At 44.5% G+C, this 70,560-nt stretch overlaps 5 protein-coding genes, 2 long non-coding RNA genes and 1 other non-coding gene across 15 annotated transcripts; 4 read left to right on the forward strand and 4 right to left on the reverse strand.

The window, feature by feature from the left end:
• Positions 1-8,305: 8,305 nt before the first annotated feature.
• Positions 8,306-9,645, forward strand: LOC120698619. 2 transcript variants are annotated; one of them, XM_039982312.1, is made up of 3 exons: positions 8,306-8,558; positions 9,051-9,335; positions 9,366-9,645. In XM_039982312.1, the coding sequence occupies exons 1-3, from the start codon at positions 8,331-8,333 to the stop codon at positions 9,426-9,428; spliced, it is 576 nt and encodes a 191-aa protein (XP_039838246.1). In that variant the 5' UTR covers positions 8,306-8,330; the 3' UTR covers positions 9,429-9,645. The 2 variants fall into 2 exon arrangements, with proteins under 2 accessions (XP_039838246.1, XP_039838245.1); XM_039982311.1 differs by having other exon boundaries at positions 9,051-9,645.
• A 52-nt stretch (positions 9,646-9,697) lies between these two features.
• On the forward strand, positions 9,698-10,996 carry LOC120698618 (glutathione S-transferase T3-like). Its single transcript, XM_039982310.1, has 2 exons — positions 9,698-10,294; positions 10,376-10,996. Exons 1-2 carry the CDS (start codon positions 9,698-9,700, stop codon positions 10,994-10,996), a joined length of 1,218 nt encoding a protein of 405 aa, XP_039838244.1.
• A 363-nt stretch (positions 10,997-11,359) lies between these two features.
• Positions 11,360-12,304, reverse strand: LOC120700761 (protein ANTAGONIST OF LIKE HETEROCHROMATIN PROTEIN 1-like). Its single transcript, XM_039984992.1, has one exon. The coding sequence runs from the start codon at positions 12,302-12,304 to the stop codon at positions 11,360-11,362; it is 945 nt and encodes a 314-aa protein (XP_039840926.1).
• A 1,740-nt stretch (positions 12,305-14,044) lies between these two features.
• On the forward strand, positions 14,045-20,391 carry LOC120698620. The gene is made up of 4 exons (XR_005684953.1): positions 14,045-14,514; positions 14,781-14,869; positions 18,225-18,293; positions 19,927-20,391. It is a non-coding gene; the product is annotated as an uncharacterized LOC120698620 (long non-coding RNA).
• Positions 20,392-22,151: 1,760 nt separating this feature from the next.
• LOC120698621 lies at positions 22,152-26,002 on the reverse strand. 6 transcript variants are annotated; one of them, XR_005684959.1, is made up of 8 exons: positions 24,987-25,958; positions 24,842-24,896; positions 24,641-24,735; positions 24,142-24,546; positions 23,966-24,049; positions 23,078-23,268; positions 22,837-22,971; positions 22,152-22,490 (listed from the first exon to the last, which is right to left on the reverse strand). It is a non-coding gene; the product is annotated as an uncharacterized LOC120698621 (long non-coding RNA). The 6 variants fall into 6 exon arrangements; XR_005684958.1 differs by having other exon boundaries at positions 24,826-24,896; XR_005684954.1 differs by having other exon boundaries at positions 24,142-24,735; positions 24,826-24,896; positions 24,987-26,002.
• Positions 26,003-40,655: 14,653 nt separating this feature from the next.
• On the reverse strand, positions 40,656-42,833 carry LOC120698622. Of its 2 annotated transcripts, XM_039982314.1 has the most exons (4): positions 42,439-42,833; positions 42,103-42,272; positions 41,386-41,832; positions 40,656-41,080 (listed from the first exon to the last, which is right to left on the reverse strand). In XM_039982314.1, the coding sequence occupies exons 3-4, from the start codon at positions 41,788-41,790 to the stop codon at positions 40,910-40,912; spliced, it is 576 nt and encodes a 191-aa protein (XP_039838248.1). In that variant the 5' UTR covers positions 41,791-41,832; positions 42,103-42,272; positions 42,439-42,833; the 3' UTR covers positions 40,656-40,909. The 2 variants fall into 2 exon arrangements, with proteins under 2 accessions (XP_039838248.1, XP_039838247.1); XM_039982313.1 differs by lacking the exon at positions 42,103-42,272.
• A 15,559-nt stretch (positions 42,834-58,392) lies between these two features.
• TRNAS-CGA lies at positions 58,393-58,474 on the forward strand. The gene has a single exon. It is a non-coding gene; the product is annotated as a tRNA-Ser (tRNA).
• A 1,483-nt stretch (positions 58,475-59,957) lies between these two features.
• Positions 59,958-61,875, reverse strand: LOC120698623 (40S ribosomal protein S12-like). The gene is made up of 5 exons (XM_039982315.1): positions 61,858-61,875; positions 61,707-61,753; positions 60,662-60,953; positions 60,316-60,381; positions 59,958-60,221 (listed from the first exon to the last, which is right to left on the reverse strand). The coding sequence occupies exons 2-5, from the start codon at positions 61,709-61,711 to the stop codon at positions 60,162-60,164; spliced, it is 423 nt and encodes a 140-aa protein (XP_039838249.1). The 5' UTR covers positions 61,712-61,753; positions 61,858-61,875; the 3' UTR covers positions 59,958-60,161.
• Between the last annotated feature and the right edge of the window lie 8,685 nt (positions 61,876-70,560).

The raw sequence follows: 70,560 nt of genomic DNA on the forward strand, positions 1-70,560 counted from the left end.
CAACAACAGAAGCACCGCAAATCTGGTGATCTGCCTTCAGCCTCTCGATCTCCTCAAGGAGGAAGTTAACCTGATCCCCCCCCGCTTCCCTTGGAATTCCAACTCGACTTTTTCACAAGGGGGCCATGAGTGCGAGTAGGAAGAGAAGAAGAGAGGTTCCTAATATAAAACCACATCGACTTCCAGTCGATGACCTTATCACTCAAATCATAAGGAATATACTTGGGTTGCTTCCCCTGACGGATTTGCAACCCAGCTCCCCCAACTACATCTACCTTAGAATCGTTGGGATGGGGTTTCAGATGGAAGAAATACCAAAACAAATCAAAGTGGGTCTCGATCCCCAAAAAAGCCTCGCAAAGATGGACGAAAATCGAGATGTGGAGAATGGAGTTAGGGGTCAAGTGATGCACCTAAACCCCCCAATGGAAAAGGAGGCCCCCGAAGAAATCGGAAACAGGAAAACCGGGGCCCCGAAGAACATAAGGAAGGAAAACAACAGATTCGCTTCCTTCCTCATGGGGAAAAGATTCCCCCGCAGATCCACGCCAATGGATCACGCTGCAGGGTTGAAGAAGATGCTTTCCCACCAGATCCAGAAGATGGGAGTCGGTATACTTACTTGACTTCCATCCGTGGACCTCCGCCTCACCAACGGCAGCATCGTCCACCTTCCCCTTCGCAGCAGACCTCTTCGGCGCCATGAGAATGATTCTCTCTTGCTTCACGCTCGGGAACTAGCAGTGGCTAGTTTCTCGCGGCACTCGGAGGTGAGAGTAGATGAGTTTTTTGACGGCAGCAGAGAAGGTTAAGAAGGCGTGCTAAATCTAGACCTACTCGAGCAGTTAAATAAGCAGAGCCAGTGGCAGTACAGTAAAATAACAAGAAACCCGAAGGTCGCGCACCGGTTTCAGATTTATTCCAGCCAACAAATCCTAGTGTTCTACATGGAAAAGGAGGAACCAACGCAAAAACAAAAATATCCATTCAGAGATTACATTCCAATAAAGGAAAATACAAAGATCTCAACGGTTTCACCACTCGAAACCTCTCGACCTCAACTACAAAAGGGACAGCCCAAGGGCTGATACAAAGATACAAAGCTTGTTACTCCCAAAGGGGAGTAACCCAGATACATTCAGGGAGGAAAAGGCTTGTTGTAAGAAGATATGGATGGTCTAGAACATCGCAAATCCTCTTCTTGCATCTGCTCCTCTCCCTGATATGTTTTGCAACAAAAACAATGCCATCTCTCCAGAGGCCATCGGGGGGGGAGACAACCGCAGTTCCCACCCGAAAAAGCTTCTGATACGGCTTCCACCAGCTCTCTATCAAGACAACCAGGATGGCTGCAATGTGAAGAGCAAAGGTGGTGGCCTGAGAGATAACAATTGTTTGTGCTGCTCGCAAACACTCTTCTAGCACCTACAAGGACGAATCGAGTACTATCATCAGAAGGTCGAGTACTCTCCAACGAAGAACTCCACTTGGAACCCATGGCTACATTTGCAAGAATGAAGATCCAAACTCAGCAAACCCCGCTTAAATAGAGGAAGCAGCAGAGCCACGGCTTAGCCCATGCCACCCAAGAAGCAGGGAGGCTCATAGGCGAAACAGAAAAGATTCTACAGCGGTTCTCACCATGTGAACCCATGGGCAAACAATACACCGCACTGTCACCTTTTCAGAAGATTCACTGCAGCACTGATGATATCAGAAAGATCACAGAGGACATGATACGATCTCCTAGACCCTTAACCCCAAATCACAGATTTGAATTCAAGGCTCGGGGGCTGCGGGACACGTATCATAAAAAGGCAACTTTTTCAAAGATATTTCAAGCACTAGAAGAACCCAAAAGATTGAACTAATCTACAGCCCGATTCATCGAATCAAACTAAGGCTCGGGGGCTACTCTATATGGAGCGTGAGTACATCGCGCACCATATACCAGGACAGATTCGGGACTTGAGCACCTCATAGCCTCGATACAGCCGAAGAAGCACTCGGAAGACTACTCGAAGGACTCCAAGGATGGACGACTTGCCCTAGAAGCACTCGAAGCGCTCGAATACGCAAAAATCCAGAAGTTCCTCGAAGCACTCGATGAACATCTTCGGAGATGCTTGGTGCCTGCAGGACTTGACTACGAAGAGCTCGGGGGCTTGTCAGACCCGGGACGACGGGACTGCCCACAGGTACAGAATGTTCTAGAGTAGGAAGTAGTACATGGTTATGCCCTACATCTTTTGTATCTGCCCGAATAGGAGTAGAACTAGTCGACGGTCTCGGGAACTAGCCGAACCTCTCGGACTAGAATCCTAACAGAACTCGACTAGGATTTCCATGTAACCCTGTTCCCCCAGACCATATATGGGTGAGCAGGGACCCCTCTAAAACATCGAACAATACCAGAGAGAATATAAACCACCACACAGGACGTAGGGTATTACACTCAGACGGCCCGAACCTGTCTAAATCCTTGTGTTCCTTGCACCATCGTGTTCTGATCTCGGCGAGTCCCTACTCATAACCACTCTCCTCGGGATACCCCTTGGAGAACCCGACGGTAAAACACCAACACCTGCTGATGCTGCTGCTTCTTGTTTGCTGTTATCTTGGTTGCTCAAGTGGAGAGACAAAAAGAAGAGGTTTACTCTCTCATTCCCAGCTTAATTCGTAGAATCGATAGAGTGTGTGAATCCTATTCACCTCCAACCATTCATTTCTTCGTTGTTGCCCCTAATCCAATAATAGTTCCTCCACACTCCACACTCCACTCCTCCGCTTCGTCCACTCCGTATCCACGCTGGCTTATGGTCTTTCCTTTTTCTTATTTTCCTTTTCCTTTTTTTTCTTATTTTTTCTCATCCCCTTACCGTTTCCAATGCAATATGGATATAGTGCACTTATTTTGTTTCTCTCTTAGCCTTGGGTACTCATTTAGTCAATTCAAATTTGCTGCAACTGATTTGACGAAGACAGTGAGATAAACAATGGTTGACATAAGGTTGTTTCTGGTTTTTTCAGCGCCATTTATTAGTCTCAACATGATTTTTGACTGAAATGTTAGTAAATAGAACACATATTAACTTTTTTGACCGAAGAACACATATTAACTTTGTATGTACATGTTTCAATTGTATGCTAAAAATAATATTAGAATTATTCAACTAAAATGATAGTATTTCTCAGTAAATGTGAGGCTGCAACTTTTCTATTTTTTTCAGCGTGGTGATGTGGTGTGCAAATATTCTTCTGAAGCTTGTCCGGAATTTTTTATCAATGTTTATGTCTGTAGAAAAAATGAATAAAAAATTATGATAGTAATTTTTAAGAATCTTGTAGCTTACACAACTCTAGTTGTTTGGAGTCTCATTACTATGTTACATATTGAATTAGTTTCTTTATAATGGCATGGTGGGCTATATTTAATCAAACACAGTGGTATTTTGGGTCGATTTTTATCATAATGACAGTGGTGGATAATTTCAATTTCTTTTTATTTTCTCCAATTAATGTGAGAATTTTTAGGCCTTGAGATTGAACGTGTAGGATCCGTTTATTGGCCAAATAATAAGATATCTCAGTACACTGTGAGGCTACAACTTTTTTACTTTTTCTAGCGTGGTTCTATGGTGTGCAAATATTTTTCTAAAGCTTGTCTAGAATTTTTTTATCAATGTTTATGCCCGTAGAAAAAATAAATTAAAAATCATGATTGTAATTTTTAAGAATCTCCTAACTTACCCAACGCTAGTTGTTTGGAGTCTCATTACTATGTTAAATATTAGATTAATTTCTTTATAATGGTATGGTGGGCTATATTTAGTCAGACACGGGGTATTTTGGGTTGATTTTTTTATCATAATGGCAGTAATGGGTAATTTAAATTTCTCTTATTTTCTCCAATTAATGTGGAAATTTCTAGCAAGGTGTCTCTTATTTTGAGAGCGAACGTGGAGGCTCCATTTATTGGCCAAATAATAAGATAACTAGTAAGGTGTCCCGCGCAAATAGCGCGGGTAGCTAGTTTTTTTTTTGGTTCTATGTGTTATTGTTTTTATTACTTGAAAATAGATGCAGATAATTTTTTCAGATGATCTAAACCAATATATCAATTCTGTCTTTTTCTCATTGCATATCTTGTCGACTATTTTTTAACACTATGAAGTATTTTGGAACATAAATTCTAAGAATAGGTAATATCTTATATGCAAACATATATTTTGTATTTATGTAGCGCCTTATGTTTATATTATATAGAATATTTTGAGAAAGAAGTCATGTTTAAATTTCTGACGTTGGATTTTTCAACGTTGTACATATTTAAAGAAGATCTCCATGAGTAAATGTATACAATAGGAATAAATAATCTTCTTTCTTTTCTTTCCTCTCCAATCTCCAGTACCTAAACCCCTATGCATGCATGTCCCCTATTGTTTTACGACTGATGCATTTTTTCCAATATGTATTGTGAACTGGATTTGCATATTCACTATCTCAGCCAGAGGTATAGTCTTCTCCTTTGTCCTTGTGCCATCTCTCTTGCTTCTGTTCTCTACCACCAGACTGTGCATGACTCTTTTTCCTTTTCAATCACTTCATGTAGCTTTCTATGGATGGGCATGGATTTCAAACATCAACTTCCAAACTTATTTGTTCTATATTACATCGGCGTTGCACATGACTGCATCACCTATCATTCCTTCTCTCCTTAATTTTTTGAATCACAATTGTCCACTAATCACAATGCTACACACCAAGAAATCACGATCTTGCTACTTCTAGTTGTCACACCTTTCATTTTTATATTTCCCTTGAAATTTGTATATATTATTTTAATTTTAAATTAACCAATGTAATAGTGGTATTCAACAAACTTTTTAGATTAATTTGAACCATTAAATTATCTAAAAAATCAATGTTATCCGTCACCTTTTTATTAGTGTGGAAGTTTCAAGCCATATTTCTAAACACCGCTTAAATAATTTGCATATGTAATTTGTTTCACAAACTTAATAGAATTTAGCTATTTACTAATGATATTTAGTTAATATATACACTATTGTTAAGTGCTATTTTTATTATTTTTCAATTTCAAATTTAGTTATTTACTAATCGTACTTGAAGTGTACTCTTTGGTTATGTTTTAATTTTGTGTATTTTTTAAATTTCTAATTTATCTTTTTACTAATCGTATTTGGCATGAAATTTTTGATCATGTTATAATTATTCTTAATTTTAATTTTTAATTTAACTATTTATTAATCAAATTTTGATATGAACTCTTAAGTAGTTTAGACCGTTAGATCTTCATAAAATCTAATTGTGTAGATCCTTCTCTTTTTAGATTAATATGAAAATTTCTAGACTCTCTTGGCAAATATAGTGGCTAACTTACATTACATAGTCACAGTTTAGAACATCTGCTGTAACTTTGTTCTCTTTGCATTTGCTTTGTTTCGTTCAAACTCTGCTAGTGTTGTTTGTAGTTTGTGAACTGGTAGCGTCAAGATCTGCTATATACATAAATATCTGCGGGTTGTTTCGTGACCCTGCATGCCTGATGATTCCAATGCATATTGCACGCTAATCATATGGCACCACCATGCAGTTAGTGTTTATGAGTTTATCTGATAGAGAATAGTATCTTCTAAGAACCTGATTTGTAAGTTGCAGAACGCCCTAGAAACTACTCAATTAACAACTTGTTGGTGATTACTTTCTCTGTCCTGAAATGTAGGATATTCTAGAGTCCAAATTTGTATTCAAATGTAAGGCATCCTGGGTTGAGAGTGAACCTAACCATTTTAATTGTGCTTCGATTTTGGGTTTTACCAATAGAAAGACATGCATGCAACTATCTAGGGGGTGCATGTGGGGAAGGTGCATAAGAAAGAGCAAGCTACTTTATTTAGCACATAATCAAATAGAGTCCAAATGCTTAATAATTAGGGGTAGGAGAGTTTTTTTACAATCATAATCTGTCCTAACTCCTAAAAACTCCAAAACGCCTTATATTTGAGTATGGAGAGTGTATTGCTTAATGGCATAAGAATGAATGCTGCAATACCTATTAATGCACACTTAAGATCATAGTTAAACGGTCCATTTGTTTAGGCCTGAACGTGTATCTGTTAATTTGAGCTCCCTCAAAAACCCTCTAGATAAGCAAGTATACGATACGTAGCCCACTTGGCGCCGAAGCTGGCTTCCATGCGCGCCGCCTTTGCTCCGTGAGTCCGCGACCGTGAATCATCGGGTGCCCCGCCAGAGTGCCGCCGCTACTGCCCGCCTGCCCGGCCACCCGCTCCACGCTCCCCTATCACGACTAATTGAGTGCCGTGATCAGGGCTAGGCATCCGAAAACAGGCCACGCAAGCTGATGCCATGGTTGCCGTGCACGCCGGCTGGCTCATCCATGCCATCGACGTCGCGGCCGCGAAGGATTGCTCGAGGCGTCCAAGGCTCCAAGCGCGCGGAGGGAGGCGCGTCCTGGCGGCGTGCATGGCTGCGCTACGGCGACGTCATCAGCGGCCTGCACCATGGCTCGATAGAGTTCCGACATGGGGAACGGCCGGCCATATAGTTTGGAATGCCGAGAGATAATGGACTGCTGGTCGGTCCCCACGTTGTCCAAGCATCTCCGGCTTCAATCTCAACAATTTTGAAATACGAAGACAACAAATTAATGGTATACATGTTTTTACTTTTCCACAAACTAATGTGCTGATTTTTAAATCAGAAAAGTAATTGTATTAGATATGGACTCTCTGGTCTAGTCTAGACCATTAGATCTTCATAAAATCCAACGGTGTATATTTTTTCTTTTTTGGTCTAGCTAGACCGTTTGATCTTCATAAAATCCAACGGTGCATATTTTCTTTTTTTTAGATTAATGTGGGAATTTCTAGACCCTCTCGGCAAACATGGTGACTTCTTTTAACACTACCGCTAGACCTATTATGCCGCTAAAACAATAGAGTCCGAATGTAATAAGGAATACAAATTTTTAATCCAATGTGGACTTTTATGTTATATGGATCTTTTATATGATATAAAATCTTCAGAATAACATAGACCGTTAGATCTTCATAAAATCTAACGGTCCAAATTTTCTCTTTTTTTAGATTAACGTGGGAATTTTTGGACCCTCTGGACGAACCTGGTGGCTTCTTTTAATACTATTGTATTAAGATAACTAGCAAGGTGGCCCACGCAAATAGCGCGGTTGGCTAGTTTTTTTTATTTTGGTATTTGTAATTTTTAAAACAAGTTAATGGATGCATAGATTTTGGTTTGGTCATTCCATTTTTTTTTCACCATATTCTATAACGTATCTTTATTGAACATGAATTTAGGAAAAAGTACCTTATCAAAATAAATTTAAAGGTTTATATATTTTTATTAGTAATATATTTGTTTATTTTTGGACCAGCTACATACATTTTTGTTTTGAGAGTTTTGGCTATGGTGATAAATTATTTTTAGAATGTATCTACGTGAGTGGTTCGTTGTGCACTACTTCTCCATCCTGGAATATAAGTCATTAAATGATTCAAACTTTATACTTCAATGCAAAGCATTCTAGAACTTTTGGATAAGTATTAAAGAAAATTATTTAATTTTTCTTACCTCTTAGTTGTATACTTACCTTTTCTATTCCTTCCTCCCCTACTTAATCTTAGAAAAACTTTAGTTATGGTTGGCAAACGAAAAGCTCTCGAAGGGTACATGTGCCTTTTGTTATCTCCCTTAATCTATCTTAGAATTGCTAGAATGTCTTATATTACAGGATGGAGAGAGTATCAAACTAACACATAGAATTAAATTTTGAGTTCCCATTGAAACATTAATGAGCAGTGGAGGAATCATCTTCAGTTCTTATTATACCAAAATCACTTTCCTTTCCTTGTTCATCGATATCTGCTTACTACATCCCCATGTATGCATGTTTTCATATTATATGTCAATTGCATGTTCTTCCCAGAATGAATTGTGTCTCCGAGTCAACAAATTCATTGTTCTACCCTGAAGTCATTATTTGCTACCCTGAAGTCATCAAAGACACATCCTCAATTGTGTGTGCCATTCCGCCTCATTGAACATTATCGTGCAACTTATATGGGTGGCATGCATAATAAATTTTAATGTCTGAGTTGCTTCATTCTAGATCACATCACCATTCTAGTGAGATAACACCATCATTCTTCTGTCTTAATTTTTAGCTCTCAGGCTATCTCCAACAGCGGACGCATACGGGAACGCAAAGGCAAAAATGCCTCTCGAAACATACTGTAGCAGTATGCATCAGACTCCAACAGAGGATGCATATGAGGGATCCATTTTGCGTTGGAGGAGAGAGACGACGCAAAAATGAGTACCCTCTCTCCTCGACGCATCGGCCTCCAGAGCAACGACCGCGCTGCAGAGATTTCCCCTCCGAGGCGGAAGAGGGTCTTGCTCCGAGGGCAGAGTCGGAGCTACGGTGCGGTGCGGAGGTGCGTGGTCCGAGCAACGGCGGCAGGCTCGTCGGCGACAAGAAGAGGAACGAGGTACGGTTGTTGTCCGTCTTCTCCATTCTTTTCCCCCACTTGTAGATTTGTTTGTCGATAGGACTCTGGGATGTTTGCGATTTGTTGTTCCTGCCCTCGATTCCATTGATTATTGACTCGGATCGACAATCCTCTACTAATTTCACGATGCATTTCGGTACATGTGGGATGGATCTGACGGATGTGTGGCTAGAGATCGAACTATATCCCTTGTTCCTCCCTTGGCCCTTCTTCGTCACTTCGTAGATCGAGGAAGCAGGCACCGAAATTGTAGTGCTGCTTGAATCTGGCTGCTGTTGAACGCATGGTGGTTCGATTAGCCCAACGCAGCAGTAGATGGGTCATTATCGCTGTAGTAGCGTAGTGTTTTGCTTGATTTAACACTACATGTTGCATTAAGTCTCTAGCACTGCACACAGTTACGGTTCTTTTAGTTGGATTTTAGCACCAGTTTACGCATTGATATAGGACTTACCTCCCTGCTTCGTGTAGATGGACAATCACCAGGATATTCTGGACTTGACCATTCGCATGATGCAAAGGGCCTCCATTCATCTGATGCGTTTGAGTGAAGAACTGCTTGTGCCTGGGAAGGTGCTCTCCGAGGTCGAGCTTGTGGACCTCAAGTTCCGCATTGAGGTCATTGCAGATGGACTGGACAAGGACTCCCTTTCTTGCCAGGCCGCACTTGACGACGTGAACAAGGGTACTGACGATGGCAATCTGTCTGAGCTTATACCCAGCGATGTGTCATCACCTATCTCTCCTCCACCAGTCGAGTACTTGTCGGTGAAGGATCACATTGAGGAGTTCTGTGGCGTCGACTACGACAGTGACGCCATGCCCAATTTCAGTGACAAAGGCTGCTAGTGTACTTTGTTGGGTTGTAGGATTGAGAAAGTAGTATGTCCTCATGAAATAGGCACAAGTACATGTGTGGCTATGTAATCCCACTATAATAAAACTTGTGCCATAGTGTTTAGTTGTTTCTGTGCTGAACCATATGGTTAGTAGTTGTGGACCTTGATCTGTTTAAACCTACGTTTGAAGTGTTGAGCTTAATGTCATGGCTTGCTTATTTGAATCAGCAAATATGTTTGTGCTATGTGGTCATTTAAATGCATTGACATTGTTTATGAATGTTTTGGCAAGGATGGAGAACCAACACTACGATAATGACCAGTGGGCTTATGATCTTGTTGCAAATATTGACCATCAACTTCCAAACTGTCAGGAGAGTCCGCATGTATGTTGCCAAGTATTTTTTTTGTTTGTATTTCCTTCTGTATGACCAATTAATTTTCATATATGTTGGAAATTTGTCCCAGTTGGGTGGTCATAATGGGGTTGGCAATGAGGGAGGGACTGACACCTCCAATGCACCGGTTGTTGATTTGGAAGAACAAACACCAAGGCAGTCTCGTAGGAAACCACCAACGGTCCTGAAGAATGTCTCCAGAAGGGGAGGTGGTTTCACCAAAGAAGAAGATGCAATTATCTGCTCTGCTTTCCTGAATGTCAGTAAAGATGCCATTGTAGGAGTTAACCAGAGTAGTGGTGGATACTACAAACGAATGCATGAATTTTTCAAGGCCCACAAGCCACTTGGGTCCAACCGTAGCCAACTTGCAATTAAAGGGCGATGGGGGGTAATCCAAAACGCTCTTAACAGGTTCTCTGGATTTAAGTCAATAATTGATCGAAGGAATGAGAGCGGTAAGAATGAGCAGGACAGGGTAAGTCCATGCTCATTTAACATCAATTTATTTTTCCGCTGTTTACCATCAAAATAATATTGGATTTTGTCCTTACTTCAGATTGATGAAGCTGTGAAGATGTTCGAGGTGAAAGAGCCATTCAGCTTCATGCATTGTTGGCGGATTCTACGTGAGGAACCCAAGTGGAATGATCGGTTACTGGAATTGAACAACACACCACCGGTACATGTCGCCGATAATGGAAGCCCTATGCAAGGCGATACTTGCAATGAAACAGAAGCTCCAGTCAGGCCAGGAGGGAGAGATAAGGCAAAGAAGAAGAGATCCAATGCTCTGTTCGACACCTCAGATTCAAGCACTGCGGTGGAGATGTTGCAAGAGATGACCACCAGCCGACATGCTCGCTTGCAGAAACAAGATGTGCAGATGGCTGAAATTCTTAGCAGGAAGGATGAGAAAATCAAGATTCAGAAGGAGATGCTTGAAAATCAGAAGAGGGGAATAGAACTGCGACAGAAGCAACATGAAGAAAATCTCTTGGCCACGCAGAAGAATCAAGAAATTAGGCTCATGGAATCAGAGGCTCAGCTAATAAATGTAGAGGCAGGGATTATGTCCACGGACCTAGATAAGCTGGCACCTCATATTCGTGCCTACTACACTGGCATGCAAAAGCGTATAATGGAACGTCGTGGATTTGGGGGTTCATCAAAAAATTGAGAAGACGAATGATGTCTCATTTGTGTTTGTAACTTGTGAACTATGTTCATGGATCATTTGTGTGTAGACCGTTGTTTGTGAACAATTTGTTTCTAATATTTGTTTGTGAACAATGTGACAGTTATGTGGCAGATTAATTATTTTTCTAGGAACATGGCTACTAAATTCAAGTTGCTTGACAAAATACAGTTGGGTGACAAAATACAACTTCCCATGCTGTAACGTTATAGTCCAGCTACTACTAGTTGTCCTGACACTACCATCACCACCTAATCCACACCTATGCTACTACAACATTATAGTTTAGCTGCAACTAAAAGCCTGAACTCAAGCTGGACTTGTGCATCAATATTTCCCTTCCTCTCAATGCCCGTGCATCCTTGCAAAGGATCCACTTGAAGTACCATACAACTCCCAAATGTGCTCCACAAGATCATTGCGTAGACTTGTGCTTGTTTCCTTGCTCTTGATGACACTGTATGCATCAATTAGCTGGGCTATAGCAGGGACGTTCCTGTTTTGGTTGATTGGAGGGTTGGCTGCTCCTGGCCACTCGGAGTTATGAAGTTGTGCCACATCCTTCCCTCTCTCATCTACAATGATCATGTTGTGGAGTATAACACAAGCCCGAACTATTGAATTGAGATCCCTCGGATTCCACAATCGAGCTGGGCTATGTAAAATCTTCCATTTCGCCCGCAGCACACCAAAGGTTCTCTCCACATCTTTCCTGCAAGACTCTTGTCTCCTTGCATAAACGCTGTGCTTCTTACTAACAGGAGCACTAATACTCTTGACCAATGTAGCCCAGTCAGGGTATATCCCATCTGCTAGGTAGTAGCCCATCGAATAGATGTTACCATTCACTGTGAATTCAACTTCAGGGGCATTGGCATTGGCAAGATCATCAAATACAGGTGATCGATGTAGGACATTTATATCATTGTGAGACCCTGGGAGCCCAAAGAAGGCGTGCCATATCCTCAAGTCTTCTGAAGCAACAGCCTCTAGAATCATTGTAGGCTTGCCCTTATGTCCCTTGTAGACGCCATGCCAACCACTTGGGCAATTAGCCCACTCCCAATGCATGCAGTCGATGCTTCCAATCATGCCAGGGAACCCTCGCGCTGCATTTGATGTCATCATCTCTTCAATTTCATGTTGTCTTGGTGGTCGTAAGTACTCTTCCTGATACACAGAGATCACCGTTTTCACAAATACCTTCACACATTTAAGTACCGTGCTTTCCCCCATCATGAGTACATCATCAACTGCATCTGCTGCTTGTCCATACGCAAGGACTCTCATTGCTGCTATGCACTTGTGAATGGGAGAAAAACCCTTTGCTCCAGCTGCATTCCGTCGCTGCTTGAAGAAAGAGTTTGCCGTTGTGAGTTCATCAACAATGCGTAGGAAAAGAGGCTTCCTCATTCGGTACCTGCCACAGAATCATTCGACACTCCCTAATAAGTTGGAATTCAACTTCAGGGGCATAAAACCATATCAATTATATGATATCAATACAGAAACCAAAAGCAACCCAATACCTTCGGCGAAATTGATCATCATCGAATATGGATTCTTCATCAAAATACTTCAGCATCAAAAGGCGCTCTGCAGCCGCCCGGTCACGCTTGTATATCTTGTGACCAAAGACAGACCCTCCCCAACGACGTTTCCTACCCATGGATGCTATGATTGCTGCAGCTTGGAGGTCTTCCTCCTCACTTTCCCCTCCCGATGAACCAAACATGGACTTGCTCAAATACCTCCAAGCCATAGCTATTAATCATATAGAAACCAAATCATTAACTCTAGTATACATCGTGCAATCGAGCGATTCCACATCTAGTTCTTCGCATAAATCAAATGCATACCGTTCTGGCCGACGAGGCGACTGCGGCTCTCCGGCCGACGAGGCGACTGCGGCTCTCCGGCCGACGAGGCGACGGTGTCGACGATGCACGGAAGGACCCAGCCCCGCCAGGTTCCCGCGCGGCAGCAACGCCGGCGCCAACACCAGGCGCCGCGGTAAATGCGTCCGAGCGCGGGAAAATAGACTTGCCCCTGGTAAAAGCCCGCCAACCAACCGTCTCCCTCGTTTGCCTCTCCGTTTGCGTCTTCCGTTGGAGTGCATAATATTTGCATGCCGCAATCCACGAACACAGAGAAGGCATTCGTACATATGGATACTCAAATATGCATTCCATTGTTGGAGATAGCCTCAGTCGTCCATCCCATTTGCATTACTTTGTTTCCAAATTTAATTCTTTATAGTTATATTTGACACCAAGATTTATTTAACTATTTTTCTTCCTAATTTGCTCATTAATTGCTATACAATCAATTTCTATTTTTTATTTTAGTTTTTAAATTTATCTATTTATTAGCCATATTTGATATAGACACATTAGTCAACTGCTAATTTCCTTACATTTTCAGTTTTCAATTTAGTTATTCACTAATAATAATTTATTTTGGTTGAGTGTTAATTTTTTTATTTTAAAATCTTGAATTTAGCTATTTACTAACCGCATTATACATGAACTCTTTGGTTAGGTCATAATTTTCTTATTTCACTAATTGTAAATTTATCTATTTACTAATCATATTCGACATGGACTCTTTGGTTATATCCTAACTTTTCTTAATTTTTTAGTTTTGAAATTATCTATTGATTAATTGCATTTGATATGGACTCTCGATTATTTTCTAATTCCAAGTTATTATATTTACTAATTGTATTTTGTATGGACTTTTTAGTGATATCCTAATTTTTCTTATTTTTTAATTTCAAATTTAGCTAAGCATTTTATATGGACTTTTGAATTAGTTTAGACCATTAGATCTCCATAAAATCCAACGGTGTTAATCTTTCTCTTTTCTTAGATTAATATAGAAATGTCTAGAACTTCTCGGCGAACGTGGTGGTTTCTTTTAGAGATTTACTCCTTGTCAACCGATTGAGATCTGGTTTACCTGTCAATCAACGTGCTCCATCGTTGGATCGGCGGCGGACGAATGTGATCGCCCTGTGTGTAAATGATCTGTTCGGGTCTGTCGTTGTGTGCTTTGTATGCCCGGTTACATGATATTGGGCCCGTCGTGCGTCCGGTTACTTGTTAACGGGTCTTGTGTGAGTGAGTGCGAGATTCGCTCCTGACTGTGTGTGTGTGAGTCGATCAATTGCTTCACTAGTCAGAGTGGTTCTCGTTCCATTTCTCCCTTGAAACCTTCGTTTCTGTTCGATTCGCCTCCTCCGCCGGGTGCTGAAAAGCGAAGCAAAGCCGCCGGCGTCGATCTGTTCGATTCGCCTCCTCCGTCAGGTTCTCCGCCACCACAAAGGAGGGGAATCGACGGGATTGACGTCCAATAGGGCCGTGTGGTCTAGTAGTTTAGTAGCTGTTAGGGTTGTCAATCTGCTAGTTAGGAGATCGAGCAGCCGTTCCTAGGGTATGGTGTCCTCGCGGTGATGATGAGGCGGCGGCACGACATATCCTCCACCCGGCCACTGGCAGGTATGTGGTTTGGATCTGACGGAGCTGGATTTCGCAGTTTTCATTAGGTGCTGTAACCGAGTTATTCAGTTCATGCTTCGACTTCCTGTATGAGTTCGATTTTGGAGTAATACCTGAATAGCAGCGGGACTGGTAGGCTCGTGCTCGATTGTTTGGGTTTTCTATCTAGTTTATTTGATTTTGAGGCACATCATATGAGTTAGGAGATGACAGAAAATGCTTTAAATCTATGTGGTGATTATATTTCAATTTCTTTTGTGTTCTAGCTGTAGGTATAAGGGTCTAAGTCAGGCCTTCAGGCTCTGCATTTTCAATGGCGACGGAGAAAGGAGTGATATAATGATGCTACAATCTGGTACGAGTGATGTTTTATTCTTGATAAATTTTGATATGAAAGGACATCATATTTAATTAGTTGATGCTCCACTGTATAGATTCTTAGTACTTCCCCCTAGTTAGATTGCGTATGTTGTGCTTCCTTTTCTAGTATATAATGATTCTACCATGTGACGCCTTTTCACAATGCTGACCAATAGTCTCGATTTCGTTGGACCTTTTTTCGCTAGGTATACTGCATGTTTTATCTACAGTAATAATATTATCCCTCCGATCTTCCTGTTGTGCGAGTTGTGCTGTGCGCCTGTGCCCATCTAATACTGGAGCAATTTATGTGTCAAGGAGATGGAGGAAGGCTGACCACATTTTTCAGTTTGGTCTCTTTAATTTTGTAGGATTGCTTTATGATTATCTGACTTTTCTTGGGAATGAAGAAGCTAGGAAGATTGTAAAGCCCCACATGCAAGTTTTCTTGTGTGGAATTATAAAGTTTTTATAACTGCAAAATTCATAAATTAATTTCTAGTTTCATCTTTTTTTGTTGGATGCTTCCTTCTTCGGTTTCAAGATTCAGATCTGGTCTGTTAAAATAATAGCTCTAGTTTTTCGGATATTGTCTGTTAAAATAATAGCTCTATTTTTTTTTGTGTCGAGGCTGTTACTTGTGGAGTCTAACGCTCCATCTGATAGCATAATCCAATATAAATATCATACTACTTTTGTGCCTATCTTTTTTCGACAACAGATACAATGTTGAGATATCCATATAATTTGTAGCTGGTCTTGTCTGCTCCTCTATTGGACTGTCTACTACATCTCTGTGTGGTCCTATTCAACTAATTTACTCCCAAAGTTTTTAATGTTCTACCTGGAAGGAATGCATGCCACAAAGGTAGAAGCTTTGTTACATTAATACACAACTAATTTTACTATATTAGCATTTGTGCAATTTTAGAATAAGATTCCTGTAATTTTTAGGTAAACAGGAATAGTCATTGCCTTGAATTTTGTATGCTACTACTTCTATAGATATTTTATTCACTAAAATATAGGTACTCCCGTGATATAAATTCACTACTTTTTAGAAGATGCTAGTTATAGGTTACATCTGATTTCTGCTAAAATTGTTAATCTCATTGATGTCATCGCCTTCGCTTGCATCATGAGTTATATTTATTTGTTACCACTTTTGTATTTTCTTGATGGAAATTTTGTAAGCTTAACATTCTTTTTACCTTTTTAGTGAATGTTTCCTCTTGCTCTATGCATGTTTAAAGTACACCATATTAGATTTCATAGATAAGGTACTTGTGGAAAACAGTATCTTGACTACGGGGATTAGATGTTCTGTAGGCTGAGCTTAGCATCTTGCAAAGATGAAACTACTTATTTTCCGTTGGTGCTGTTGCTGTTAGAATTCGTACACTTAGGCATTCTTCATGCAGGGAGTTTGAAAAGATTAGTGAGAGGATGTCTGATTCTGTGGTTGGGGCAATGCGGGCGATTGTAGAAATTAATAGAGTCAGGTGCTAACTTAGCTTACATAAACTATCTATTTTCTATATCTTGTGAAAATGGTGATGTTCCCTTTTGTTTTAGGATCATCGATTTTAAAAAGTACGGGAGACATTCCTTTCTTTGTATCTTTCTAATTTGTCTAGTTGAAACTTTTGCTCTTGATCATACTACATTCTAGGCATCGTCGCATCCTTTAACCCATTGTGATTTATCAAAACAAACTAGAAAATATTTTTGAAATCATGATGTAAATATTTGATTTCAGATTTATTTAATTGAAAAGCACATTTGTACAACAACTTGGAGATGTAGCTTTTTGTTAAATATTTGTCCATATTAGTCCAAGCTGCATTTTGGCCTCATTTTTGTATTTTTTGTGTCAATCATCATATTTAATTTTCCCCTGCTGTTGATCTATACTTTTCTTGAACTTGCAACTGAGGAATCGCGTAGGGAAAGGGTGTGACTAAACTGATGATCAACTTCAACTTTGTGTTCTTTCATTTTCCTCTTTACTGGGGATGTAGCCTTAGAGTTGTTTTTACCAGTTTTGGGGTGAATTTTGTGTACATATCTCCGACATTTCGTTTCATTGTTGCTTTTAGATGCCTTTTTTTGGGGATTTATTGAATTCCAGCTTTAACAGCAAGAAGTTAAAACTGAGAAATAAAGATTGTGGTATTTCTCAGTTTTAACTTCTGTATTTCTTAGTTTTAACACTCTGATGCTCAATTTTTTAGGTGTACAGAATTTTTAATATGTTTTATGGTGGCATGTTAGGGTTCAATTGAGGGAGTCGTTGGCCATTTTTAGGGTATCTTAGTAGCGTGTCATTTTTTTGTTGGTCTACCGTAATATTTGGGGAATCATATTGGCATACTAAATTTTCCGTACCAGGAAATTTATAATGTGATTATACATTTCTTACATCTTGCATGTATCTTATCTTAAAATTTTAACATGTCAACACTACAAGTTATTATAAACTATCTCGCTGGTTTTCTTTTTAAATATGCTTGATAACACAATATCAAATTTTTATTACAAAATATTCTTTTCTGAACTTACAATATGTGCGAGATAAGTTCTCAATATATTTTTTTTGGATCTTTAAGTGTTATCATGAAATTTGAGGGATTAATTCAGAATTTGCTTCAAACTTATACCAGACACATACAGTTAGGAATTTTTTGTCAAAACCTTTTGTCCATGAGCCTGTTTTGTTTTATGCCCAGCCAGTGTGCTAAGCTAATATTGTGTGTTGGGGGCATCAATCAAGCACGCCACAAATTTCATGTTGGTATGCTATGATGAACATACATTTTATCCTTGTTTGTAAAAGCAATTATTCCTATATATTCCTAGCTCCAGTACCAACGATCTTCCCTGAGTTTGCTAGTTGTCCTTAAAACTGCATTATGTGGACTTCTATTTTCTTTTTGGACATAGTGTCTGAAAATTTTATAGGTAGTGCATATTGGTATTGTAATGCTTACACTTTATTCATTTTAGTATACTTAAACTATAATTTTTCTTGTGTAGAAAATATCTGGTTACTATGTTTGAATTAAAAAATCTCTAACAATTAGTATTATAATTATATTACACTATAGCATAGCTGTTTAATTCTTTGTTATTTTGTTGTATTTTTTTCTAAACTATGCATGAGTTCGCCAAATCATTTCTTCATTTGTTTCTTCTTTCAATGTGCTATATTGTAGTTATATATCTCCATGTTTTGTCAGTGGATTGCCTAGTTCGTCCTTCCTAATTTTGTGTATTATCTTGGGTACTCATTGTTTACCAAATTGGGTTCCCAATTATGTCCCTGATCTTCATGTATTGTTCTTGTCTAGATCAAGTAACTGCCAGAGCAATGCACTACCACATTCTGCATGATGAAATTCACCGCTTTTCTCCTTTGTGTAAGTACTATGCAGAGGCTCCAAAACTTCTCGCACGACTTCTGATTTGTGACTGGCTGACTGCACTTTCTTTGCTGAATTACCATTTTTAGACTTAAATTTCAGGTACTCAAGTATAGTTTTCCTCTTTCATCATATAATTGCATTTTTATTAAATGAAAAGAATAGTTTCATATATATATATATAAAGTATTGTTTGTTCAAGAAATGTTGCTTCTAATTCTTGCATATTTTTTCTTTACTAGCATTTGATTCATTGTTTGTCCACAAATGTTTTTGAGATGATTTTGTTATTGTTTGATGGTAGAAAAATTGTAAATTGTACCTTGTCATTTGTGTACTTAATTCCAGCCTTTTGTTTTTGATGGAAACACATGGTAGTTTGTTCCTATTTTACCATTGAAAAAATTGTAAATTGTATGTTTGTACCTTATCATTTGCACATTTAATTCTAATCTCCTTTTTGTATTGAAAGACTTGGTCATTTTGTTCGTTTTTTACCATAGGAAAAACTTTAAATTGTACATTGTCATTTGTTTATTTGGTCAATTTGTGTTATGTTTCCTGTAACTTGTCAGTTTGTGTTATGTGGGAACGTAGGGAGGGAGGGAGAGAGATGATTATTGCAGTGATAGTATGACTATCATGTTCTTATGGCATCATTAGGTTTACTCTTTAATTTAGTCAATTTATAGGATGTACCAAAAGGGCTTGTGTTACCTATATATCAATCATACTATTATTTCTAGACTTTAATTATAGTTCATCCGAATTGATTTATAATGACCATATGTGTATAATTTTTTGTGTGTGGAGGCTTTGTTTTATGAAGTTTAATATTTAATCTGATGCGAAGATTTTTAGTAGCATAATCTTTGGTACTTGTGTTTGTGGAGGATCTATCATATTTGTAAACTAACTAAGGTGTCACAAGTTTAATACTTGATCTGATGCGAAGATTTTTAGTAGCATAATCTTTGGTACTTGTGTTTGTGGAGGATCTATCATCTACTTCCATTTGTCAATATGCTCTTATTTATTAATATAGTAGCAAACAAATTTTTTGACATTGTGTCTATCATTTTTTTTACAAAGTAGATACAATGCTGCATATCCATATAATTTAGTAGCTACTTGTTGTCCTTGCCTCTATTGGATATTGCATATCTATGTGGTCATGGTCATCTAATTTACTCTGAAAGTTTTTAATATTCTTTGAAGAAGTACATTTCAAGGTTGGTTAAATCATATATACAACTAACTGTACTACAACATTAGCATTTATGTAGTTTTTGAATAAGATTGATCTAACTTCTGTAGGTAGACATAAATAGTTATTGCTTAAATTTTCTATGCTGCTACTTCCATAATTTTTTCATCTACTGATATAGGTCCCCACTGAGATAAAATAATAACTTTGTCATTTTAAATATTAGTTATATATTTTTAAATAAATTAGCTTCTAGCTGATACATCATGTTGTGCTAAATTTGCTAATATCATTGATGTCATCAACCTCACTTGCATCTTTGAGTTATAATGTCTGTTCCCATTTTCAACATAGTTGGACTATTCCTGATATTTTATGTTTGTCTTTTATATTGTTAAGTTCTTATATGCTATTTATTTTCAGGGTCACTGCGGAACATAATTTCATATCTGTAGCTTTTTCCATGGAGATACGTCATACGTGGGGTCTGCTTCACTTGCTATTTTGGATCCATTTCATCTTGTTGTTTTGAGTTTTAAGTGCATCTTTGTTTGCTGATAGCTGCATCTAATGGATTTATTTCTATAATATATGCTACTTCCCAATATCCTCTACAATTAATTCTTGCAACTTTTTGTTTCCAAATGTTATCTGGGGTACGGTATGTGTTTGTTGTAGGTACTAGATAACAAATGTAGGAAAAAAAACACAATGAACACAGCTTGTGTGCATGTTGTGTGTTGTAGCTAGAAAAATTGTGTGAAAAAAAAGCTAACTGCTGGAAAATGGTCTAAGAAAAAAAAAAGTAGATACCACACATGCATTTTTGTCGTGAAATATTGTATCTGTTTGTGCTAAATGGTATAAAAAATTATTATGTTTGTGCTATATATGTTGTATCTGTGAAATCAGTACAATTTTTGCGAGAAAATTAATATTACTTTTGAACAGACAATTGGATGCTGTTTTTTCTCAAAATCTAAAAATTTATAACGCTAACAAACACGTAATGTAACCGGGCCTGTCTTAGGGCACAAAGCTTGCTACATCGTACAGCCTTAAACCGGCCCATAGCAGTATAAACTAAAACAGGTACTAAAAACACGCAATAGATCCATTACTGTTAACGGGCGCATGCGCTATAGAAGCGGACCCATTTAGTAGAAACATGTGTAGAAAAAGAAGTGAGCAATCTGCAACCAATGGTTGGAATAAGTGATTGACGGATAAATTATTTTTCAGTCGATTGATATGGAGACACTCCCTTTCTTTTAACACTCTTATGAATCCACTCAGAAGGGTTGCATATATATTGCTCAATGAAACCCGCTAGATGTTCACTAAATTGGAGGATGCATCGTGGATTGAGCTAGCACTGGCCGCTTCAATTCCCACAAACATGTCGCGGACGCCGCATTCCTTCGTGCTTCGCTCAGGACAGATGCAGATATGTGCAGCATCCACTGGAGCTCACGTGCTCTGACTTATTGGAACTGATATAGGAGACTTATTGGGATTGATATAGGAGCATTAAAGATTCATACAGGAGCCAATTTAAATTTTGTAGTCGACAGTGATGTTAATCAACGGCCACCCTTCTCTTGGGTCTTGGTTTCCTCCTTTCACCTAGCCTAATATGCATGCTCCTGATCCCGGTTGCGGCTTTGCCGGGCAGCGCATGTCCTCGCAGCGAGCAACCAAATCTTACCCACGCAGGCCGGCAGCAAGGATACTGCATGAACATACACTAAAAGCAGGGCTATGGTGCAGCTCGCTGCCGGCTAAATGAAAAGCGTGGGGAGCATTTAATGTAGTGCAGTGGTGGGCAGCAGCAGCAACGAATCACCGGTCGAGCGCAGCAGCAACCCATTGAATGGGAGCCGCATGTGCTTGTGTCCGCCCGCCTCAGCCGGCATTTCGTGAGCCGTCCACTCCACATTCTCTCCTTTTCTCTCCGCCAGCGGTGATTTTTCTAGCGGTGATTTTTCTGATTTGGTTGTGCTCCCTGCCGCCTTGCTGGCACTATAATACTTGCTCTAATGGACCAAGCAATCAACGCCACAGCCTGATGCCATAGCCAAATAGAGCAACAATCGCAAAAGCTGCCTAATCCCAAGACGATGGTGCTAAACAGTAAACACTTGTACCCATCAAAGTGGTGCAACTGCAGCCTCTTGTCAGACCGGCCTTTTCCTGAGTTCTCAAGCCCTCTTTCGGGAGTATTACACATAACCTTTCTTAAATGTGTGACCTTAAATTAATTGGAGTCGGACTTGTTTAAAAATTTTTAGATAACATGGACTTGCTTCAAATATACACACATGTAAACTTTGTTATCTTAAATCATAACCTTGACCGATTAGATTCTTTTTGAGATAACGTGGACTTGCACGCACATAAAGTTCCTTTATAATCAAAGTTGTATTCTATTTCTATATCTTGATCTTTCAATTATTCTATTATATAACTAGTTGAATGCCCGTACGTTGCTACGGGTGCTAAGAAATTTTCATGAGGATCATTTGTTATAACTAATGTTTTTTTGTTAAGGCAACAAAGTAATCCAACGCTGACTAAAAGATACAGTAAACAGTGATTTTCCAAGATAATCTAATAAGTACTCACTGTTACTAACTCAAACCGTCAAATTAAGGCATTGTAGCATTCCCTCGTTAAGATCATAATCAAATTTGCCAAAACCATCCAACTATATACAGAATGTTGCTCAAAACAGTATAGGTCTAGAGTATCAAATTGGAAACTAACAAATAGAAAAATACGTAAATCAATTCTCAATCAATAACCAGGAATTTGGTTTGCGCTGAACTAAAATACCTATAAAAGGGGGGTTTAGAATTTACAGTGATGCATAACAAAAGGCAAAGTGGAGATCATTGTAAAACAAAAAAATTAGTGTGCGGCCTATTGAGCTCAGTTGTTGTGGCAATCTACTGCTCTCCTTTCTGCCTTATTTCTTCTTTCAAAAGCTTCACAGCACAATACGAAGAAAAGTTAAAGTCAGTGGCCAATTTCTTACTTCAACTACAAGCATATCTCCATTTCAACATGAAACCAACACATTGCACACAAACTGGACCAAGATTAGTACAGAAATGATCATGTTCACAATGCTTTTTCATCGTAAGATTATTTGCAAAATATCAAAATGAGAAACTTTCAGATAAAGAACTTCATATTATTCCTTTTTGTTCTCGAAAATCCAAAAGTGGGGGACCAAATGGATCATATCAGCGATTGGGCAAACATTTCCAGTTTTAAGGAGACATCTGAAAGGAATTGGATTCTGGAGTTCAGTGGTCAAAGTGCGCTCACCGACACAACAGGTGACATTCTATAATGTCATAGGATGCAACCCTTCAGTTGTTTCTTGAAGACAGTACCACTTCACCAAATAAAAACCATGTGTAGAACTCTAACCGGGAGAAGCTTCACACCTCACGAAAAAAACTGCATATATATATGATTAGATGAACGAATTTCAGGGATATAAGAAATAAGTCTTAAAAGGCACATTATGAGCAAACAACTAAGACAGATGAGATTGTGAACTCACAGTGCCATCAAGATTGATCCTCAACACCTTCATCAGAGGCCCATGTGATAAAACCAAACCTGCTTGATCTAGAATTATCCCTGTCATAGATGAACCTCGCTTCCAGGATCTCCTTTTGTTCATTGAACAGGTTAGTAAGAGTTAACCTATTGGCAGCCCCGGAAAGGATCCCCACATATCCCATCAAAGACCTAAATTTAGAGATGAGGTCAACTAAATAACCATGGGCAAAATTTTGGAAAATTGTGTAATATAGCACTTGATTAAGCAACAAAACAACTAAGTTTACTAACATATACTCGATTGCAGTCTGAAATGTAACAATGATAGCATAAAGTAAATTAGCTAATGCAGGTCACTTAGAAAACATCAGACTATTGGCAAAAATTGTACATAATATAACCTGTAACGGCATCTAACTCCCTCAATTTATTACAACCTAACTATTTGCATAAGTGGCCTTGCCACAAAGATCAAGGTCCAATACAGCCTATGGGAGTGTTCGGATTGATGCTGGAGCTTGCCAGAAATAAAAGCTTTCACCGTGCTTCCCCTATGTATTTGGAAGAGCGGCAAACATAGGCATGTCGGTTCACATCATCTAAACAAGGGCGCTAAAACTCTGGGAATATATTGGCGAGCCAAATTGTGTAAATGTGAAATTTTGTATTACAACTACAGATGGTTTGATCAGCTTTAATAGATCACTTGGTTAGATTCAGTTACAATGTTTTAGATTTCCCAAACAAGATTGTTTTTTCAAGGTTTCTCTCCATTTTCACTCTTTCCCTTGCACTCTCAAGATGCTACGGGATCAATCACATAACCCACATTAAATTAGCAGAGAATGATAAAACACTCATTAAGCCCATAAGAGAGCAGACTGACCAAAATCTAAACTGAATTAGTCATTTCTGCGGCTATTAGCCAGGAACGCTGCAGGCACGACTGATGCAGGCTTATCATCGCAACCTGAAAAATCAACCAGCCCATTAACTTATTCAAGCATGCAATGCTGTATTCCGTCAAAGTAAAAATATAATAACAAATTGGATGCAACTAACCATGATAAGCCAATTGAAACATTTGGCATCCACTTTCCAGACTTGCCACGGAGCCAGCCACCTATTTCAACTAAGGTCGTAATCTTACCTTTATTAACTGTGATGTGCAAGTGCCTTGAATCTTGTTTGTTCTGCGAACTTGATATCTAGTTCTTTGTTTTAATTTTGAAATTCATGTACGCAATCTCTCTAGATTTATTCATCCATAGCAGAGAATTCTTGAGAGTATACAAACAGCATGTCAGATTGAAGCTGAAAGGACCTAAGTAGAGGCTGTTAGACTCAACCATTTAAGTCTGTATCCATTAAGATGTCCATCTTCTTAACTATTGAAAGATAATAGAGCAATAAGCAGGGACACGCTGTTGATGGACGACTGCAGGCTCTGCTGGTGGCTAGTGGCACCTGGAAATAGATAGGAACAGGATGTGAGATGCTCCATCAGATTGGCAGTAATGTCAGGTTAACTTCGGGAGGGAGCAGAAATTGATCCTGAGACCATGGCATGGCAACGTTAAACATGGAACCAGAGAGTACAATCCTGCGTTTAAGACAACGTAGCCAGAGAACTAAAATGGCCTGCAGTGCACATATCTAGCAAATAATATAAACTGAAACAGAGTTAGACATGCAACTGAATGACTAATTCTTTTTTAAAAAAATACTGAATGACTAATTCCATACATGTATTTCTTCTTACTCGCTCTTCGAGAGTTATAAATGCATGCAGAACTCCTCCTGAAATCAAGAACTTCCTACAAGAACACAAAAACACATTGAATCTGCATTTTTTGGATCAGTTTGATCCATCCGCAGTTGCAGGAAGGAGAAGACAACGAGGTTACCTCTCCAACCTGACAGGGGGACTGAGATTGGTCGACCTGCACATGGTGGCAGGGGCAGCGGGAGACATGCGGTGGCGCGGCGGGAGAAGGCGCCTGCAGCGGCTCGTTCGCTGCTTTTCGCGGGCGTCCCCTGCACCTGCACCGGTCGAAGCCTCGAAGGGCATGGTGGCGTGGCCGCGCGATGGGGAATTCGTCGGTAAGGCGGACGGGGACCCTCTCGCGGCGGTGAATAGGGGCACCCCTCGCTGTGGAGGACGGCAGCGGACGGTGGACGGCGCTGGTAGATGGTGGAAGGGGAGATGCGCCACGCGAGGCCGGAGAGCGAGGGTCGGCATCAGATTGGGGGAAAGGCACCCCGCTAAGCCGGAGCGAGGGCCGGGCACGAGTTGAAGGAGAGAGGCGCGGCGAGCCTTCGTCGGCGGAGAGGAGCACCGCGACGCCGACGCCGACGCCGGGGAGCCCGGAGCCGCCCGTAGGTTGTGGGAGAGCAGCGTGTCCCCCCGCTCGTCGTCGGCACGGAGGTGGCTGGCGATGCCGGAGTGCGAGGACCGGCCGGAGATGCGCGGTGGCCCGTCTGGCAAGCGGCGCCATGGCGGCCCATGGATCCGCACGAATGGAGGTCAGCGGTTCCGCGAACTGATTGTCGATCCGCGCGATTGGAGGAGAGAGCGGGAGGAGGAGCGCGCGGGCCGCCGGAGACAGGCGCGCGGGCCCTCGGCGTCGAGCTGGCGGAGTAGGGGCGCGCGAGCCGGCCGAGGAGGACGACGCCGGCGGCCGAGGACGGGGCCCAATCTGGGAGGCGAAGGGAGCGGCGGCGTCGGTCTGGGAGGAGGGCGCCGGCTTGGCCCCGTCGACCTGGGAGGCGCGGGAGCGGCGGCGGCGGCCTGGGAGGAGAGGCGGCGTCGGTCTGGCAGCGAAGGGCGACGCGAGGCAAAGGGCGACGGGGAGGAGGACGGCGGCGCGAGGAGGGGCGCGAGACGGGGATTTGCCGATGCGGGACGCGTCTTTTTTCCCGAGCGGGGAACTGTTTAGGTTTGTGTCAACCGTCAGATTATCGTAAAATCCAACGATGAAATTTTTTTTCTTTTTCTAATTAATGTGGGAATTTCTAGATCCTCTCGGCTAATATGATGACTTCTTTTAACATTATTGTATTAAGATAATAGATAGATAGATTTTTTTAAGGAGCTGTTGGAGGAGGGGGTGATTTTTACTCTCAAATTTTTTTTGACTAGCTCCCAACTTTTTTGGGGCTTCATTTTTTAGGTATTGTTGGAGATGCTAAGGGTAGTGGGATAGGTCTTGAGGAATAACCATGGGTTGTGGGAAGATTAGTGATAGGTGGATGCTCAATGTTTCCAATGGTAAGGTGGTGCCACCGTAGCCGTGGACCGTAGAAACCTTATCAATCTAGCCTCAAATTCAGGTGTGTAATAAGTTCCATCAAGAGAAACCTTATCCATCATCATCTCAGATGTAGAGTTTTGGAGGCATGTAAAACATTTTCACATTTGCTTTGAAGAAAAGGGAACATACAAAGAATAAGAATCGAAAGAATGATTATTTACACAAGCATAACTGCAGTTGGTTAAACAAAATGGAAATCAATTGCTTTGGAAGAAGAGTGTTCAGTAGTCTTTGCTGTTGATCCTCCGGCAATTTTTTCAACATTAATCCCCTATATTAAGAAAAAGTGGGGAAAAAAGAAGAATATCAATCTGTTGGAGTTGCTCAGCGGTGATGCTGCGTCACGCGGTTGAATCCAAATATATTACTTGTTGCAGCTGCAGCGTTGAACCATGCCGCGCCGCGAGGGGAAATGGTCGCGCTGACTGCTGAGGGATGAATTGATGGCGTGCAAAGTATATGTAAACCCTGTTCCGAATTCATGCGTGGTTTATATATTATATATGTCACGCTTACCTTCTCTGTTTGTGAAAAATGCATAATCACTGAACTAGTTAATTAGGTTATCCTAAATGCCGTGTATTTTGAAGCGGAGACAGTGTATTGTAAGGAAAAGAGAATGATGCAACCTTAATATAACGGTTCTATAATTATAACAGTAATTTTCCATTATGTCCAACGTAATGGAAAATACAATTCTCTAAGAAAAGTGTACAAAACTAGTATACCGTTTGGTACAAAAAGAAAAATAGTCTCTTTGTTTTAAATTGTAGGGCTTACAATTCGTTTCAATAAACAAACCTTGGTCAGTGATTACTTAGACATATAATAATAAAAATATTTAAGTACGAACGTAACAACATCATTTGTTTATAAAAAATATTTAAATAGAATACTAATTGTTTAATGGCTTATCTTATCAAAATGAAATACACCTTATACAGATAAACCGAGTGAGTAATAGACAACATAGTATTTAGCCTTAAAAAAAAGAAAACATAGCACCATCCTCAATAGAAGTTAAAAGCGTATTTTATTTATAGGATTTGACGGTGCTGTGCATTCAGTGGTAGGCGACGTTTCCATTGACAGCGAGGCACTTATGGTGACTTCGTCAATTTCTAGAATTTGTCGGCTCAGTCTTCGTAGACACTCATAAGAGTATGGTTTGTGTATGTGTGTTCATATAGTGCGAGTGTGTTTGTATTGTGAGTGTCTGAGTTGTACTATTTAATCTCAAACATTGTACTGACACATATGCTTTCATGTACATGCACATTGCATTGACTCCTAAACGTGTGCATGCATGCTCGCAAGCATATCCGAACAAATGGATTTGCAGATCTTAAAATTACGGAACACCACAAACGCCTCATCACGATCCTAGCAAAACAAAATGTGCTGCAACTGCAAGACTGAAAGCATCTAGGCCCCTAATTCGAGTTTTGATAATTAATGACAATGATTTGTGGATTAACGATTTTATTTGAGATAATGCGCATAGGTTGATCCACAGATGAAAGGGATTTGGTTGTGAACGTGTGGGGCTTTGGAGATGATACACAAAGCTTGGGCTCAAGGCAAAGGTATAAACTAGGGCTTTTGCATTTTACCGGTCACAAGGTGTTTAGTGGATGAAAAGTGATCGGATTTGTTGGATAGATAGTCGTACTATCAAGAGGGGTTGTGTACTCGTGCTTGACGGGTCTTTAGTGCCATTTTGCTCAAAATGTCTAGATGCATGCATGAGGGCTAACGATGTTTTGAAAAGATTTGAAAAAGATCAAGTTTGAGAGCTGACTGAACAAGTGCGAACAGTCCGCCTTTGTTGCGCGGACGGTCCGCACACGTACCAGAGAGCCTGTTGAACTCGAGTGGGAATTTAAATTGGCTGACGGACAGTCCGGCCCAGGTGGGCGGACGGTCCGCCGCTCTAACTCAAAATGTACCAGAGAGGGTGTTTTCTCTGGTTGAGGCGATGATCTGTGCGGCGGACGGTCCGCTCCTGGGGTGCGGACGGTCCGCCGGCTATTTGACAATTTGTACCAGAGATATTGTTGTCTCTGGTGGATTTCAAGGATGAACGGCAGACGGTCCTCCCCTGGGGCGCGGACGGTCCGCCGGCTAATTTCAAAGTTGTACCAGAGACGATGTTCGTCTCTGGTGGTGCGGAACACATAACTGCGGACGGTCCGCCCCTAGGGCGCGGATGGTCCGCCAGGGCTGTAACGGCTAGTTCTGACACGTATTAAATGCACTCTGACTCATTGGCTTATAATGGTGGACGATTCGGTTTTTGAACCGTGGACGGTCCGCGACTTCGCAGAAAAGAGTGTAACGGTTAGTTTTTTTTGAGATGTCTATATATACACAATGCCCGGCCATTGGGAGGCTCTCTTGGCCATTTGGACTGCATACTTAACACTATAGAGCTAAGGCATCTCTCTCTCATACACACTTGCTTAAAGATTGTATTCTTGAGAGTGTGAGAGCACCCTAGTGCATTGCATCAAGAGTTTGAGCTTTGTGGCACTAGGAAAACTTCAAGCAAGCGTCATCGACTTGTTACTCTAGGGAGTTGCCGCTCCCTAAACTGCTTGGAGAAGAGGATTTCGTAGAGCTCCTCCAAGGAGATTGTTGAGGAGCCCCGATTTCGGTTGTGAGAGGTCTTGTGCTCTCCTTACCGGAGTAGTGAAGAGCAACTCTAGTGGAATTGAGGTGTGGAGCGGTTCCTTGATTCAAGCCGGCTCAAGATCAAGAGAGTTCTTGATAGAGGAGCGGTTGACTCTTGGAATCCACCTCAATGTGGATTAGGGGTGACCGGCAAGTCATCGACACCACGGGATAAATTCGTGTGTCTATCTCGGTTACATATCTTGCTCATCTTGTTTAGTTCATTTACTTTGAGAAATTTACTTTACTAGAGCTTGATTTGTAACTTGTCACCCTAGGTTGCAAACCCAACTAGAGTTAGTAGTAGCATGACATAGAGCTTTTTTTGTTTCTAATTAAATTTCTTTAGTGTTATTGTTTTAGATTTTAAACCGCCTATTCACCCCTCCCTTAATCGGTGTTCTTGATCCTACAAATGGTACCAGAGCTAAGTACTCCATTAATTGCGGATTTAACCATCTTGGAGTAGAACAATGACTAGTGATAATGGGATTCATGTTGGGAAGCCACCATTCTTTGATGGAAATAATTATGATTATTGGAAGATTAGAATGTCGGCTCATCTCAAGGCCATGAGTAGAAAGCTATGGAGAGTTGTAAGTGATGGATATGTTATTTTAGACTCATAAAATTTGACACCCCTAGACGAGGAAAATGATATGCTAAATGATCATGGGGTAAATGTGTTATTTAGTGATTTTGATGTAAGTGAGTTCAATAGAGTCAAGAGCCTCATAAATGCAAATGACATATGGAAGAAGCTCATAGAAATTCATGAGAGCACATCAAGTGTAAAGGAGGCAAAGCTATATGTGCTCAAGGGCAAATTTAGTGAATTTGCAATGAAGAAGGATGAGAGTGTAGCCGAGATGTTCAATCGGCTAAATGATATTGTGAACGAGCTCAAGGGGCTTGGATTTGAGGTACCGGATGCGGATTTCAACCACAAGTTCCTTAGATGTCTCCCGAAAAGATATGACACAATTGTGACCTTGCTTATGAGGTCAAATGTGAAAAACCGCAACTCCCACACAAATATTAGGAGAAGTTCTTACCCATGACATGTTCAAGAAATCTCAAGATGAAGCTTATGGAGGAGAAATTGATATGAAAAAGAAAAGTGTGGCTTTTAAAGCTCAAGATAGCAAAAATGAAGAAGAAAGTGGGTGCCAATAAGAAGAATCGGATGAGGAAATGACTCTTTTTGTCAAGAGATTCAATAGAATGATGAGCAAGAAGAACTTCGGCAAGAGAGGTCAATCATCAAGAAAAAATCCTTTTGTGAACAAGACTTGCTTCCAATGTGGTGAAGTGGGTCACATCATTGTAAATTATCCAAACAAGAAAGATGACAAGAACAAAAAGGACAGGAAAAATGATGAAAAGAAGAAGAAAAAGTTCATCAAGAAAAAGAAAAATGGCCAAGCTTATTTTGTTGAATGGGATTTTGATGCAAACTCCTATGATGATGATGATGGTAATGATAAGCCATCCAAGGGAGTTGCCGGGATCACCATTAAGGAGGCTCCGTCGCTCTTCTCCACACCACATTGTCTTATAACAAAGGGTGGTGCAAAGGTATTACAAGATGATGATGAACTTGAAGAATTTTCATATGATGATTTTGTAGACATGCTCAATGATGCCGGTGAACTTGTGATCAAGGAAAAGGCAAAGTTGAAGGACTTGGAGTTGAATTATAGTTCACTCCAAGCTTCCTATGAGGAGCTAAAGACCTCTCATGAGAATCTCAAAAAAAACTCATGAGAAGCTTAAGGAAGCTCACAACACCTTGCTTGATCACAAGGACAAGGCTAAGTTGAGCATGGAGGCTAGTAGTGAAACTTGCAAATCTTATTATATATCTAGCTCTACTAACCCCTCATGTAGCACAAGTGAAAAAATTTCTTGTGATGAGTCACTTATCTTAGAGAATGGGAAATTAAAGAATGAGATGATTTGTTTGACCAATGATTTGAGCAAGTGCTATGATAGTAGAGCCAAATTCAATCATTGTTGGTCAAGCCAAAAGTTCACCTTGAATAGGCAAGGTCTTGGTTATATCCCAAAGAAAGGCAAGAAGGCCTTTTATGAAACCAAGACCGTGTTTGTCAAAAAAGATGGACGGCCATATTGTGAGAAGTGCAAAAAGTTGGGCCATAATGAGAAGAATTGCACCAACAACAAAGCCGTATCCTTTGATTCTAACTATGTTCTAATGAAAGATTCTAAGAGTTGTGTTAGTGCTAAATATGTTGGGTTGCCTATATATGGTGCTAAAAAAATGCCATTTGGGTGCCTAAAACCTTGGTCACGAACATCTAAGGATCCAAGAAAATTTGGGTACCTAAAAGAGTTACTTCTCTTTTGTAGGTGAACTACAAGTCCGGAGGAAGACATTGGGTGCTTGATAGTGAATGCACTCAACACATGACCGGAGATCCAATGATGTTTTCCTCTCTAGATGAGAATGTGGTTGGCTATAGTGACATCATCATTGGTGACAATAGCCGGGGCAAAGTCAAAGGAGTTGGTTCAATTCTTATCTCAAGTGATCATTCTCTTTCAAAAGTATTGTTTGTTGATTCTCTCAAGTTTAATCTCTTAACGGTCACTCAACTTTGTGATTTTGGGTATAAGTGTAGTTTTACTAAATATGATGTTGTAGTGACTAGTTTGGATGGAAAATATCATATCTTTATGAGATTTAGACATAAGGATGTATACCTTGTGGATTTTGCTACTAAAGAGGCAAACTTGTCTACTTGCTTGTTCACTCAATCATCTTTGGGTTGGTTATGGCATAGAAGACTTGGTCATGTTGGCATGAAACAACTCAACCGACTCATAAAACATGATTTAATAGTTGGCTTGAAGAATGTGAAATTTGAAAAAGATAAGTTATGTAGTGCACGTCAAGCCGGAAAGCAAATTGCAAATGCTCATCCCACTAAGAGTGTCATGTCAACCGAGAGACCATTGGAATTATTGCATATGGATTTATTTGGTCCTACAACATATAGAAGCATTGGTGGGAATTGCTATTGTCTTGTGGTAGTAGATGATTACTCAAGATATACATGAGTTTTCTTTCTTCATGACAAGGCCGATACATATGACATATTCAAGAAATTCATGACAAGGACCGAAAATAAATTTGAGCTCAAGATGAAGAAAGTGAGAAAAATGGAAATGAGTTTAGAAACACAAGAGTTGAGGAATTATGTGATGAGAAAGGAATCAAGTATGAATTCTCAACCAAGTACACTCCGGAACAAAATGTTCTTGTTGAGTGGAAAAATAGAACTTTAATTGATATGGTAAGATCAATGCTCTCGGAGTATAATGTTTCGGATAGTTTTTGGGCCGAAGCAATCAATACGGCTTGTCATGCCTCTAATAGATTGTATTGTCATAGATTTCATAACAAGACCCCATATAAGTTGCTCATTGGAAGGAAGCCAAATATCTCATATTTTAGAGTGTTTGGTTGCAAATGCTATATTCTCAAGAAGGGAACTCGGTTATCAAAGTTTCAAAGCAAATGTGATGAGGGTTTTCTTTTTGGGTATTCATCTTGTAGCAAAACTTATCGGGTCTACAACAAAACACATGGCATTGTTGAAGAAGCATATGATGTTGAGTTTGATGAAATCAATGGGTCTCATAATGAACAAGAAAATCTTGATGATGTGAGAAGTGGTGGTTTGAGAAATGCAATGAAAAATATGTCAATTGGTGATGTTAGACCAAGAGAAAAAAATGAAGATGGTCCTTCTATCTCTATTAGAGTTAATCCTTCAAATTCTATCTCAAATGATTAAGCACAACCAATTGTACAATATTCAAGTAATGATGATTCTGAAGTACAAAATCAAGTTGGTTCATCTAGTGCACCTTCTCTATAAACTTAAGAACTTATTGTTCCTCAAAGAATTCATCATGTTCTTGCAAAGGATCACCCGGTGGATCAAATCATGGGTGATATTAGTAAAGGTGTCCAAACTCGATCTCGCATTACTTCATTTTGTGAACATTATTCTTTTGTATCTTTTCTTGAACCTAACCGTGTAGATGAAGCATTGAGAGATCCGGATTGGGTGAATGTTATGCATGAAGAATTGAATAATTTCACCCGGAATTAAGTTTGGGATATAGTTGAGAGGCCCAAGAATTATAATGTCATTGGCACTAAATGGGTCTTTAGAAACAAGCAAAATAAAGATGGAATGATTGTGAGAAACAAGGCAAGATTGGTGGCTCAAGGCTTCACTCAAGTCGAAGGTTTGGATTTCGGTGAAACTTTTGCCCCCATTATTAGACTAGAAGCTATTAGAATCTTATTAGCTTATGCTTGCTCTCACAACATAAATTTTTTTTAAATAGATGTGAAAAGTGCTTTCTTGAATGGCAAGATTAGTGAACTTGTTTTTGTTGAGCAACCTCTCGGTTTTGAAGATCCCAAGAAGCCAAATCATGTATACAAGCTCTCTAAAGCTCTTTATGGTCTTAAGAAAGCTCTACGAGGTTGGTATGAAAGATTGAGGGACTTTATTATCTCTAAGGGCTTCAAAATTGGTAAGGTTGACACTACCTTGTTCACTAAAGCCATTGGTAAGGATTTGTTTGTTTGTCAAATTTATGTTGATGATATTATCTTTGGTTCAACTAACTCAAGTTTTTGTGAAGAATTTGGTGAAATGATGTATAGGGAGTTTGAGATGTCCATGATTGGTGAATTGAGTTTCTTTCTTGAACTTCAAATCAAGCAACTCAAGGAAGGCACCTTTGTGTGTCAATCAAAATATGTGAAGGATATCTTGAAGAAATTTGGTATGAAAGATAGAAAACCAATCAAGACTCCTATGGCCACCAATGGGCATCTCGACCTAGATGAGGGAGGTAACCCGGTTGACCAAAAACTTTACCGTTCTATAATTAGTAGTTTGCTTTATTTGACCGCATTTAGGCCCGATATCATGTTTAGTGTTTGCATGTGTGGACGATTTCAAGCCGCACCTAGAGAATGTCATTTGACCGCCGTCAAAAGGATCTTGAGATACTTGAAATATACTCCTAATATTGGCTTATGGTATCCTAAGGGTGTCATTTTGATTTGGTTGGATTCTCGGATTCGGATTATGCGGGGTGCAAGGTTGATAGGAAGAGCACTTCCGGTGGTTGTCAATTTCTTGGAAGGTCTCTTGTTTCTTGGTCTTCAAAGAAACAAAATTCCGTGGCTCTTTCAACCGCCGAAGCGGAATATATTTCGGCCGGAAGTTGTTGTGCACAACTATTATGAATGAAGCAAACTCTTCTTGATTTTGGTGTGAAGTTTGATGAGATTCTATTATTGTGTGATAATGAAAGCGCCATGAAAATTGCAACTAATCCGGTGCAACACTCAAGAACCAAACATATTGATATACGTCATCATTTTCTTAGAGATCATGTGAACAAGGGTGATATCAAGATTGATGGAATTGGCACGGATGATCAATTAGCCGATATATTTACCAAGCCATTGGATGAATCTAGGTTTTGCAAGTTGAGAAGTGAGCTTAATATTATTGACTTCTCAAATGTGGCTTGAAAACTAGCACATGTGGCATATGGTTCTTTCATGCATTTTTTTTGTTTTTTCTGAATTTTTGGAGCATTTTTGAGCCATTTATGAGTTTTTATGATTTAACTTGATTTATTTTTGATTTTTTGTTGAAACTTGCTCATATGAGTCTTTGGAAGGTTTTCATGCAAGTTTTGATATTTTTAGATTTTTATATGAGCAATGATCCCAAATTGAAGTTGGAATGGTGAATATTGGCAAAATTCTGGATAGACTGAAATTTGGTAGTGCGGACGGTCCGCGGGTAAGAGGCGGATGGTCCGCAGTTCATGAAAAATGCTCTCCAGAGGCTCTGCAGAAAGGTTGTCAGCCGGAATTTTATAGTGGCGAACGGTCCGCCAATGTACAGCGGACGGTCCGCGGGTCACCGGTGCATCCGGTTAGCATCGGATACACCTAAGGGGCGTCCTCTGAGCAAGGCGCGGACGGTCCTCTATGGATCCGCGGATAGTCCTCCAGTGTTGGGAAAAAGTTCCCCAGAGATAGTTCCAGTCGGCTGTTAGATCAAATTTTTCAGAGGCGGACGGTCTGCTCCGAGGGTCGCGGATGGTCCGTGCCTGGACAGAAAGGTGGGGACGGACTGCTTGATTTATATGGGATGTCCTTTTCTATTTCCCCCACCAACCCGCACCAAACCTCCAAAAGGCTCTCTCTTTTTCTCTCTCAAGCACGTGGGGGAGATGACAAGATCCAGACTTTTTGGTGTGGTTCTCGGACGGTCCGAGCACATCCCCGGGCTCTTCTCAAAATTCAACATCATGCCCTCTCGGTATTCCATTGATTGCTCTCATTATATTTGTGGATTTCATCATAAAAGAGGTTAGGGTTTGGGGTGCTCCGATCTATTTTTGGGCCATGGATTCATGAAACTAGTTGGGAGATCTTGTTTCTAGTGATGAGGAGATACTTTGGTTAAAATTTGGTTGGTGGATTGAATCTAGAACTCAAATAGTGATTGAATCAAGTTTTGGGCGATTTTGGATTCTCTGTGCATGAACAGATGCATTGCGGACGGTCCGCGCCTGGCTGGCGGACAGTCCGCCGTTAGGCAGAATCAGCACATGGACGCGGATAGTCCGCGGCCTTCATGCGGACGGTCCGCCAGTGCACAGAATGGCTGATTCTTGTTCTCTTGTGATGATCTTACTTGGCTTGGATATTATACTTGAATATATGAATCTTATCATTGATTATTGATCTCAGGCCACCTCGGAAGGTTCTCAAAGCAACCACATCAAAAATCAAGAAAGCTGGAGCATCAAAGAGACAAAAGACGATTCCGATGATGTGGACTATAATCCTAATCTCAGTGAGATGACTGCAGCATCTTCAGTGGGTGATGTTGGTGGAGAATCTTTAGAGGAGGATGTTGAGGGTCTTGAGGATGATGTTACTGACTTGATGGGGCTTGATCTTGAGAACAGGCAGTGGACCACAGAGTCATATGCTAACGCAAGATCAGTTAATCAGCTAAATGAACCGGTCTAGCAAATTTCCTTCAACATAGATGTGATTGGAATGAGACTGTTATTCGCCAGTTTTATGCCACACTAGAAATCAACATGGTAGAAGAAAAGATATGGTGAATGACTAGAAAGAGGACTTACTATGCCACCTTTGCTTAGTTTGCTGCAGCTAATCAGTTGGACTATGATTTCATCACTAGTGAGTAAAGTGTGAATGTTGTGTTAGAAAACCCTCTAAATGAGAATGACTACCCATGTACTATGAGCCTGCATATGTTGGTATTCCTAGAACTTTTGGGGGAATCCAGGGTCTGAGACATCATCCTGCTGTGATTAATAAGATTGTCAGAGTCAAATTTCTGCCAAAGAGTGGCAACAAAGACAAGATTAGAGGGCTCTATTGGAATGTGATATCTCATGTCATGAATGGAAATAGAATAAATGTCATTGCTCTTATTATGGATCAGCTTGCAGATTTAAGACTTAACATGGAGATGAACTTATATTTTGCTCCATATATTATGTCCATCATCAAGATCAAGTCTTGCTTCAGAGGGATATGTGAGAGCAAGCACACTCCTTTCAGGCCATTCAAGATTGACAATGCTTTTATTTTTGAGGCCTTTGACTCCTTTCCCTAGAGATGATATGGATGCTGAAGCACAGGGGTAAGATGGTGATGATGATAGTGATGATGATGCTCACATGGGAGCAGCTGCAGCTCAGCATGCCATGCCACCACCACAGCCTCCAGTACAGCAGCAGTGGGCTCTTCTAGCTGGCTACTTTGACCCTTACTTTGCATCCATGCAGGAGAGCATGTCCTCTCAGATTGCGGGGTTGGCTAGTCCGATGCAGAGTCAGATGAACCTCAACTTTCAGAACATGCAGCAGCAGATGTTACAGCCCATGATGGCTTAGATGCAGAGGGTTCAGGAGAGTTTACACTCAGATATAGCAGTCCTGGACTCCCGCTTTGAGAATTTGCCTTCTTCTGAGCAGTTTGAGCAGCTTGAGCAGAGACAGCAGCAGCTAGAGCAGCGCTTTGACACTTTCAGCACAGTCTTCACCGGTTTTTCTAACCACTTCTACTCAGTGTTCCCGGCTCCAATGCCGCCTCCAGAGTTCTACCCGCACCAGCCGTTCTACCCACCACCACCTCCTCCACCGCCAATGAATTGACCTTTTTTGGCAATTGATGCCAAAAGAGGAGAAGGAGCTTTGGAGTGCTTGGATCTAGGGGGCTCATGGACTTCACATGGAGATCATTCGCTTTCGGATTTTGCTTGCTACTCGTGTTTATTTGTGTTGAACTATTGCATTACATATTTATTATTTGTGTCTTGCATGAACTCGGTTTGTGATTTGTGGTTGAATTTGAATATTTGATTTGTAATGTGTGATGAACTATGTTGATTTGTGTTACTCTTATCTACTTATGTTCATCTTGTGGTTGTGAGGTTGTGCTAACCAAGCTAAAATTCATATCATATATATATCTTGTATCTTGTATGCCTCGATTTTCATTTGTAGGGGAAACTCCTTCAAAATTTTCAAATATATATATATATATATATATATATATATATATATGTGCTCTTTGTATTCATTCAAATTTATAAGCACATATCAAGGTGGAGTTCTTTCTACTAATCGAACTCAAGAAAATTTATTCACACCATATTCTGAAATTTTCAAGAAAAATGAGTAAGTTCTTCCAAAGTTCAATTCCAAATCCACCTTATGCCTTGTGTGTAAAGTTGACTTGAATATTTTTATCACTCCAAAATTTAGTGTTGTCATCAATTACCAAAAAGGGGATATTGAAAGCATCTGGACACCTAATTCGAGTTTTGGTAATTAATGACAACAGTTTGTGGATTAATGATTTCATTTGAGATAATGAGCATAGATTGATCCCCGGATGAAAGGGATTTGGTTGTGAACGTGTGGAGCTTTGGAGATGATACGCAAACTTTGGGCTCAAGGCAAAGGTATAAATTAGGGCTTTTGCATTTTACCGGTCACAAGGTGTTTAGTGGATGAAAAGTGACCGGATTTGTTAGATAGATAGCCGTACTATCAAGAGGGGTTGTGTACTCGTGCTTGACGGGTCTTTAGTGCCATTTTGCTCGAAATGTCTAGATGCATGCATGAGGGCTAACGGCATTTTGAAAAGATTTGAAAAAAATCAAGTTTGAGAGCTGACTGCACAAGTGTGGACAGTCTGCCTCTGTTGCGCGGACGGTCCGTACACGTACCAGAGAGCCTGTTGAACTCGAGTGGGAATTTAAATTGGCTGGCGGACAGTCCGGCCCAGGTGGACGGATGGTCCGCCGCTCTAACTCAAAATGTACTAGAAAGGGTGTTTTCTTTGGTTCAGGCGATGATCTGTGCGGCGGACGGTCCGCCCCTGGGGTGCGAATAGTCCGCCGACTATTTGAAAATTTGTACCAGAGACATTGTTGTCTCTGGTGGGTTTCAAGGATGAACGGCGGACGGTCCGCCCCTGGGGCGCGGACCGTCCGCCGGCTAATTTCAAAGTTGTACCAGAAACGATGTTCGTCTCTGGTGGTGCGGAACACATAACCGCAGACGGTCCGCCCCTGGGGTGCCGACGGTCCGCCCCTGGGGCGCGGACGGTCCGCCAGGGCTGTAACAGCTAGTTCTGACACGCATTACATGCACTCTGACTCACTGGTTTATAACGGCGGACGGTCCAGTTTTTGAACCGCGGACGGTCCGCGACTTCGCAGAAAAGAGTGTAACGGCTAGTTTTTTAGGGGATGTCTATATATACCCAATGCCCGGCCATTGGGATGCTCTCTTGGCTATTTGGACTGCATACTTGACACTATAGAGCTAAGGCATCTCTCTCACGCACACTTGCTTAGAGATTGCATTCTTGAGAGTGTGAGAGCATTCTAGTGCATTGCATCAAGAGTTTGAGCTTTGTGGCACTAGGGAAACTTCAAGCAAGCGTTATCGACTTGTTACTCTTAAGAGTTGCCGCTTCCTAGACGGCTTGGAGAAGAGAATTTCGTGGAGCTCCTCCAAGGAGATTGTTGAGGAGCCCCGATTTCGATTGTGAGAGGTCTTGTGCTCACCTCACCGGAGTGGTGAAGAGCAACTCTAGTGGAATCGAGGTGTGAAACAGTTCCTTGATTCAAGCCGGCTCAAGATCAAGAGAGTTCTTGATAAAGGAGCGGTTGACTCTTGGAATCCACTTCAACGTGGATTAGGGGTGACCGGCAAGTCATCGACACCACGGGATAAATTCGTGTATCTATCTCGGTTATATCTCTTGCTCATTTGATTTAGTTCATTTATTTTGAAAAAATTACTTTACTAGAACTTGATTTGTAACTTGTCACCCTAGGTTGCAAACCCAACTAGAGTTAGTAGTAGTATAACATAGGGCTTTCTTTTATTACTAATTAAATTTTTTAATGTTGTTGGTTTTAGATTTTAACCTATCTATTCACCCCACTCTAGTCGGTGTTTGATCTTACAAAGATAAGGGCGCGTTTAGTTGCAAAACCAAAAATTTTTGGTTGTCACATCATCCCTTTGACCAGATGTCTGGAGGATTTTTCGGACACTAATTAAAAAACTAATTTCAGAACTCACTTGGAAACCGCGAAACGAATCTTTTGAGGCCTTTGACCGCATCATTAGCACATGTTGGTACTGTAGCACTTATGGCTAATCATACACTAATTAGGCTTAAAAGATTCGTCTCGTCATGTACATCCAAACTGTGTAATTAGTTTTGTTATTTAATTACATTTAGTGCTTCATACATGTGTTTAAAGGGGGAGGTGAAAATTTTTGGGTGAAAATTTTTGGGAACTAAACGGGCCTTAAATGGACGGAGTACTAGAAATTAAAAAAACATTGGGGCTGGAACGGGGTCGGGGTTGCCCGTTTGACATGTTCCTAATTAATGCCGGAGCGATGTCAACAGCTTGGAGCTTTCAGTTTCCGTACAGGGGAGGGGACGACGTGCACGTATGGCGGCTGCCGCGCGCAGCTCCTCCTGCTCCGCACGCGGTTGCCGCGGATGCACTCTTCGGTCTTCGCTAGGCCGGAGCGCGGCGGTGGACGATGGCGGAGACGGGGTCGCGGCGAGGCCCAGCGTCGTTTGCTGCGGGCGGGGTGTTCGTCGTTGCGCCTGCGAGGCGTGGAAAAGCGAGAGGTGCTCGATCAAATGACCCAAATCCTTCGCCATTTCTTCCGGAAAGAAAACGTAATCGGAAGAAAGCGAGAGGTGCTCTGCACTTGTGCTGATGCACGCCGGCGACCAACCAGGAGGCTTGCATTGCATCTGCGAGGAACCGGCCAATCGAGCGGCCGGGTCAGCGAGGGGCTTGGAGGTCAGTTTTGTTCCTGTTCTATTCAGCAGCCATGCTTGCGGAGCAGGACGTCGGTGCTTCCGTCGCAGAGGTGGAGAGGGGTGGACAAAGCTCAAAAGGCCCAACGGATGGGCCATCTTCATGGGCTAACTGGCGTGAACCAATCCATTCCATTTTCCAGCCGACAACGCAGTAGAAATGTCCTGAAGTTACGACGCGTTTGCAATGGGCCATCCAAGCCTCATCATTAACATGAACAAAGAAGCTGCCAGAGACCCGTAGGGCCCAGCACGCAGCATTCGCCTTGCGAATTCGCATTCCGACAGACCAATCTGCTGCACGCGCCCTGCATTTTACACACTACAACTCTGTACACAGCGTCATGGAGAAGAAGAATCATGGCGGAGCAAATGAACGGCGATGATGCTCGTGGTCATGGGGAGGCCAGCGCACGCCTTCCCTGGGGCACGGCGCGAGCGGCGCCGGCTGCGCGAGGAACGTCGGGTACCGGTGCCCCGGCATCAGCACCGTCAGGTCCGCCGCCGCCGCCACGGGCTCGTCCTCCACCTGCAACGCAACAAAACAAAAACAACCCGGCGACCAGGTCAGGTCTCGCACGCCACGTCGCCTCGTCGCTGTGTGCCGCGGCGCTCGGCCGTGCACGAGCGCACAGTGCCAGCCCGTGGACACGAGTGTGGAGTGCTGTGGACTGAGGAGAGAGAGAGGGCGCGTCGCGTCACCTCCTCTGAGCACGGCGCACGTGACCCGACCGCACGAGCGGTCGGGCACGAGAGGGGGAGGAAACAGTGGCAACGGCAACGCAGTGGGAGCACGAGAGAGGAGCAGTGGCAATGGCAATGCAGGTACTGTACCTTGAGCGGGTGGCCGAGCTTGTCCGGCGACGCGTCACGGTGGTGGTGGTGCAGGCGGCCGGCGGGCAGGCCCACGGCGCGGCTGCGGCCTTCGCCGCCGTCGTCGTCGGAGCGCGGGGAGGAGGACGACGAGGAGGAGGAAGCCAGGCCGGGCTTGATGAGGTGCTCGAAGATGGCCATGAGGAGGAACATGGAGACGAGGACGGCCGTGGCCGCGAAGCCGAAGGAGATGGCGCTGGCGCTGGTGGGCGCGTCGGCGCCGCCGCCCGCGCCCCTCATGGCCGAGGCCGCCACGGCGTCGTCCCTGGCCACGCTGCTGTCGCCCGCGGGCTCCGACGCGGCGCCGGCGCCCGCCACCGTCCCTACCCACGGCCTCGACCGCTGCCCCGCGAAACCGCTGCTCATGGCTCCTCTCCGGCTCGGCTACCGGGATGCGCCGCGGAGCTCCTGGCAGAGGAAATGCAGGCATCAGAGGCTGGAGGCCGTCTTATCTCCTGGCAGACTGCATGTGAGGCTCGTGAAAGACATGTCACGTCCTACATGTGAAGACTGAAGAGGTCAAAAAAAGCGAAAGCGAAATGGAAAATGCAGCACGGCTTGTGGCTTGTTGCTCCCGTTCCCGTTCTTTCTTGTAGGCGGGAGTTGTTGGGATTAGCAGTGTGGTGTGGCGATCTGAACCAGAATGATGGGGAACGGCAATGTCACCAACTCACTCACCACACCGTGCACCGTTGCACGCACGCTGTGTTTGGAACGATTTGTTCTTCCAATTCTGTCCAGCCAGGGCAGTTTCAGAAAGACGATTGAAACTCACGCTCAAAACCCTCACAATGCAAATCCACCCTCGTTCAGTAACTTGCATCATTTCCCTTTGTGCTATTCCCTAACTGTAATCAAGCGTAAAGCTGAAAAGCACGGCGGAAAAGGAAATGGCAGAGAATAGTAGCAGCAGTAGATAAACCGAGGAAAGTCTGAAAATCTGAACAAGTACAATATCCACTCATTCCTGAACTGATGTGTGGAGTACGTAAACTGCAGGCAAAAGAAACTCACCTTTAGCAGCACTAGAACTTCCCTGGAGCAGCCTGTTTTCCGGTGCCTCATCTACCTTGCGAGCCCCTGGAGAGGACGAGCGATGGAGTGGCACCCTTCTTAAATGGAAGGAGATCCGGCTGGGGCCATGGCGAAGAAGGTGTGGCATTCAGGCATTGTGCAGGGGTCAAGAGGACGGCAGCAGCAAAAGCGAAAGGTGGAAGAACAAAAAGAGAGCAGGGGGTGAGCTGCCACCCCTTGCACAGAGAACATGTGAGCGAGGCTGGCCTAAACAGTGGACGTGATGGCACCGGCAGGGCTAGCTGCAAGATGGTAACCCTGATGAAATCGTGTTTGGGAAATGGGCACCGCGAAGAAAGGGACCTCCATCCTCACCCACCTCAGGCACGCAGGCAGTTTAGGCCCTGTTGTTCCCACTCCGTAAACGCAAAAAAGTGTAAAAAAATCTTGCTAATTTGAAGTACTAAATGAAGTCTATTTACAAAATTTTTTGCATGGTTGGGCTGTAAATCACGAAACGTATCTAATGAGCCTACTTAATCCATAATTTGCAACAGGGATGCTACAGTACCATCCGCTAATTATTGATTAATCATGAATTAATTAGCATCATTAGATTCGTCTCGCGATTTACAACTCATCTGTGCAAAAAGTTTTGTAAATAGACTTCATTTAGTACTTCAAATTGGCAAGATTCTCACGCAAATTTTTTTGCAAAAACATGTAAAACGAAGGGCCTTAGTCGTAGAGGGGGAGGAGGAAAATGATTCCAAAGGGTGGTGGAAGGGAGAAAGAAAAAGGCAAATAAAGAGCCAAACAAAGGGAAAGCGAGGAAAGCTAGCAGCATGAAAAGGTGTGAGGCCTGGCCCCTTGTGCAGGATCCGATCAGATTTTGAGAGTCAGTGTCTGAAATTATATGCAGGTCACAGGTCGGGTCAGTCGTGCAGCTGCCGTAAATTGGCTCTCTCCTCTGATCCTCTCCTGCGAGGAATCATGGCCACATCTTGTCATCTTCAACCTCGGGAATGGTGCGGTGCCAGTCTGCAAATGCAAGGTGATTGCGAGCTCAGCTCGCAGACATAATGGTCAAGTAAACTACGGAGTATGTTTTCTTTGACGGATAGCAAAAGAAAAAAAAATAAGAGAAAAATAATGGTCAAGTATGTTTTCATTCTTGCTGTAACGGAGAAGCAACAAGAGACGCATGGCATCGTCGACACTGGCCTGGGACAGGGAGGCATGGCGTTTTGAGGCTCCGAGGCAAGCCGGGGGCCTAGCGCCGGACAGCCCGGTGGATCATCTGGGAAGCCACATGGAAATAAAGGAAAGACACGGCAATAATCTATGATCCAGCGGCATTGGCTTCATCTGCTAGCTCTACCATGATGCCCGAGTACGCGCGGACAGCCTGATGCTGTCCCAGCTGGTGGTGCTCGCGGGAGGATAATGACTCAACACGAGGCCTGGGCCTGGCATGCATCCGCGGGAGAGGGAGTCTTCAGTCGTGCGTCGGAGGCGGCAAGCAGGCCGCTAGCTCCAACATGCCACTTGCCGTGTCTGGGGAAATCAGTGCATGGGAACCCCCAGGTCCCCAACTCCTAATCAGCATTTAACCGGATGCCTCAATGAATGGAAACCGAGCTGTTCGGCTTGATGATGCTCATGATCTCCTCAGGTACACCGTACAGACAGGTCATGCTCTTCGGTCGCCCCAAATTAAAGACGGAGTGAACTGTACCCGGCCGGAGAATGAGCAATTGTGAGGTGCCCGGCCGGATTGGGGTGGTCTGCTCTGTCTCACTGTCTGTGCTCCAGGAATCCCATGCAGGTGGAAATCCCACTTGGGATCCTCTTAGAAAACATCAGATCCGCAGAAAAAAGCCGTGTCTGATGACTGGCTGATCGGTAGCAGTACTGCGTGCAGGAGTCTGTAAGAAACCGATGGCGCCTATCATGGTAGGCATCATATCATGTGGAAACCAAGACTCTTGTGGAAATTTTGGAAACCCCAATCAAGACCACATGATCCTCATCCAAGGGCTATGGGCAAAGGTGGATTCATTTAGCACTTAACCCCCCACCATTAGCCAAAGTAATCTCAATTTTGTGGATAACCCCTGCATCTAATCCTCCTCCAGCGCCCAGCCCCCCTCCCCTGTTTCTCATCCCCATCTGCGCACCGCCGCCCAGCATCCTCATCTCCTCCAGCGCACCGCCGCCCCCTCGCCCGGCCTGCGAGCTCCGTCGGCCGCGCCGCCCCCTGAAGGTCCGGCGGTGCAGGGAACCCGCCCCTGGAGGTGCAGGGCCCCTCGCCCAGCACCGGGCACTGCCCCTGAAGGTCCACCGCCCAAGTCGCTCCGTCGGCCATCGCCCTTGGAGATCCGCAGTCCCTCGGCCGTGATCCACTCCTGGAGGTCCGGCTGATCGAGCCCCATTAGGAGGCAGCACAAAGCCTCTGAATGTTCAGAGCTTCTGAATTTTCAGAGCACCTTATCTTACAAGCAATTCAGCAGGACATTCGACAATGTATTGAGAATGATAATGGCGATGGCAATAGGATATGCTGAATGTTCAGAGCTTCTAAAATTCTATAACAATAGTAGGCTCCAACTCCGGCATCGATGCTCGTGATGGTGATGGTGATGGTGGTGGGCTCAACGGAGGCAGAATCAACTGCGACTACAGGTTCACCGTCCACTGCATGCAGGCACGTAAGCAACGATCAACGATTACATTAATTTCTACCAAAGTCAGGATGAGAGTCTTGAGAAACTAACCACGACAAGAAAGGACGTCGCCCGCGCCGGACTCCATGGTGGCGCGGCCTCCAGGGCACGAACGTACCTTTAGGGCAGGCTCCGATTCGAGGCCACGAACGCCGGACTCGAGGGCAGGAACCGAGTTGTGGGCAGCAACGCCGGACTGGGCACGACCGCCGGACTCCAGGGCAGGCTTTGGCGGGGCTCGGGCGGACTCCATGGCGGCTGCACATCGCCGGCCTGACGGCAGGACGGCGGGCCGCGGGCTGCACCTCACCAGCTTGACGGGCAGCGGTGGAAGACGGCCGGCCTGACGGGCAGCAGTGGAGGGCGGCGACCCTGTGGCAGTGCAGCGCTGCTGGGGCGGCCTAGGCCTGGCGCTACACTCTACGGTGGCGACGTGCGATAGGAGGGCGATGCAGGGCGCTGGAATCGGGAACGATTCGATGCAGGGCACGGGAGGGGGGCTGGGCGCTGGAGGAGGATTAGATGTAGGGGGTTATCCACAAAATTGAGATTAGTTTGGGTAATGGGGGGTTAAGTGCTAAATGAATCCACCTTTGCCCATAGCCCTTGGATGAGGATCCTATGGTATTAATTGGGGTTTCCAAAGTTTCCACAAGTGTCTTGATTTCCACAGAATACGGTGCCATCATGGTAACCGTCCTATCTACGTAGTACTTGCAACTGATGATAAGTGTAGGGCCTCGTATCTTTTCAACTACTTGGGTGAATGGTCGATGGTAGTAACTGACGCTTTGGCAGGCATGAATTCTCCAGTTTTTTTACCCTAGCTATGGGACAAGCTCCGCTCTGTATTGTCTCCACAGCCTCGGCAAGAACAACACATCTAGCCAATGCAAGCTGGATATATAGGCGCTACCATTTCGAATTGAACAATGAGGCCTAGCAACTTACCTATCATCAGATCTCGGTGATCTTACCTCCAAAGAAGAGATCACCGGCGGGGAGATGTCTATTCTGAAGTGCAGCTTCCACTATCTCAGGGCTCGGGCGAGCCATCGCCATGGCCTCGCTCCTCTCGTAAGCTAGAGCCTGTGCCTCGCTCTCGTAGGTCCCTAATCGCATGATTAAGTTACGAACCGCAAGAACGTGCGCGCCAGTGCATCGCTGCAATTAATCCCCTGGCCACTTCTTTCTTCTCGGGAGTGGGCATTCCACTACTCTACCCCAGGACGCCATCGTACATTCGTACGGATGAGCGGACGGGCTGGAGATTGTTAGGGAAATCTTGGCTCGGAGCTCGTTCCGTGGCTTTCATGCTCGGATGCTCATGCCCCGACACAAAAGGCATGCAGTGTGACGAAACCGCCAAATTAAAATTCTAATTAAGCGTAATGACCGTCATTTAAACACACCGGGCGCATTAGTTTAATGGCTTAATTTGGCGATCCTTTCTCAACCCACGGCCCGATCGAAACAACACCGGTAGTCCCATGTGAAGGTGGGCACAGATGGTACAAGCACGACAAATATTTCAAAATATACAAGAGTGACATACGATATTAACAAAGAGTTTTACAAACCGAGTTCAAATACACCAATAGTTTACATAATCTACATAAACTAAATAGTTTACAAACTATACAATATGGTAGCCAAGTTCAAATAGAAAAGAACCTACAACTACGCTAGTGTTCAGCCTCTTTTCAACCGGTCAGACCGGTTCATCCAACCGGTCTGCATGGGAACTCTGCGAAGACACCGGTCAGACCGGTCTGAACAGACAGAGAAGCTGCACACATCGCCCACACGCGTGCAACTCGACAAATTCCTAATCTAGGGGTCTCGCTTCACCACTTCCCACCCCTCTGCATCACGGTGGATAAATTTGACACAGCAGGGACAGAAGTCAATGTCCGAGTGCCCTGAAACAAAAATATGTGGCAACAAACCATGAGCAACTAATACTCAGCAAAATTTACCCGACCAGTGGGTATAAATTAGCCCACATATCTAGACATGCAAGGCATTTTGGCTGGTGGTTGGTTTTGCCAAAAAAAAAGCACTAGAGGTGAGTCCTTATTTTCCAGGTTTTAGCTTCCATTTATATTAATAGACTTACTAACCACCAAGGATTTGCAAAACTACAACAATCAAGGTGAGCAAACTATTAATTAAATAATATCAGCCCCCATTGCATCTCTTCTCATTCTTATTCCATTTCCTTTCTACGATGTGACCAAGAGATCAAGGCTATCATAACCGCGAGACACGGCGAATCGATCCGATTTAACCTTGCAAGGTGGACCTAACCAACACGGCACAACCTTGCAAGGTGGACCTAACCAACACGGCACGCAAAAGCCCTGTCGGACCCCACATACCAACCTTTCCCCTCCCTGCCACAAACTACAGAACCGCCCCACCTGCATATAGTCAGCCGAGCCCTACGAGAGACCACCAAAAGTAAACTCATGCATCCCAATTCTCCACGGCCACTCGACTCGCCCTAAGGGATGGGTAGAAGTTCTGTACTTTCAAAGCAAAGCAGTATTCGGCTTACCGGTTTCAACTACCTCCTACTCCCGGCATGCGGTTAGTACAGTTCAATCTCCGATCAGCACAGCCGACAACGGAACGGTCCTTAATCGACACAGATGGGGCTACACCTTTCCCCATCTGGTCTTCCATCCCATACCTTCCATCTTGAATATAATAATTCATATACTGTAATATAAAGACATCCTATATTTCACGAGTGACAGAATTATTACTCGACTTCTATCGAGCCTTATTAAGCATAGCAATGCTAACGACCTATTCATACTAGTATAAGGCCCAGGAAAACCTAGGGATCATGCAACTAAGGTTTCAAACAATTTCTAAACCTAATGCACAATTATTAGAGACATATATAGGTGTCATAATTTTAAATAGTAGGATGTGCACCGGGGCTTGCCTTGAGTCTGCGGCTCAGTGCTCGGGTGAGATGGGCCTTGGGCCAACTTCCCACGATCCTCCTGCTGCAGGGCTTGCCCCTGCGGCTCCCGTGGCTCCACAACCACCTCGTACACAACCTCCTCCGCCGTGGCTGCTACACGTGTGCATATGCATATGATATGAGAGAATGCGTGCATGACTTGCAAAAATTACAAGTAATCAACAACCAAATTAATTTTCTAACCAATTGTGCCAACTAACCCTAATTGAACCCTCTCAGCCATGCTAGCACCGGTCAGACCGGTATACCAAACCGGTCAGACCGGTCTGGCCTGTGTGCGACTCGAGACCAAAAATCCGGAGTATCCGGACGTATTCTCGGAGTATCCGGACTGCCAAGTCCGGAGAATCCGGACCTAAACCCGGAATGTCTAGACTACCACAAACCCGGAGTATCCGAACACATGGCCGGACTGTCCGGACCCCTACCGGTCAGACCGGTCCCTCCGATCGGTCAGACCGGTCCTACCCAAACCAAAACCTAGAATCTAAGTCGCGGCTAAACTAGCCCACAACTTTCAAATCCCTTCTAGGACCTAATTCTGAGATGCATATAGATGATCTTGACCCAAGAAAATCGACTAAAACCTTCCAAAAAGGTGGATTCACCCAACCCTAGGTGAATTACCTTGAATGAGTTATCTAGCCCACCAAATCTAAATTCCTTCTAGACTTTAGTTCAGGGATGTAAGTGGACACGTTTGACCAAAGGAAATCAATTAGAACCACCTAGAAAAGGAGATCAATCCACCCAAGCTTGAGTACCTTGAATGGCTTCTTCCCCACGAAGAACTTGGAATCCACAGCACCCCAGAAAGGAGCACGTGGAGGAGATGATCACCTACACAAATCCGAAGCTCCCATAGCCTCGAAATCAAGGGAGAGGGAGGATTGAGGAGCTTAGGGCTTGGATAGGGAATGAGAGGGAGAAAGCTCGGGGAAAGCGTGTCCTGAGCGTGGTGAGCATGAGTGAGTTGTTGAGAGAGAGAAAAGAGTGGTTTAAATGATGTGGGCCCAAAATCCACAAAATAGGTTCAACCGGTCAGACCGGTCGCCCGATCGGTCCGACTGAACTGAGCCAAGAAATTTGATCAGTGAGTTTTATTGTTTAGGTTTTTCTCAAAACTAATGGCTGGGCTTAGTCTTAATTATGGGTGATTAATACCTGAGGTGTTACAATCCTTCCCCCTAAAAGAAATCTCGTCCCGAGATTTTGGTGGAGGTGCAAAAATTGAAAAGAGAGCGGAAGGATTAGGTACCTTGATGAGCTTGTAGCAACTCAGGATATTTGGATTGAATAAATTCTTCCGTCTCCCAAGTGGCTTCCCGCACGGAGTGATTACTCCATTGCACTTTATAGAAATTGCTCACTTGGTTCCGAGTAACTCGAGTCTTGAAGTCAATGATTTTGACTGGATGCTCTGGATAGACGAGATCCAGCTCCAACTGTAACTTCTCCATCTCAACAACATCAGTTGGAACTCGAAGACATTTTCTGAGCTGGGACACATGAAAGATATTGTGGACCGCCGACAAATACGGGGGAAGTTCCACACGATATGCCACCTGCCCACAACGCTCAGTGATAGGAAAAGGCACAACATAACGGGGTGCTAATTTGTCTATCATGCCAAACCGCTGCACACCCTTCATTGGAGACACCCGAAGGTAAACATGGTCACCAACTTCAAAAATTAGAGGCCAGCGCCTCTTATCTGCATAGCTCTTTTGGCGGGCCTGGGCAGTTTTCAAATTTGCTTGTATAAGGCGGACCTGGTCTTCTGCTTCGCCAACCAAATCGGGCCCAAAGAAATTCCGCTCACTAGCTTCTGACCAATTTAGTGGAGTCCTGCATCTCCGTCCATACAAGGCTTCAAAGTGTGCTATTTTGATACTTTCTTGATAGCTATTGTTGTAAGAAAATTCAGTGAGCGGCAGACACTCATCCCATTTCTTACTATATGAAAGTACACAGGCCCGCAACATATCTTCTAGAATTTGATTAACTCTCTCAGTTTGACCATCGGTCTGAGGATGATAAGCTGAACTACGGATCAATCGTGTGCCCAAAGCGGCATGGAATTGTTCCCAAAACCGTGCAATGAATTGTGCACTATGATCTGAAATAATGGTTTTAGGAATCCCATGAAGACTCACAATACGGTCCAGGTATAGCTGGGCATACTGCCTTGCCGTATAGGAGGTCTTGACCGGAAGAAAATGAGCAACTTTTGTAAATCGATCAACTATTACCCAAATAGAATCATACCCTTTAGAGGTGTTGGGTAGTCCGACAATAAAATCCATACTGACATCCTACCATTTTCCTGATGGAATATTCAGAGGTTGAAGCATACCGGTGGGTTTCAAATGGCTTGCTTTGACCCTTCTGCAGGTGTCATACTCGGACACATATTTAGCAATTTCTCGCTTCATCCTCGTCCACCAAAACCTCTGTTTCAAATCTTGGTACATTTTATTGCTACCCGGGTGGATTGAGTATCTAGAAAGGTGAGCCTCATCAAGAATCTACCCCCTAAGCTCCAAATCTTTAGGTACCACTAATCGATTCTTGAACCATAACACCCCCTCATTATCTTGATGAAAACACTGAACTCTGGGATCATTTTCACTGAGCCTCTGTCTAATCTTACCCATGCCCACATCACTTTTCTGAGCAGCAATAATCTGATCTCGAAGTGTAGGGATAAGGGTAATATTAGCAATTGTGCCTTCAGATACAATATCCAAATTCATCTTCTCCATTTTTTGGCACAAAGTTTCTTGCAGAACTGTAGCTGAGACACAGTTGCAACTCGCCTTGCGACTCAGTGCATCGGCAACGACATTAGCCTTGTCGGGTTGATAATGAATCTCCAGATCATAATCTTTGATCAATTCTAACCACCGTCTCTGGCGCAAATTCAGCTCGCTCTGGGTGAAGATGTACTTAAGACTCTTGTGGTCTGATTATATATGCACAGGATTACCCAGAAGATAATGGTATCAGATCTTTAATGCATGTACCACTGCTGCTAGCTCCAAATCATGAGTGGCATAATTTTCCTCATGCCGGCAGAGTGCTCGGGAGGTATAACCAATCACTCGCTGATCCTGCATAAGGACGCAGCCTAGACCCGTACCTGATGCATCACAACAAGTATTAAAGGCCAAATAATATCCGGCGAAGACAAACAATGATGAGAATGTAGCCAAGACCCGTACCTGATGCATCACAGTACACATCAAAAGGTCGGGTAATATCTGGCTGAGCGAGGACAGGGGCAGACGTCAATAACTTTCTCAAAGTCTGGAAAGCTTGTTCACATTTGTCGTCCCAAACAAACTTCACTCCTTTCTTAAGCAATTCCATCATGGGCCTAGCAATTTTTGAGAAGTCCGGTACAAATCGGCGATAATAACCTGCTAGCCCAAGAAAACTCCGGATCTCTGGAACGGAGGTAGGAGTCTTCCAATTCAAGACATCCTGAATCTTGCCAGGATCAATAGAAATTCTATCTTTTGAAATGATATGGCCCAAGAATTGAACCTCCGTGAGCCAGAAATCACATTTACTGAATTTGGCATACAATTTGTGTTCCCGCAATCGCTGAAGCACAATGCGAAGATGTTCTGCATGCTCCTCTTTATTCTTGGAATATATAAGAATATCGTCAATGAAAACCACGACAAACTTATCTAACTCAGGCATGAACACAGAGTTCATGAGATACATGAAATGAGCAGGGGCATTTGTCAGCCCGAAAGACATAACCAGATATTCATAAAGCCTGTATCTGGTAGAAAAGGTCGTCCTAGGAATATCTTCTACTCGGATTTTGATCTGATGGTAACCCGAGCGGAGATCAATTTTTGAAAATACCTTGGCCCCGAATAGCTGGTCAAACAGAATGTCAATCCGGGGGAGTGGGTATTTATTCTTGATTGTGACGGCATTCAAAAGTTTATAGTCCACACACAACCTGAGGTTTTGATCCTTCTTTTTAACAAAGAGCGCTAGACAGCCCCGGGGCGAAGTGCTAGGATGGATATAGCCTTTGTCGAGCAGCTCTTGTAATTGCTTCTTTAATTCTGCCAACTCATTGGGTGGCATCGATAAGGTCTTCGGGAAATTGGTGCCGTTTTCGATTGCAATTCAATGGCAAACTCCACATTGCGATCTAGTGGCATTCCAGACAAATCATCAGGAAAGACGTCCAGATATTCGCATACCACTGGTATATCTGCTAGCTTCTTGCCCTCGGCGTGGTTCACCATATGGACCAACGGGGTGGGGCTCATAAGACCCAAGGTCATCGAACCATGGATAGGAGAATTGATGTGCACAGATTGAGAAACAGTGTCAAGAATGACTCCGTGAACTTCCATCCAATTCATGCCAAGAATAATATCCATCTTCTGGGATGGCAACACTATAAGCTGAGTGGCAAAAATCCTCCCCTGTAACTGCAAGGGTACTTGTCTAATAAGTTGATTAGTAATTAAGTGACCCCCGGGTGAGTGAATATTGTGTGGCCTGGATATGCTTTCCACTTCCAATCCCAATCTACTTACACATTCCTTGCTAATAAATGTGTGAGAGGCACCAGAATCAAATAGCACAGTAACGAGGTGCTCGTTAATGGAGAACGTACCCGACATCACTGGTGCTCCCTCAGGGATGGCCTCGAAGGTGGTATAGTGCACATATCCTGGCTTGAAATGAGCCACTTTCTGCTTCTGGCTCTGCTGACTTGATTGCTGGCCCTGCTTGGGTGGCATCGGGCAGTTACGTGCAAAGTGTCCAGGCTGCCCACAGTTGTAACAAGGAAACACAGTGGGGCGCACCCCCCGCTGCTGCACCCAGACCTTATGCTCATTCTGCTGAGGAGCAGGAGGCCTGACGGTCCCTTGTGACTGTGTGTATTGAGGTGGCCGATAGCTCCACTGCTGCTGTGGCTGGTGCTGAAAAGGGGCTCTCTGTGGGTCCGACTGTACCAGGCGGAACCTCTGGGGAGTGCTGCTCGAAGATCCCGCTGCCGGCGCCTTTCTTTTCTTCTCCGCCTTATGAGCCAAGTGGGCATCCTCCTGAATGATAGCCCCATTGACTAACTCACTGAATGTGTCAAATTTGATCATGGCCAAGCGATCCTGGAGCTTGCTGCTAAGCCCCTGTCGGAAACACGCCTGCTTCTTCTCATCAGTGTCTACATGGTACCCCGCATACTGTGACAAAGTGTTGAAGGCTTGAGAGTACTGTAGTACACTGTTATTGTCCTGCTTCAGGGCCAAGAACTCGGTGAGCTTCCTGCGAATGACCCCTGCGGGGATGTGATGTGCTCTAAAGGCGTTCTTGAACTCTGCCGAGGTGAATCGAGTGCCCACCGGAAACATAGCCACATGATTGTCCCACCATATGCGTGCAGGGCCCCTAAGCTGCTGAGTGGCAAATCCTGCCTTGTCCCCATCATTGTACGGGTGCAGGGTGAATTTGGACTCTATGGTCCGGAGCCAGCTATCTGCTTCTAGTGGCTCATCTGCTTTGTGAAACAACAGCGGTTGGGTGCTCAGAAATTGCTCATATCCAGGAATAGGTGGCTGGTGGTGATGCTCAGGCTGCGGTGCTCTGCCCTGTGCCATGAGCTCACAGAGGAGTGCCGTCTGCTCATCGCGTCCAGTGAGCATGGCTGCAATGGCCTGGGCCAATTCAGGAGGGTTCGGTGGGCATGCCATTTTGCATTCAACCATGACTGGATTAGTTACATTTTTCTAATTACATAAAAATAATCATAACTGCAACTAATATCCAAATCATGGAAGAAATCGCAGAGAATAAATTATTTGAACGCATTGTGCAAGGCTCTGTCTACACCAACCGGTCAGACCGGTGGCCAAAACCGGTCAGACCGGTCTGCATGGCCTGCATGGCACTGTAACCGGCCCAACGTAGAGCAACCAGTCAGACCGGTGTCTACGACCGGTCAGACCGGTCACACCCAGAAATAATTTTTAGAGCTAAGTTATGTATCCACCCCCTTAAACCAAGTCCTCAAATGCAATTTAAAAATAAGGAATGCCATGATGCATGACATGATGCAAGAACTCCAATGTACAACCTTCAAATGCATAGAAATACATAAGGACATGATGCATGAACGTCCTACGTTAATCTCTCAACCAAAACTAAACATCTATTTACTACTCGAACATAGACTATATATAGGGCTTAGTACGAATAACCCCACCCATATTAGTAAACCAATCTCATCCTAAGTCAGAAATTTATTTTTAATTTGTAATCTCTGAAAATGAGTCATGCTCGTACCACCCCCGATGCATTTCGGCTCTGATACCAGCTATGACGGAACCGCCAAATTAAAACTCTAATTAAGCGTAATGGCCGTCATTTGAACACATCGGACACATTAACTTAATGGTTTAATTTGGCGATCCTTTCTCAACCCACGGCCCGATCGAAACGACACCGGTAGTCCCAGGCGAAGGTGGGCACATATGGTACAAGCATGATAAATATTTGAAAATATACAAGAGTGACATACAATATTAACAAAGAGTTTTACAAACTGAGTTCAAATACACCAATAGTTTACATAATCTACATAAACTAAATAATTTACAAACTATACAATAGGGTAGCCAAGTTCAAATAGAAAAGAACCTACAATTACGCTAGTGTTCTGCCTCTTCTCAACCGGTCAGACCGGTTCATCCAACCGGTCAGACCGGTTCATCCAACCGACCAGACCGGTCTGCATGGGAACTCTACGTAGACACCGGTCAGACCGGTCCCACCGACCGGTCAGACCGGTCTGAACAGACAGAGAAGCTGCACACATCGCCCACATGCGTGCAACTCGCCAAATCCCTAATCTAGGGGTCTCGCTTGACCACTTCCCACCCCTCTGCATCACGGTGGATAAATTTGACACAGCAGTAACATAAGTCAATGTCCGGGTGTCCTGAAACAAAAAATATATGGCAACAAACCCTGAGCAACTAATACTCAGCAAGACTTACCCGACCAGTGGGTATAACTTAGCCCACATATCTAGACATGCAAGACATTTTGGTTGGTGGTTGGTTTTGCAAAAAAAAAAGCACTAGAGGTGAGTCCTTATTTTCTAGGTTTTAGTTTCCATTTATATTAATAGACTTACTAACCACCAAGGATTTACAAAACTACAACAATCAAGGTGAGCAAACCATTAATTAAATAATATCAGCCCTCATTGCATCTCATCTCATTCTTATTCCATTTCCTTTCTACGATTGAACCAAGAGATCAAGGCTCTCATAACCGCGAGACACGGCGAATCGATCCGATTTAACCTTGCAAGGTGGACCTAACCAACACGGCACGCAAAAGTCCCATCGGACCCCACGTACCAACCTTTCCCCTCCCTGCCGCGAACTACAGAACCGCCCCACCTGCATATAGTCAGCCGAGCCCTATGAGAGACCACCAAAAGTAAACTCATGCATCCCAATTCTCCGCGGCCACTCGACTCACCCTAAGGGGTGGGTAGAAGTTCTGTACTTTCGAAGCAAAGCAGTACTCGGCTTACCGGTTTCAACTACCTCCTACTCCCTGCATGCGGTTAATACAGTTCAATCCCCGATTAGCACAGCCGACAACAGAACGGTCCTTAATCGACACAGATGGGGCTACACCTTTCCCCATCCGGTCTCCCATCCCATACCTTCCATCTTGAATATAATAATTCATATACTGTAATATAAAGACATCCTATATCTCGCGAGTGACAGAATTATCACTCGACTTCTATCAAACCCCATTAAGCATAGCAGTGCTAACGACCTATTCATACTAGTATAAGGCCCAAGAAAACCTAGGGATCATGCAACTAAGGTTTCAAACAATTTCTAAACCTAATGCACAATTATTAGAGACATATATAGGTGTCATAATTTGAAATAGTAGGATGTGCACCGGGGCTTGCCTTGAGTCTGCGGCTCAGTGCTCGGGTGAGATGGGCCTTGGGCCGACTTCCCACGATCCTCCTGCTGCAGGGCTTGCCCCTGCGGCTCCTGTGGCTCCGCAACCACCTCGTACACAACCTCCTCCGTCGCGGCTGCTACACGTGTGCATATGCATATGATATGAGAGAATGCATGCATGACTTGCAAAAATTACAAGTAATCAACAACCAAATTAATTTTCTAACCAATTGTGCCAACTAACCCTAATTGAACCCTCTCAGCCCTGCTAGCACCGGTCAGACCGATCTGGCCTGTGTGCGACTCGAGACCAAAAATCCGGAGTATCCGGACATATTCTCGGAGTATCCGGACTCCCAAGTCCGGAGAATCTAGACCTAAACGCGGAATGTCCAGACTACCACAAACCCGGAGTATCCGAACACATGGCCGGACTGTCCGGACCCCTACCGGTCAGACAGGTCCTACCCAGACCAAAACCTAGAATCTAAGTCGCGGCTAAACTAGCCCACAACTTTCAAATCCCTTCTAGGACCTAATTCAGATATGCATATAGATGATCTTGACCCAAGAAAATCGACTAAAACCTTCCAAAAAGGTGGATTCACCCAACCCATGTGAATTACCTTGAATGAGTTATCTAGCCCACCAAATCTAAATTTCTTCTAGGCTTTATAGTTCAGGGATGTAAGTGGACACATTTGACCAAAGGAAATCAATTAGAACCACCTAGAAAAGGAGATCAATCCACCCAAGCTTGATTACCCTGAATGGCTTCTTCCCCGCAAAGAACTTGGAATCCACAGCACCCCATGAAGGAGCACGTGGAGGAGATGATCACCTACACAAATCTGAAGCTCCCATGGCCTCGAAATCAAAGGAGAGGGAGGATTGAGGAGCTTAGGGCTTGGATAGGGAATGAGAGAGAGAGAGCTCGGGGAAAAAGTGGCCTGAGCGTGGTGAGGATGAGTGAGTTGTTGAGAGAGAGAAGAGTGGTTTAAATGATGTGGGCCCAAAACCCACAAAACAGGTTCAACTGGTCAGACCGGTCGCCCCGACCGGTCAGACCGGTCCGACTGAACCGAGCCAAGAAATTTGATCAGTGAGTTTTATCGTTTAGGTTTTTCTCAAAACTAATGGCTGGGCTTAGTCTGAATTATGGGTGATTAATACCTGAGGTGTTACAAGTAGCGACTAGCATTAGCAGTCCAAAAAGCGGCATGGGTAAAGCGTGAAAAAGAAAAAAACCAGCAACATGGAAGGGAAACAAGGCATCATCGGTAGACGATCGGTCGAGCAGAAATTCTAGGTGGCAGGACACTGAAGAACCGAATCAATTGTCTCTGAATCCTGCAAGCAAAACCCTGTCGGTGTCACATTGTTACTGCCATATTCTCCAATTAAACTGAGGCTGTGTTTAGTTGCAAAATCTTTCTTTTTAAACTTTATTATTCACCTATTATATCAATTTTTTTGTCTTATGCATGGAGTACTAAATATAGATAAATAAAAAAAATAATTGCATAGTTTTGATGTACGTTGCGAGACGATTTTTTTGAGCCTAGTTAGCCTATGATAAGACAATATTTACCACAAATAAATAAAAAGTATTACAATATCCTACAATATCCGATGTGCCACCTTTTTACGGATCACAGGCTGAAGAGTGAAGACGATCGATGAATACACGCATGCTAACATGCACCGGACTATGCAGCAGGAAGGGGTGTGTTTAGTTCGCGAAAAAGTTGTTATAGCACGTTTCAGTTTTATATGGCAACTATTGTCCAACCATGGAGTAATTAGTCTCAAAAAATTCGTCTCGTCATTTACAAACAAACTGTGTAATTAGTTATATTTTTAACTATATTTAATACTCCATGCATGTATCGTAAAATTCGATGTGATGTGATGTGTGTCACTGGAAATTTTTGGAAATTTTCGCGAAACTAAACACAGCCCGGCGTTGACGGTGAAAGGGGGCCAGGAGGAGGGGTCGTCGTCGCGTGCCCTCTTTTCCTCGGAACTGCAGCCCGGGGTCGGCGACCGCACATGCACGGCGGGGCCTCCTCGCGCGTCCCCGGGCCCGTCGTTTGCCACCCCCAGTCCCCCACACCCATCTCGGAGAAAAGAGGGATGGGACAAAAAGAGCGCGAATGGGTGGCTCCAACGTGCATGCGTGTGTGGGAACAGTTTGCCTGCGTGCTGGCTAGCCTTCATAATCTTTGATCTGGACCGTAGTTTCAACAACGTCGATATGTCCGAGTGGTTAAGGAGACAGACTCGAAATCTGTTGGGCTTTGCCTGCGCAGGTTCGAATCCTGCTGTCGACGATTTTTTTAATTCCTCCCTTTTTTGTTTTTGGGTTCCACGGCATTTATTTTGTTCTGCAGCTCAACCACAGCGCCGGAGAAGTATTGGGACTCGGCACTAAGCTCAGGAATAGGGACTGCCTGCTGTGCTGGATGATTTATCCAAGGCCACAGAAGGAAGGAAGGCAGACATCGGCTTTTCTCATGTATACAGCTTGGAACTTATGGAAGGAGAGGAATAGAAGAGTTTTTTAGGGGAAAGCTGTGGAGCCGAGAATTGTCCTGCAACTAATCAAGGAGGAAATGCACTTGCGGTTCAGAGCGTGTGGTGCCCCCATTGTTTCTTAATTTCAATGTTAGTTTCAGCTAGAGTACTGAGTTTATTTGTTTTATGTAATCAAAACTATGTAAGATCTTGCATTCTCCTTCTTATATGACATGGCAGTGCTCCTGCCCTAGTTTTCAAAAAAAAGTAATATGGCCTAGCCGTTGTATTTCACACCTTTCCATTACATCTCCATAAAAAGTAACTATTGAAACTACTGCAACTAATTAGTACTCCCTCCATACTCAAATACATGTCGTTTTCAGACCAGAACTTTGAACTAAAATGAAATAAAAAATCTTGTCGGAACGTCATCTATTGATGGCCGGAGGGAGTATCTTACTTCTTGCAACACATGAGTTTGGATCCATGCACAAATGATTGAAGAGAGGCGGGGGAAGAGAAACAGGGGGCAAGGGCTCATCGATCGCTTGATGCCGGCTGCCGCTGGCTCGCCGAGCGGCCCAACAACGCCAACGGGAGGGAGAGGAGGAGGGCGCTCCCCGGGGCCCGGGGGGGGGGGGGGGGGGGGGGGGGGGGCCTTCTTGGAGCTGAGCGGCGCTGTACGACAGCATAGTTGTGCTTCGAAAGGAACTATGAAGCCAAGCATCCACACATCACACGCAAAACAAAAGGACAAAAGTGCTTCCGCGTGTACGCGGCAGATGGATTGGATCCTCGTGGTCGTAAGTGCAGGCTGAGCATGAGCTAGCGTTCCACGGACCTCGAAACAATGGACACTTGTTTCGGGCTCAGGTGCACCGTACCGCAAGACTTCAAAGAGTGCCGTACCCTGCAACGAGCTCCAGGCTTAATGTTCAAAAGAATGCTAATTTCGCCATTCAGGGCCATCCATACTACAAATTCTTGATGATTTTAATGTTCAGCTGGAAAGATTCATGTCGCAAACAATGAGGTGAAGAATGAAGATAACACAATGGCCGTTCAGAAAGAGTAGAAAGTAATAAATATATACTAATATCCAAGATACATCCTCCTAGCTGCTTAACTAAATGTGCCATTTCATTAAGGAGCAACCCAGGTACACCGCAACAATATGCAAGCCCTAACATAAAAAGCGACCCCCAACAATTTTTGTATCAAACGGCCATCCACATACGAGCGCAGCAGCATCTTAATGGGCATAGGCGCAAATCAATCAGGAGGGACAACAAAGAAGAAACAAACAAGAATACCAGCTCTTGGAGATTTGTATTAAAAGCAGATAACCATCACTTAAAACAAGAGTTGAGATATCCAGATCGTTCACATCAATCTTCGCTTGCACTTGAAAATTGTTCTATCTAATCTCCTAGCAAGCCCAGAAACAAAGCACAATTCCAAACTCAGGCCTAAAATGTAGATTTGGAAACAACACTGTATCTAGTGCGACTTGACGTACTCCTGCACTATGTTAAGGCCCTCTGATTCTTCGCCGTAGTCCTGGTGATCCAAACAAAGCCAACAAAAAAAATCACTTTTCCAGTATAAACCAAAATAGTCACTTGAAGTAATACAGTAGGAAATCAATGTTTACCTTGACAACCACACATGAGCAGCCTACAACCTTCCTTGCCTTCCCCTCAGAGTCAATCTTGCAAAGCTGCAAAGGACCAAAAGATGGACATTATTACAATTCAAGAAATGCAACAAACACTGAACAATACAAAGAAAATTGGAGAATGGCAAGCTCATAAATTTATATTTTAAATTGCAGTACAACTAAAACAGAATATATAGGCACATGAACATTGCAAAACCCTCTTATATTGTCTGTCATTAAGATTAGACAGAGCAATGTACATCATTATCTGAACAATCTGCATGGACCACTAGAGATCAATACAAAGTTAAACATTCCAAGGAAGCATTCTTTAACTCACCCCTGCCCACTCGCCAAGAGTTTTAGCACTAGGCACAGTAACCAGGTGAACATTGTGCTCAGCACAGAGAGCCTTCACCAGCTTGACATAATCAGGCTGGTCACAGTCCTCAGCAAGCACGCAGAGCTGAGCCGCATGTTTCTCAATGGCCTTGGCAGCCTCACGAAGACCCTTTACGAGGCCATCATGGGCACCAGACTTCTTCATGACGAGCTGCAGAGCAGTCATCAAGTCCATCGGCTCCCCAAGAACAGGGGTCGGTGCCTCCACTGCAACCGGGGTCTCCTGATCCCTGCCAAAAGCAGAAAAGCATGGTGAATTGATGAGCAGGGCCTGAACAGACTTTAACAGTAGTAGTATCTCTAACAAAACCCCAGAGGATGGGAACAAATCTCAATTGTATGCTCAGAAGGCAAGATAATTGCAGATTATTAGTGCAAAATTAGTCATCAACGAGCAACAAAGCATAATGCCCAAGAAGTGTAAGCACAAAGTTACTCGAATTCTCGATACAAGCCTTATCTTCTAGGATCCCCAATAACTCCGGCTAATGGCTCATGGCTCAATAACCAAACAGAAAACAAAATCTATTTTATTGTGTCTGGATTGCATGCTGGATTTAGTCTAGAACCATTTCTGTTTCCTGCTTCAATTACATGGTCATAAGCAGCTAAACCACTAAAACAGTAAACAAATAATCGGATTCACGATTCAAATCCACTGAACAATACAGAAAACATCCATGCCCCCCCCCCCCCCCCCCCCGCGCCGGAAACGTTTCTCCCTAGATCAACAACACCGGCGAGCTCACTTACCCTTGGACCACTAGACAATGACAGCAAATGCATCAATCGTTGAAAAAAAGGACACCAAAAACACTAAAAGGCCTCGTGAGTAAAACTGATGTGCCAGGCTATATGATTCAGTAAATCTAGAAGCGAGAAGGCTAACACCACAAGATCCAGCAACAGTTGAAGGTGACCATGAGCCAAACTGGAACGATTAGCTGAGGAAAACAAAGGTTTCGGTGGTAGTAGAAACTTACGCCATCTCCCGCGCTGCGAGGGCCCGGCCGACCGCGAGGGGGGGGGAGGGGGGGGGGGAACCTGGAGCGAGCAAGCGGAACGAAACGTCAGTGGCGATTGACAGACGAGATCAGGAAGGGGGAGGAGCGGGAGGGTGAAGGAACGCGCCGCCACCTGAGGGGGGGTTGGAGAGCGGGGAGGCGGCGCCGAGCTGCTAGGGTTTTCGCGAGGGGATGGTAGTAGATGGCGGCTGGGGGGACGTGGTAGACTTATATTCGAGCCGGGCCTTCTGGGCCGTGAAGGGTTTAGTAATGTCCTGGCGGGCCTCCAATGTCGCCCCCGCCATCCATGTCTCATGTCTGTGGGCCCTCATATCCTGAGACATGACCGTCGGCCCAGTATACTAACCATGTCGTCTTCTTCCAGCTTCCTGCGTTTGCGCTGCCTTCGTGGCGCAAGCCCACTCTACACTCAAGCTTACAATCAAATTTAGTTCTTTTTTCTGTGAGAGATGTTTATTAATCGCCCATAGGTGTGGTACAATCGTGAGAAATAAGCTGCTCAACACGCACACAGGAAATAAAGCAGCAATCTCCGGAAATAATCGTAATCGTAGTCGTAGTCGCGCGCGCTAGTACGATGCGACACTGGGGTTTAGTTGCATCCGGTTTTTTCTTCAATCTTACCATGCGTCGGTGCTGCTCTTGTGTTTTTGTGTACTGGCGCCCTGCCCTCCGGCTCATGCTTGGCCAGTTAATTGTTCATCTATAGCTGGTGGCACGTTTGCATCCAGAGAACACGTGCGCGGCCGTCCTCGGGTCGGCTCGGTTAAACCGGCCGGCGCATGTATATTCCCGCACGGCCGGATTGCGATGACCACGAAAACGAGCAAACGACGTGTCCGGTCGCGCGTCGCCGTACTGAGTTTGAGATGATGAGATGAGACGAGAGAGGCTCGTCCGGCAGAACAGAATAACCCAACAGCCCTGTTCTATTCTTGTTGGGCTAGCTGGGCCCCAAGACGTACACTTAAGGAGGAGTACCCTAATCCCTAATCTAGCTAGGCCCAGATGTAACGAACATGGCATCATTTATGCCATTTCGAGTGATTTTGGTGATCGAATGATAACACAACACTTGGACTAATATGATTGTTAAGATGATCATTCTCAGACTTTTAGGATCAAGTGATGACAAAGAGAAAGAGAAAATAGGCGTAGCAAGGCCCGAAGAACCGGGTCTCAGGGCAGCGCCCTGAAAGCTCTTCGGATCAGAAGCACCGGAAGAACCGATGCCTAAGCATCGGTGCATCCGACGCTTGTCGGAAGAACCGGCGCTATGAAGTTTGGTGCAGAAGGGAATTGAAGCCAAGTCAGCCTATAGGCACCGGTTGAACCGACGGGTCAAAAAGGGGGCATCGGTGCATTGGGCGTCCTATGTTCCAGAGACGATGTCAAGAGTCTAGGAGAAGATTCTTCAGCACCGGTTGAACCGGTGAACCATCGGTGTAATGACGTCAGCTTTCAGGAGAAGATTCTTAAGCACCGGATGAACCGGTGATGCATCAGAACAAAGCATCGGTTCAACCGGTGGTCACTGGGTCAGCTGTCAGGACTTCAACGGCTACTTCGGTTTATGAGTGACCGGAAGAACCGACGCTACCCCTGCCAGAGGCATCGGTTCTTCCGGTGATACGCAGATTTTCAGCTAACCGTTGGAGCAACTGCTACAAGGCTTGGTGGCCTATATATACGCTTCACCCCGGCCATTTGAAGATTGCTGGAGTTGCTGGACATCCCACACACATCTAAGATCATCTCCAAGCCATACAAGAGCTTAGTGTTCATATCTTTAGCCCTTAGCACACTTTGAGAGTGTTGTGTAAAGGATAGCTCTTAGTGAGTGAGATTGCAAGGCCTCTAGTGAACCAAACAAGAGCTTGGTGCGCCGGCCTCCTTGGAGCTTTGAAGCTCGCCGGCAACGTCATCGACCCTCCGACTTGGTGTGGAGCGGCGACGACATCTTTGTGCGGGGGACGTGGAGACCCCCATCCTTCGTGGAGAAGCTCTTTAGTGGAATCCGGGGCCAAGGTGACCGTGGTTGTGTTCACGGAAGAAACTTGGTGGCCATGTAACAATACTCTTAGTGAGTGCTACAATAACGTGGATGTAGTTGTGCCTTTGTGGCTAACCGAACCACGGGATAAACACCCGCGTCAAGAGTTTGCTATCTCCTATCCCGCTCTTTAAGTTTCCGCATTTCATACTAGCAATTTGTGTGCCTTTACTTTTATAGAACAGTTTTTTGATAGGAAATGCTATATGTTGCTAAATTCTTTTGGGATAGGGTTTTCACACTTGAACAACCTAGTTGTACATCTAGATAGCATGTTTTAGTTTTGTGCAAACTAGTTGGAGCTATAGGTCTAAGTTTTTAGAGTACCTAATTCACCCCTCCTCCTCTTAGTCTAGAGCACCCAATTCCTTTCACCAGATAAAAGATCGGCGCAGATCCTCCTTACCATTTTTTGATTTTTCACACGGCCGATGGTCCGACGAAAAGAAAAGCACCTGGGTGTGCGATGCTGATTGCTGCTGCTTGGAGAGTGGCTTCTGGCGCCGGTCTGAAACCCGCGCACTCCACTCTCCAGCAGCGAGGTGGACACGGCAGGATGCGGCGCGGCGCGCGTTGGGGCCAGCGCGCCCGTACCGGACCGCGCGCACGGCTTCGCTTCGCCTGTTGCGCCGCCGCGCGCCCACATGGCGGCACCACGTGGTTGCATCGGCCCGCGCCACCAGATGGGATCGAGCCGGCGCGATCTATCCGGCGGTGAAAGTGCAGGGGAGGCCAGGTAGCCAGCGCTGGTCGACCAAGAGCTCTCGGTCTCTGTCAACGCAGCTGAAACAATCAGGGGCTGCGGCCCTCCCGGCCGCGGTGTCGCGATGGTGATCTAGTCGGAAGCGCACAGCCGAGCTGAGACCGCACACGATCGTACATCACCAGGCCAGCCGAGGCATCAGCAGGGTCCCCGCTGTTGCGAATTGAATGTGGCGGACAAAATTAACAACAAAAAAAAACGATGACATCTCACCTGATTATTCAGAACCTGCAATTATCTGTTGTAACACGACACCCTGTCAGCTAGCTGCTAGCAGATGATGCCCTCTAAATTATAGACGGAGATCAGAACGAGTAGCTAGTCCGGCCGGCCTACAGGGACTGGATGGGATCAAATCCGGGAGGGAATTAATCAAACGGAAGCAAGCAGGCACGTTAGCTAGGGCGTCGCTGTACAGGCCCCGCGAGGCCACCGCATAGCAGGGTGTGTTTCCACGGCTCTGTATAGCAGGGGTCTGTACGTCGTATGTTAGAAGCGACGGCGAACAAAACGATGAAAACAGCAAAGATCAAACTTCAAGAGACACAAGGATTTAACGTGGAAAACCCCTCCAATGAGAAGGATAAAAACCACGGGCGCCAGACAGCAAGAACTTCACTATATCGGGTGTGTGTTTACAATGCCTAACGGCGGCTTACAAGAGAAATAATCGAATTGATGTTCTCGGGTGAAGCCTATAGGTTAGATATATAGGAGAGTCATATGCTCTCCTCAACTTCTACTAGCAATGTGGGATTAAAAATTTGCACCACATGGACCTTTGAGATTTATTTGGAATAACTGAAATATTTAATGAACCAAGCCCAAATTTCAACAATCTCCAACAAAATTTGAATCACAATATAACATCCTCCACCCGGTCCCGGAGCGAGCGGCGGCCGCGCCGACGGAACCAGGTACCCCATATCGCTGTTGCCCTGGCTCTCGGGCCAGCTCTACTCACAGTGCGTACTACGTAGCTAGCTCAGCGACCGGCCGGGCATCGCATGGCGATCCGTCCGAGACGATATAGACGGAGTGCATGCTACTCTGTCAGACAGTCACTGATGGATCGAGCTATGTTTTGGTCGACGGTCCCCTCGCTGGGCGAAAAGAAATTAAAGGGCTGCCAGCAGCTAGCCTTCTGATGACGCGTGCAGCAGCTTCGATTCATCTATCAGCGGCGACGGATCACGGATGTCGCCGTCGTTTTTCTTTTATGAACGGAAATAAAGCGTCGCCGTCGTCGGGGACGACGACGGCCGGACGAGACGACCGGCGGAGACGTGCACCCAACCCTACTCAACCAACCTCGCCACGTTTACGACTAATAATCATCAACCCAACCGCGCGCCGCTCTGGGAAGAATTCAATTGCCTATAGACCGGGGATGGTGAGCCGTTGATTCTGATGCCGCCGACCGCTAATTTTAAAGAGAGGATACATGCAACATGGATGCGGGTGTGTACGACAGGTGATGAGATCGTGATCACGGATGTGTACGGCGCACCAGCAAACAGCCTGAACGAAACCAAAGTCACCAGCAGCTATAGGCCTGCAGATCCATCTGCTCGCAGAAGAGAAAAGGATCGGAATCACTTGTACGACCTACTCCTAGATCCATTTTACTTTATAAGCACTGTCACAACAAGGAACAAGCAGGTCGAGAGACAACCGTGGTTGGTTTGTACTGTTCCATAGACCAGCTGCTTCACGAGGTTAGAGTAAACAGCAGCTAGCTAGCGATGGCTGGCACGGTGGCCGGTGCCACGCATCACGCAGTAGATGCTACAGCGGCGTCGCGTGCTTGTAAATTTGCTTAGGCGTGTAGAGGGGTAGCTTCTGGGAAGTGAGCCAGCCGCTGGGTGTGTGGTTGTTTGTCGTCTCTCTCGTTGGGATCGCAAACAGTAATGAGAGCGTCGTCGTCGCGCGAAGTCATAGCCTACGGAAATTCTATTCACCCGATCTGATGATGCTTCTTGCTCCTGAGCTACACGTATAGTATCTAGAGATAACATATAGTTTTAATTTATTTAGTAGATAATATGTGCATGCAGAGGACGATCGAACATGCATGCATATGGGCATCGCATCGATCATGGGACTGACTGACTGCTGACAGAGGAATCCGTACGTAGTGCTAAAAAGAAACTATGTAATTAGTTTTTTTATTTATCTACATTTAATACTCTATGCATGAGGTAAAAAATTTAATGTGATAGGTGAATAGTGAAGTTTGGAGAAGAAATTTTGAAACACAGCCCGATCGACGTAGCCACACGCAGGTACAGTAGCTGGGAGCGCGAAGCACGATGGGGCGTTAGGCACATGCGTGACGATTCCCGTTCGACCAGTGCTTACTACCTGACACCCCCCAACTTTGCGTCTTTGATTTCCCTCGGTTCGACAGCCAAACTTAACCTTCTTTTTTTTTAATTATTAATTAAGGAGCACATGTATGTCTGACAGCAGCCAAACTTTGGTTTTGAGCCTTTGACATTTGAAGGCAATAATCTTACGTGCGTGTTGGGTAAACATACGTGCGTACGTACGTACGTACGCACGCAGGAGTTTCAGCGCGTTTATCGGCCGGCCGGCCGGAACTGAAATTTGGCAGGGATGGAGGCGACGACGGCACGGTGCTGGACAAGTCGTGCAGAGCAAAGTCCTTTGCCGTGCTGGCTCCGGTAACGTTCTACACACACCTACCTCTGCGATCCTGGTCTCCCGTACGCTCTCCGCCGCGCCCGCTTGGAGGATGTTCCCGGCTGACGTGCACAGGCTAGCTACTTTCAGGACCCGGCCGGATCTGCCCTGCCGAGTCAGCCGAGCATCATCCGTTCCTGAACCAACACATTCCGTAAAGAGATATCTGTACGTGGGGTTATTCGATCGTCATCAGTTAGGCGATGGCATTATTGACCGACCCCAAGTACGTACAGTACGTGCATGTTACCCCGGACTACGCGGAGAAAAGACGTACGAGCACGAAGGTTGACGTCGGCAGCATGCTTCTTCGACGACGAGGCCAGCTTCAATAATCCACTGGTCAATGCGCCATCCGGCCGGCGCCGTCCGATGGGGTACACACCTACGAGCGCGCGCGGCCGATTCTTCCCAGCCCAGCATGCAGGTCGCCGGCCGAGCGGTGTAGCCGAGACTCTCCGGCAGTGTAGCTCACCAGACTCCCACGCCTGCATCGATCTGCATCCATGCGCGGCGCCCGCACGACTACGAGCGAGTTTTTTTTTATATGACTACGAGCGAGTCCGGGCCGGGCGCGTGCGTGCGCACTCCCTACCTACCAGACCCGCACCAGGCCACGCCACCGCCCGCCGCTCCGCCAGCTCGCTCGATCGAGACTCGAGAGCCATGCCACCGCCGCGCGCGCGGCTACCTACGGGCACGGGGAAAACGCTTGGAATTGGCGTGCCGAGGTGACAATGTCGCTGTGCGGGCAGATCCTTGCCTTGTGCAGAATGGGCCGCCGGGGTTCAGCATGCGGGGCTTTTTCTTTCTTTCTATTCTTTTTTTTTTTTTTGAGAGGACGAGTATCTGTTTTCTTATTAATGACGCGCCACCCCCCACTAATTGTCGACCGTATAATGGAGGAGGCTCAAGGGCCACGACGACAAACGTTGAACGCGAGAGCAAGAACATCGAGCCGCGCGCGGGCAAAACGATACTCTCTTTATAAAGTCGTCTAGGACATCGATACGGTCTCCAAAATAATTTTTGATCACTAACTTTTCACTATAAAAAAGTTATAAAATAGTGTCAAACATATATATACTTTTACAAAACTACATTTCAAGATGAGTCTTCTTATATCGTATTTATATTTTCAATCTCAACTGAAAAAAATTTATTTATGATTAAAATTTAAAATATTTGACTTAAAACAAACTTAAAACGACTTCTTTACAATACAGAGGGAGTACGGCCGTATATATGGGCTGAGGCGCTGACAAAGAGCTGTCGGTGCTAGCTTGATGTGCTCTGCTTGTTACACACGCACCACACATACTATACTACTCCAGCATACACAAGGCCGGGGCAACGCCGTGCTAGAGTGTAGCTGGCTGCTGCGCCGGGCACCATGCACGCCGGTGATGGATGGATGACGCCCCCAAAAGAGAGCCGAACCGCTCCACTACTTTCTTTTTTTTGTGTAAATATAAGAGTTTTGGACAAGGGTCACGCGCGTCACGCTGGAAAGGAGGCAGAGATTGCAAAGGCATGTATGGTCGACGCATGGGATGGACCAGAGAGAGAGAGAGATGATCAGGTTTGGTGGCTGTTACATTGTGTCATGATACGGTCGTACTACGTCGTCTAGGAGTAGCACTACTCGATCGACCATCGTGCGGCAGTGGGAGCCAGCCAATCCTCCATCCATCGTCCGTCGACCACCGCCACCCTTTTTCTCTTTTCCCATTTTTTTTAAAGCACCCAGGAGCACTGGGAGTCATGTAAGACTTCGGGCGCCCACGTTGTCCGGACTCAACACAGACGAGGCTGTCCGAGTAGTCTCGAAATGCGCCACACTGCAGCACTCACCCCACTACACGCGCGCACACACAACCCACGCATGCTACAGTACCGGTGGAAAATCCTGGGCCGAGCGACGCTCGAACCCACGACCAGTGGCCTCCACACCTGGAGTGCCTACCGCCCGAGCTAACGTTCGGTTCCTCTTTCCCCATTTTCCCTGTGTGTTTATATATGTACATCGAACTCTACATTAGTTATATATGTACATCGAACTCTACATTAGTTCGTTTGATTGATTTGAAGTTGTGTCACCAGAAATCTACTTGCACGTTGTACTTTGCTTCTCTTTCTCTTAATGAAAAAACGTGCTCAGGCACGCTCGCGAAAAAATATATATGAGCACAGTGCGGGTGTACGGTCCGCGCCAGGGCACCTCGGCGAGTCGGGCACCGCAGCTGAGGCGTGCGTGCAGCGACTCGGCGCCGCGACGGGGCATCGCGGCCGGTGGCTGGCGACGGCGGGGCGCGAGCAGTGGGGCGCCGCGGCTAGTTGCGAGGTCGGCGGATCCAGTTTCACCACGGCCGGATCTGCGCTACTGTGGCGATGCTAGTCCTCAGCGTCGGAGGGCCACAGCGTCGGGCGTCGGCAGTCCTGTTGGGCAGCAATAGCGACCCACTGCGGGGGACGGCAGTTCCCGGTGGGGATGGCTAGTTCGCCACCGCCCTAGGGTCGCCAGGGCCTTGCCGCCCGTCTTGCCCGGTAATCTCGCGCTAGCGGCTGTATCGAGATCTGGTGCCTCCGTGTGTGGATCTGGCGCCTCAATGAGTGGATCCATCATTCCCAGGTCAGGCTCCTGCTGCTTTCTGTCGGGTGGGCTTCCGGCTTCGGCGACGGAGGGGCTAGCTCCGGGTTTTCTTCGACTGGTTCAGCGGTCGCAACTACTTCTGGCGATGACATCTTCAAATTTCATTCGTGTCTTCCATATAGTTCCAGAGACTTGAGTCACCTTGGCTTCAATTTGCGGAATCTCTTACTCTGGATATGCATTCCATCTGTACATGGATCTGGTGGACCATTTAGGTGTATCTATTGGCTACTTTGCGGCATGGTCATCGACAGATGGTTTACAAGGCATGGTATTCGTGGCCGATCGAAATTGGCCAAGTCTGTCCTGTATGGTAGCATTGGACTGGTAAGAAGGGGGAAGCAGCACTGAGTGACTTCATCTTTGTGATACCAGGTTCGGTACTGATTCCTCGACTCTAGGAAGAAATTCTCAGATCTGACCTTAACTGGTTGTACCTGGCAATGGCCTTGCTGAAGGCATTGTTTGGATTCCGAAGAATTGATTTCTCTAGGGTGAAAACCTATGATCTGGCCTTAATTGGTTGGGTCACTACAATAACGGTGCGTGTGCGTGCCGTTTTCTCGTTTGAGGCGTTGTCTTTGGGATCCTTATTCGCAGTCTAGGTGTTGCTATGGTTGTGAAGAGACTGAAAATG

This window comes from Panicum virgatum, chromosome 3K, assembly GCF_016808335.1.
Source record: "Panicum virgatum strain AP13 chromosome 3K, P.virgatum_v5, whole genome shotgun sequence".
In the NCBI taxonomy this organism is placed as follows: domain Eukaryota; kingdom Viridiplantae; phylum Streptophyta; class Magnoliopsida; order Poales; family Poaceae; genus Panicum; species Panicum virgatum.

Bases quoted from the DNA above. Each gene is read 5' to 3' on its own strand.
- LOC120698618 (XM_039982310.1), top strand. From the start codon at position 9,698: ATGTTTTGGCAAGGATGGAGAACCAACACTACGATAATGACCAGTGGG. The intron at 10,295-10,375 runs GTAAGTCCATGC...TCCTTACTTCAG, and splicing joins GTAAGAATGAGCAGGACAGG to ATTGATGAAGCTGTGAAGAT.
- LOC120698622 (XM_039982313.1), bottom strand. From the start codon at position 41,790: ATGAGCAGCGGTTTCGCGGGGCAGCGGTCGAGGCCGTGGGTAGGGACG. The intron at 41,081-41,385 runs GTACAGTACCTG...GTTGCGTTGCAG, and splicing joins AGCTCGGCCACCCGCTCAAG to GTGGAGGACGAGCCCGTGGC.
- LOC120698619 (XM_039982311.1), top strand. From the start codon at position 8,331: ATGCATATGAGGGATCCATTTTGCGTTGGAGGAGAGAGACGACGCAAA. The intron at 8,559-9,050 runs GTACGGTTGTTG...TGCTTCGTGTAG, and splicing joins GCGACAAGAAGAGGAACGAG to ATGGACAATCACCAGGATAT.
- LOC120698623 (XM_039982315.1), bottom strand. The intron at 60,382-60,661 runs GTGAGTTAAAGA...GGTCCTTTGCAG, and splicing joins CTCTTGGCGAGTGGGCAGGG to CTTTGCAAGATTGACTCTGA. The intron at 60,222-60,315 runs GTAAACATTGAT...TTGGATCACCAG, and splicing joins GCTCATGTGTGGTTGTCAAG to GACTACGGCGAAGAATCAGA.
- LOC120700761 (XM_039984992.1), bottom strand. From the start codon at position 12,304: ATGAGAGTCCTTGCGTATGGACAAGCAGCAGATGCAGTTGATGATGTA.